The sequence below is a fragment of the Rissa tridactyla genome, chromosome 9 (assembly GCF_028500815.1).
Source record: "Rissa tridactyla isolate bRisTri1 chromosome 9, bRisTri1.patW.cur.20221130, whole genome shotgun sequence".
Classification (NCBI taxonomy): Eukaryota; Metazoa; Chordata; class Aves; order Charadriiformes; family Laridae; genus Rissa; species Rissa tridactyla.
The window spans coordinates 20,336,012-20,392,118 of NC_071474.1; the positions used below are offsets into that span (position 1 = coordinate 20,336,012).

Sequence of the window (56,107 nt, forward strand, 5' to 3'; positions counted from 1 at the left end):
AATACTGAGGAGAAAGGCACCAGAAATCCAATCTATTACGTAACAAGAACAGCAGCCAGTACCCCAGAAGCGGGAAATTTGTACGAGGGTGTTAATCACACTCCCAGAAGGTGAATTAACGAATTTTACAGAACAGGGAGGGAAAACTACCACCAATTACCACGGCTGCCGTAAAATTACGCTTTAGTGACCAAAAACCCGCGATACCTGACAGAAAGAAGCCGCCCGCTGAGAGCGCCTCTCCCCTCAGGAAGGGGCAAGGGGCGGCCGCCTGCGCTCCGCTCACGCGCCGCCGGGCTAGGCCGCCCCCCTCCGACGGAAGGCGGCTCCTCCCCCGGCACGTACCGGCGGTGACGCCACGCGCGGGAATTCTAGACCGTTCCAGGGCCGTGACGTAGGGCGGCGTCATTCCAGAAGATTCGGCCGGTGCCCGTATAAAGCCCGCGGAAGAGGCGGGGCGACGGCTATCAGTGAGTGTGCGGCAGTGGCGGGGAGGCTGCGGCGGTGAGCGTGGCCCGGCTGGGCCTCTGTGGGGTGCTGGGGCGGCGGTGCAAGGTGGGGGGTGCGATGGTGTAGTGCGGCCTAACGCGGCGCGTCCTCCCGCAGGGCACCATGGTGAAGGAGACGGAGTACTACGACATCCTGCAGGTGAAGCCTAATGCCTCCTCCGAGGAGATCAAGCGCGCCTACCGCAAGCTGGCGCTGAAGTACCACCCCGACAAGAACCCCAGCGAGGGCGAGCGGGTACGCGGGGGGCCGGGGCCGGGGAGGCGGCTGCGCTCCCGGCGGCGGGCTGGGGCCGGGGCCCGCGCCGGGCGGGCCTCAAGATGGGTGACTGCGGCCTGGGCTGGCGTGGGGCACGTACCGGTGGCCGCTGCTGTGCAAAGGCGGAAAAGCCTGGTTTTTGTTGTGTTTTAAAACTCTGCTTTGCCTGGAGGAGAGAGATAATGTCCTTTTTGCAGCCATTAAGTAAAGGCTCCCGTTTGAAAGACGTGGGGGTGGTAGCGGGCCTGATGGCCTAGCTGTGGCAGGAGGGGGTGCCCTGGTTCCTCTTTTTGGAGGCCGTTCCTATCGGTCTCACCATAGTTACCAACGAGAGCTCCGTCTTGTAGAGATGCTGGCTAAAACAGGCAAAGCTGAAGGGATTTCTGGTGTCCTGGTGGCCATCGTGCTGTGTCAGATGTTGTAAATGACAGTAGTGGATCCAGCTGCCAGCACGGCTGGGCGTGCTGGGGTTGCTGTGGATCCAGTTGTGCTCCTGAACAGGATGAGTTTTCTTCAGAGGTAACTATCTGGAGGAAATCGTTGGGCTGCACAGGGGTGGACTGTTGACAACAAAGCCATCTTAACCTGCTGTTAGCAGAGCCCCACTCAACTCTCCATGTTGCCTAGGAACATAAATGAGCACCACAGTTGGAGAACTGCTGAAAACTTGATTGATAGGATTGTCTATCTAAAAGCTGCTCAGATAATACCTTAACATAAGAACAGAATATTTGTGTATGTAGTATGCTGATTTACGAAATTCAAGCTTGCTAAATAATATCAGAATCAAAGGTAACCTTTTCTGCCTTTATTTTTGGCCTGTTCTTTTACTTATACCACTTTACCCGGTCACAAATAAATCATGTTTAATTTGGAAGCAGTCATTTGAGTAACAGAAAATTGTGTTTTAAAATTTACTTAGTCATCTTAGTAACAGGGAATCCTTGATAGCTATTTTAAAATGCTTAATTTTTTTATAAAGTGGATGTTTTGATTTGTATCTAAGTTCTTTTATTTGTGATGAGTAAGCAACACCAGTGTCTGGTCACTTAAATCTCCTTAGTTCTAGCTGGGTGTAGCAGCTCAGCAGGCATGAAGGATCCCTCCGTACCTCTAGAATGACTACCGCTGCTGTGGCCATTGAATGTCTTGGGACCTCAAGGCCGTGGGGATAGTATCATATCCCTTTCTAAATGGATTTTTTAGAGGTGTATAATGGTTGCAACTACCACAGTCATCAAAGTGTAGTTTGCATATGCTTGTAACTTGGATGTGACTCTGAATTGAGCCCACTTGTAACGTGGGAGGAGGGGGGAGAGGGAGAAAAGGGGTGGCTTTAGTGGATGAAAGTGTACAATTATAGTCTATTACACATTTGCTTAGGGAGTTTACTCCTTTAGGAAAAAGATAAATGCTACAAGAGAGTGTTACAGTGGCTAAATCTGAAGATGGAGTTGCATATGAGAGGGTTACTTTTCCTCTTGGTCATAGTTGTTCAGAGCTTCTTTTTTCTTTTTAGTTTAAGCTCATATCCCAGGCATATGAAGTTCTGTCGGACCCAAAGAAAAGGGACCTCTATGACCAGGGTGGGGAGCAGGCTATTAAAGAAGGAGGCCTGAGTGGCGGCAGCTTCTCTTCACCCATGGACATCTTTGACATGTTCTTTGGTGGTGGAGGCCGAATGAATAGAGAGAGAAGAGGTACACAGTTCTAAACAAGTTCTAGAAACTCTAACCATGCACTTAAGCATAAAACACCTGTGCTATGGTACTGCTGTTCTGCTAAGTGCACGTAGTGTGGATATTACTCATTGCAACAATAGATCACGTAAACTATGATTATTTTTTTTAGTTACTCTAGCATTAAGTTTCTAATAAAGTAGATGGCATGACATAATCATAGCAATCTTTCTGATGAGTTGTGTTTATTTTTTGTTAAAGTGGGTGTGGGTAATCTGTAGGGGAGGGGGAACCATTGGTAGGTTAGAGAGAGCAGTTGAATTTAGACCTGGTTTAAGTTACCTTCTTTCCCAGATCTGTGCCTCACTTGCTCATATGCTTTGGGCAACTTGCTTCAAAGGACACCATCAACTTAAACTTAAGTAATGTTAAATATCACAAAAATATTTGGGAGGAATCATGTGAAACTGAGTACAGAGTGCTGCCAAAAGCACAGTCTGATTTTTGTCTTTTTCTATGCCCAATGTCTTTTAAAGGAGCAAGTAGTAACTTGCTGTAAAATGTTTGAAATTATGCTATGAAGTGGCATGGAGCTTTATAGGTAGACATAATAGCAACCTCTAAATTGACTAGATCTGAAGCTGGTAGTGTCCTTGCATCTTGCTGTTTTAGTTAAACTTATAAAATTAGGGGTAGGAGCAGGGGTAGGGTGGCTTTAATGATGCTTTGCTTAATTACAGCTAAACCTTATGTTCTGACATAAGTGGGTGCAGCTCAGTGGAAGCTGATGGAACTGCACATGTTTTTAAGGGGGGTGAGCTGTGTTCAAAGTCTGGAATGAACTTTATATTTCTTCAGTGAGACTGCATGTATGAACAAGTTTAGAAGCTTCTAAATAAACATTTGTCCTTATAATAGCTGAATCGGAATCGGAATTAATCTTTCTCCCTTTTTTTTTTGAAGGTAAAAATGTTGTGCACCAGTTAGGTGTATCTCTAGAAGACTTATATAATGGTATTACAAGGAAACTGGCACTGCAAAAAAATGTTATTTGTGCAAAGTGTGAAGGTAAAAAAAGTAGTGGTTTCAAACCCCTTTTACTCTGAGCTTTTTCTTTTTCTCTTTTTCTTTTTTTAAAAGAACATTGGGAGGGGGCTGGGAATAAAGTGTAGGGAATTTTTAATTTTATTATTTATGCTTATCCAAGAATAAGACTCTCTTAAACATAGTGGTATAAAGTTATTCTTCTAATGGCAGATTTAAACTCGCTGTGAATTGTAGTTAAGGGTACCTAAAGTAAAACTATCTTAATCTGGAACTTTAATAAGTGGCTGTTTTGTTAAACTTTTTTTTAATTGCTGTGGGTGGAAGTCTAGCTTGTATTACGTAACTCATTTTGCAGCTATTAAGTATCCATAATGACTGGTCTTCTTTGAGGTAGATCTTAATGAGGTCTTGTATCTTAGTACTTCATTAAATATTTAGCAAGCAGATTCTTTCCAAAGTATTAATGGAATGTCTAGGTATTGAAGTTGGTGTGCTGATAGTTCCTTGAAAACCAAGATGTATTGGGAGGTGAAGCAGAGGCTAATAAAATAAGCTGTGCATAGAAAACTTCACTTTCTTTTGCTTACAGAAACTTCTAACTTTTGGGGCATGTTTTGGGATGGAAAATAAATTCCAGTTACATTGGAAATACATTACTGCCTGACTGATGTAGAGTAGCTTTTTTTTTTTTCCTGAGTCTGAGATCAGATTTAACTCTTTTTTTTTTTTTTTCTCCCTTTTTTTTTTTTTTTTTGTCAAAGGTTATGGCGGAAAGAAAGGGGCAATAGAAAAGTGCCCTGTGTGTAAAGGAAGAGGAATGCAAGTTATAGTTCAGCAGATTGGACCTGGCATGGTACAACAAATCCAAACTGTGTGTCCAGAATGCAAAGGCCAAGGTGAAAGGATAAATCCGAAGGACAGGTGTGACAACTGCAATGGCTGTAAGGTTGTGAGAGAGAAAAAGATCATAGAAGTTCATGTTGATAAAGGTAAGAACTGGATATTGGTTCTGTGTCCCTAATCATGGTCTATAGCTCTGCAGAGAATAAATGGGTTTCTTGTCTCCAGGTATGAAAGACGGTCAGAAGATAGTATTTCATGGAGAAGGTGACCAGGAACCTGATCTGGAACCTGGTGATGTTATAATTGTGCTTGATCAAAAGGATCACAGTGTCTTCCAGAGGCGAGGGCATGACTTAATCACAAAAATGAGAATTCAACTCTCGGAGGCTTTATGTGGTTTCAGAAAGACCATTGAAACTCTGGATAACAGAGTTCTTGTCATATCATCTAGGCCAGGTAGGTCTTAAGAGCTCTAATGGTGTATGTTAACTGCTTGCCTGTTTCATTGTGCTTGGACTGGGGGTCTTCTGGGGGTTTGGTTTGGGGTTTTTTTTAACCAGTTGATGCAACAGATTCGTACTACACTTGCAGTCATTTAATTTAGTTCGTTCTTTGTTGTTCCTGTAACCCCTTCTAAAACATTACATGCAGAATTATAGCTAAAGCTGCCAAATGTTTCTTAATAAATTTCAGCCTCGGGTGGATAGCCAGGAGAACATTCAGGAGGGCAGAAACTTCAGCTGTACTAGATTATGTGCTAGTTTCTGCCTGAAGGCTGTGCTAAGAGAAGCCGGTTGTCTTACAGTGGAGGAAATAATGGCCTTACTTCTGCATAGCTTTATTTTGGTACTTCTCAGTCTGCAGCATTTTCTATGAGCTGCTTAGTGCTCTCCCTCAGGTGCTGTGGGAACACTGTGTATAACCCTGATTTTCATGGTTATGAAATGTCTGTCCTGTAAGCTTACTTACAGCTCTTCTCTCTGTGTAGGTGAAGTGATAAAACACGGTGACCTGAAGTGTATCTACAATGAAGGGATGCCTATCTACAAATCTCCAATGGACAAAGGCAGCTTAATTATACAATTTTTGGTAAGTTGACTGCTTTTTTGTAGCAAAGAGATTCATGTTGGCATCAGGAGTAACTAATCATGAAAATAAAAATACAAAATTGCAGGTCCAGTTCCCAGAGCACTACTGGCTCCCAAGGGAGAAACTGTGTCTGCTGGAGGCTTTGCTTCCTCCACGAGAAGACGTTATGGTTACAGATGAGATGGATCAGGTAGACCTTGAAGATTTTGATCCAAATGAGCAAGCCTACCGTAACAGTGGTGGAGAAGCATATGAAGAAGATGAGGAGGGTCCAAGAACAGGAGTACAATGTCAGACATCTTAAAGCAAGGTGGAATGGATGCCATCTAAAAATGTAAATTTTCACAATGAAAACTGCATGGCTGTAAGAGCCACTGCTTGTGGGTTTTGTGTTCAGCAAATTGAGTTGCTGCGCTGTCAGTATCACCTTTTTGTAACTAATTTATATTGTGTTCTTGTAGTCTTTATATATAAAGCAAATGTCACACAGCTGAGAACCAACTGAGTTGGTATACATTTTCCTTTGCTGTGAAGGTTCTCAATTTATTTCACCTATGCTATTTATATAAGACTTTGGCAATATTGATAGAGGTTAAGTGGAGTGTCTTATGTAAATACTTTCATACTGGAAAATTAATTTCATAGAATAAAACATAGCAGAAATAACTTCTAATAAATAGAACTCTTCACACTTTATCATGCTTCTCTTGTACTTTCTAAGCCACTCTAAAACTCCCTTTATTTTAAGTAAGTTTCTACTGTCTCATAGTCAAGGCTGTTCTCTACGTTTAAGTTCGTGTTAGCTGCAACACTAGTACCTGTCCCACTTTGTATTTCAAAAGCATTTTGTGCATGCCCCCTTTCTTGCATAATAACACTCTTCCCCCTGCTCTTTTGTTGTATTAGAGTAGCATTCCTCCAGCTGCTTAGCTCTATGTAACTAAGGGTTATAAGGTATCCTTCTACTGGGTATAGAGTGTAGCCTACCTCCTTCCAACTTACATATGGGTGAGTCCTTCCAAATAAAATTTGATCTTTCAGAAGCTCAAGCTCTGTATTTCAGCCCTCCCTGTAAAGAGCTTTTACTTTGTCCTAGATGTTGTGTACTTGAGCTTTAACTAAGATGAATAAACCAAAGCCACATGCATTAGGGCTGCTGCTGCTGTTTTATACAGTGACAAGATACCATAGCAAAGTGATCACATTAAAGCTTTTTTTCCTTTCACCTGTTTTCTAGCAGAGTTTGTATTAAGTCAGGGTTGGAAACAGCTAGCACCCTTTAGTGAAATTAAACCATGATGAATGAGCTACATGTCACCCTACAATTGCCAAACAGGTGTTCAACTTAAGTGACCCTATTGCATTCACTGGGACAATGCCAAGATGAGCACAGGCTCTCATTTCCCGTGCATACAACACCCAGCCTCAGTCACTCTTCCTTTTCCCAAAATAAGCTGCTGTTAACCTTGGTCAACACTTCCCAGCTCCAGTCTATTTCTGTATAAAGGCAGAGAGATTAACTGAGCGGTTACTTCACCCATGACTCCCTATTTCCAAAAATACATTCTTCCAAGGATTAGACACAAGTTACTTACATCTGTAGCTTTTATTTTAAAAATGTAAAGCTTTCTCTCATGCTAAACAAAATCAAAATTACATATAAACATATCTGATTTTGCAGATCAGCAATACTAAAATGCTTTTATCATATTAAAAAAAATTACATAGAAGGACAGTAATATTCCTCAAAACTGCCCCAAGAGTTAACCAAAGGATCTGAGTCAAGATGTTTAAACTGGACAGTCATAAATATGAATTTCTTGGTCATCTCCAACAGATACAATTTTGGACCCACTTCCATTGTATTTCACTCCCCAGACCTGCAATTAGAACATAGAAACGGTTATTATCAGCAGGAGACGAAGAAAAAATGTCTTCATAGCTGTTGTATTTATTGACTACAACAAGCAGAAGAGGGAGGATTACTTAAGATCACCTTATTAGAACTGGCCCAATTATGGCTCCTGCTTTAACAGCAGATGAGGCTGATGAACCAGAGAGACACTGCCATCTAGTAGCCCAACAAGTTCTTCATTCTTCTACTGACAATGAATTACACAATCTAAAGATACTTGAAAAAGGCTGGAAAGTACTTGCCCCAGTTTGCATAAATCAAATCTAATGTTTTCACTCTCATCCCTCCTGTCTTCCTTTCTGAGAAGACTATTTTACAGTGCTTTCAGGAAAGTAAGAGAAGTATTTCTCATGCAGATGGACACATCATGACAAACTGAAGAATGATCCAGTTTATCCTTGGGCTAGTCTAAGGCTCGGAGCCATTTACTTAGCAGTGCAAACCTTGAAAGAATTCAGGTCAGTCCTCTGACTTAAGCCTAGGACAGTTCTAAAAACTCTTCAGCAACCCCCATTTCCATCATCGGGATGACACCAGGAAAAGTGAAGGCTACCCAGTGCATTAGCGTGGGATTGCAAAATGGCTAGATTGACAACAGCACCTTTTGGGGCATCCTATACATTGTTTTGCATTAATACCTAAAAACCAGCCTTCCAAAGAACTGATACATCTTCACCTTCCACAAACTTAGAAGATCATAGACGACAGCTAAAACAACACTGGAAATCCAATTCTGCTCAGTATTTCAATCCTAAAACCCCCATAGCTCTAGATAATTGAAAAGAAGGTTACCAGAAAAAATGTACTGTGTGAGAAAGAGCCCAAGTAAAATCTGAAAGAATTTCCTCTGTTAATTCTTCCTCTGTGATCCATTAAAAAATAGCATTGTTCTATTTAATACCTAACATGTGGAAAAAGAGTAACTTGGTAGACTTCCTCTTCCCTCAAGGGTAGCCATCATTCAGAAAAAAATAAAATTAAAAAATAGGGTTTCAAGGCTGCTTTCAAGCATCTTTTTAGATAATTCCATCCTTTTAAAAAAGTATTTTCACCACTTAACGCAGGCACATGCTGTGTAAGATACAGAAATAACTAACACCATAGACAAAGATAGAATATACAGCCTGGAAAGAATCCTTTTGGCCACTCAGGATTGCCCTTATTTGGACCTGAAAAAATTAATTACTTGGAAGAGCTCAACTTACACGCTTGGAATATTAATTCAATATTAAGTGACAAATAATTACGAACAACAGCAAGTCCAACCCCAAAGCTATAGCACCAACTTGAAGCACGAATGTGCACAAGTACACAACTACAGTTCTCCTGTGAATGCAATGACCCAGGTAAAGCAATAATAGACATACCTGATCTTGGTGGTCAATGAAAGTATGAACACAGGTTCTCGTCCCAGCATCCCAGACTTTTACACTTTTATCAGATGAACTGAAAGAAAAATAGTATTCATCAATGTTTAAATTAACTATTTCAGCATCTGCAACATGAAAATTAGGACTCCTGTTTTAGCTAGAAAATTCTTTAAAGTTCCTTCGATTAAGAAACTCCTGTTACATATACTGGGTCCCCAACTGCCTGAGCTGCTTTAAGAGTGAACACTGAAGTTCAACTATATTAATGTACTATTACGCTAGGTTGTACTTCTTAATTCAACAGCAATTTTTCAGCTTTTTAGAATCAAATTGCCCTTCTCTTACATGTCCTTTACTTGTAGGGAACTACACTGCAGTGAGATGACTTACATTATAAAATACTATTCACTGCAACTGTCTGTAATTGCAATGTATGTTATTCCATTATAGATTCCATTGTAATTTGTACACATTTACCTTTTATGATTAATTTCCCTTTATAAATATGTATTTTTTTCAGTAAGCATAAACAAGTTAAAAATCCTCAATACCTGGAAACAAAATGGGTATCATCAGGACAAAATGCTACATTTAATACCCAGGATCCATGACCACTTAATGTACCAGCCAAGTTTGCATGTTGCCTGTGGAAAGAACAAATTTTAGAAAACACAGAACTTCAACACTTCATTTGTGAATTCCATGGAAAAAGCAACAGGAATATTCTCTAGCTAGTGCAGTCAGGAATGCAAGGTGATGGAAGGTGACTGCTGGACATTTGTTCATCCAGGCTGAACTGCTGTTACAACAGATTCTGGTTTTCCATTTCAAATGGGTAACATACAAAAAAGTCACCAAGAAAATACATTGGTGGACAAAACAAGTTTCACCACAAAGAAGGCAAAGTAATGCAGGTTTAGGGGAGTGAAGATTAGTGAAGCCGAGCTTTTTCCTCCCCAGGGTCTTCCAGGTTTTTGCACAATGCAACAGAAATAGGTTATAAACATAATTTCTTGTGTACAGAACAGATGTTTAAGATGGGTGAACACACAGGCCAGATATACAAAACAATTAGCCTGTTGCCTACAAGGCCAGATATGAGGAAAGTAATTTGTTTTCAAGCTAAAGCTGTCATCCATCTATGCACTTTTTAAAAACTATCTAAGGGTGTAGTATTTTAATATTTATTACATAAAGAAGTCACCAAAAGCTGAAGGGAATTATGGACAGCAGAGGGTTTGATACATTTTTTACAGTATCAGCCTCTCTGAATATTTATTTTCCTGTTAGCGTGTCTTGCAAAATAACGACTTACACATCGTAAATTTTGATATAGCCATCATCTGAAGCAGTTACAAGTAACTGAGAATCCGGAGAAAACGTCAGTGAACGAATAGGCATCGCGTGACCTGAAATTCAAAGTTATATATGGCTTAGAATGTAGCTAACTCCGCTTACTAATGACAGTGCTAAGAAGCTACACCAGAACAGAATTCCTGCATTCCCCGATAAAAGAAAGCAACCTCTGAAGAGGGTTTCTCTCCACGCCACTACAGGCTTCTTCGCATAACATAAACTGGAAACTGAGAGCGATTCTAAACTTTGAGTGTTAAGGCATGTCCACTGCAACAGAAAAGTATCTTATTTTTTCAGCTGTGGATCTTTATTAGAAATAATAAAGTATGTAATATTTTCTAATATGATTTCATATTGTTTTAAGTAGTTGAGTTTTTTAATTAACTATAAAACTGGACAGAAACTACGTGGACATTAAAAGCCCATTCATCTGTTAGAAAAATGCATGTCTTATAAAAAGTTCAGTTATTGTTTAAAACATGAATAAATTGCTATAAAACTAATACCACAGCAAAAAGAAGTGTCATACACGTGGCAGGACACATTTGGCTTAGCTTCATTCCCTTGTACTGCACTGAATACAAGAACGAACTGCAAGTTCAGAATTTAGTTAAGCATTACTGATGATGTCCTTTGAGATAGGCATTTATGATGCAAGCCTGAGTTTACAGTTTGTCTCTAATATTTTAAGTGGTTTAAGTTACAGCACACTAACTAAATGCTGTCTAATGGACAGAAACATCAACTCGTTTATGCCATGGCTGTTGCATCTTATTCTGACTTGCGTTATATCCTTTAATTTTGTTGAGGAATGAAGCCAAAACTTGGGTATTGCAAATACACGAACCATTACCTTCTAGCGTATGCAGAAGTTTTCCAGTTGCAATATCAAAAATATTGATAATGCCATCTATCGCTCCACTGGCTAAGTATTTTCCATCTGGACTCTGTAATAAAACACAAAAAGTATGCATTTAACAACTATATGCATTTATGCCTGTACCTCCCTGATATTCTCTTGGCAAATTGTCACAAATGCGACCTATGCAAGATACCTGGGCTCCAAAAATACCAAAGACTTCCAGCTGACTTATTCAGAATGTGCGAATAAGCAAGATCAAAGAAAATTTTCCATACATGCAGGGGGAGAATGTCACTCAGTTTATATTTAGAACTATCAAAGTATAGCTGTCATTTAGTATTATGTAGAGATAAACTGATAGATTGAAACAAAAATACCCCATTTACAACATATTACAGCAATACCAATTCACATAAGAAATTATCAATTGAGCTTCTTACATATGCAATGCTAAGGATGAACTTTCCTCTGGTGTCCAGAGAATATTCTTTCTTTCCGGTTTCAACACCAAAAATATTTACTTTTCCCACGTGACTTCCTGTTGCAAGGTACTGGGAATCAGGTGAAAAAGCCAGGGACCAAGCATCAACTGTATTAAAAAGAAAAAAAAAATCATAAAAGTTAACTTTCTTCTGTGTAATTAATGGAGCATAGCTTGAGCCATTTATTTCCACCTAGTGAAAGATTACATTTTCTAATAAAACCTTGAGTTTATTAGTCCCTCCTGTAACAATAAATTTAGAATTTAAGACTGCATGAGTTAGGTCTTAAATTTTTACTTTTCTCCTGGTACTGATAGATATTAAACCAGTAAAAGAAAGCAACACCAGTATCTAGCAAAGCATAGAAGATGCAGGAGAAACGCAGATATATGAATGTAACACAGCAACATTCGTACAACAGAATTTAAAAAAACCATACCTTTTTATAGTAGTACAATGTATTTATCTGGCAAAATGTAATTAACAGGTTTTTTTTCCTATAAGCTTAATACTAATTACCTAAAACACTGCATGACTGTTCTTAAATTAGGGACTGCTGGTGGACCAATGAAATATTTGGAATTAGATTTTAGGCCCTGAATTCCAACTTGGAAGATGCAACATTGATCCAGGCTTCAGCTTTACTGTGCTTTGACTTGCTCCCTCAGGCTTGGATGTACTGCATAAATAAGCATCACATATACGTCTCAAATTCAACGCAGTGCTTACAAAGAAAGCTCAGACCTTCTTTGTAAATCACTTTGAATAAGCATTTGAATTATTTTTTAAAATATCCTTTTATCAATACATCTGTAAGAGCAAGCTGGTTTCCATTCCATGTATCTGACAAAACCTATGTAGTGTGAAAAAATAAGTGTAAAATTGTCTGATACTACTTTATGTTGAGTTCATAAAAATCACTTAGATTTTTGCAAACAAACACCAAAACCCAACAAACTAGTCATTTCATATACCCTAATAATACACTATGCAGTATTTGCTATCCAGAGTAAGCAGACTTCTTATGCAGAGACAGATTAACACTGATACCTTACCAGGGCCAGCATCTATTGACTTGATCTGTTTGCCAGTTTCTAAATCCCAAAGGCGAATATGGGCATCGAGGGAGCTGGATGCTGCAATGGAGCCCGTGTGGCTGATATCCACAGACACCACGCCCAGCTGGTGACCCTCCAAAGTCCATTGTAGATCCAATTTTTCATCATTCCTTTTGTTCAAGGGAAAGAAAAGTCTAGTTATTAATAGCTAGGGGTACTTAACCAATCTCCAACCTCAGACAAAACAAAAAAGACAACCCACATTTCTCCATTTCATTCAGCAAAAGGGGAATCAAACTTCACCCATGAAACATGAAGATACCTATGCACAAATTGCTTTCTGTATGTAAGGGAAAGAACCAGCAAATCAATTGTTTACCATGATTCTGCAAAGCATGTACTTCATCTTAAGTTTTTAAGTAGTCCCACTGAAATGTTGATGGCAAATCAATACATGGGTAAGTAGACAGCAGACTGTTAATCTGTCAGCAAAGCATGAAATGCAATGACCAACGCTTTTATAATTACAATAGCGCTACTCATGTCATTACAATGAAGCACATACTTAATACTGCTTTGGCTAAAAGATAAAACAATTTCTTTGCAAAAGCATACTTCAGTATCACCTGTATGAGGATTATGAGAATTTTTTCTTCTTAAAATAAAACAGGAAGATGTCATTTCCTCTTTTACTCTATTCCCATTATTCCTTTCACAGTACACATACTTCCAGTGCATTGTTTCACAAAAAGTTATGTTTCTAATTCTTTGATTTAGAAATAACATGAAGTTGTATTATTCTCTGGCAGAGGACATGTAAAATTTGATGTATATTTTCAAAACGGTTCGTGTTCTTTGACAACTAAAGCACATCAGAATGCTACCACTCCAAAAGAAAGCACTTTTGGAATGAAGATATGCTTGCTCGAGAGAACAGTTCTGTGTGCCAGGCTACCCCTTTCCTGATGCAAATTCTAAAATCCCTGCAGATTATGGAAATTCAAGACTGTTCTTTCTCCATACTGACTACTTCCAAGGCTTAAAACTGGTTAATACGGAGCACTTCACTTACCACTTCCACACCTTCACTAGATCATCCAAAGAACCAGAGATCACTGTTTCAGAACCATCTTTTTTATTTTTTCCCCAGGCAACTGACCAAATGGCATCATCGTGAGCTAAAAGAGAATATAAGCATAGAAATTAAAAATTAAGTTGTTTCTTTTGATGGAAGACAACTACCAGTTTTGATAATGCTAAAACTGCTGATTGTAATGTTGGCAATAGACCCTTTGCTCCTCAGGTCTCTCAGTGCTCTAAGAGCCTTATCACTGTTTTTATTGTTTCAAAACACATGATGTGTTTTGTTCACCAAGGTCACTGTTGAACAAACAGCATAGCTATTTTTGAGTTATTCAAACTTATACTTAATATAAACATAATCTAGATCACCTCACAGGTATATATGCCATTATCAACTTTACATCATCCACAGAAGCCGGTATTATTTAATACATGTTAGTGTTTTCTCACCTTGCTCTTGCTTGAAGAGAATACCGTACTGGAAAGAAAGAATAATTAATATTATGTATGAGCAGCCTAAAAAAAATACCAAGCTGGCAATTAGTTTAATTAACGCTGTGTTTTTACTTACCTGTGTGGTCATGTCTTTACGGACGCAATCTTAACAGGAATGCTGTGGAAGGAGAGAACCCATTAGGCTCGGAAATAAGACTCTCGCTCAGAAACACCGCTCTGGAAGGCGAAAACCCGGCAGGCACCGAAGCAAGGCCTGAGGGGAAACCCCGCCTTTTTATCACCCTTCCCTCGCACGGCGAGGAGCGTCCGCCCCGCAAGGGCCCAGCACCCCCGCCGCCGCCTCCCCTCAGCCCGCCGCCGCCTTCGCCCTCCATCGCGGTACCGAGCCGATCCGTGCCGGCCACCGAACTTCCTGCCCGCCGCCACAGCACCCCGCCGCCGCCACAGCCGCCGTCGCACGGTAATGACGTCATCTACCAGCGAGAGCGCGGCACGAGCGCCTCCCCCCGCGGCCCTTCTCTCCGCCGCGGCGGGCGGGAAGCCGCCGGTCTCGCGCTCTCTCCCGCCGCCGCGTGGCTGAGGGGGCTCCCGTCGCCTTAACGGCCGCAACCGCCCTAACAGCCTCCCCCGGCAGCGCCCTCAGGTGTGCCATAGGGCTGAAGGCAGCGGGGTTGATCCCCTCCAGCCTTCACGCGTCACCCTTCTGGCAGCATTAGTTTTCGCTGTCCAGAAGCCTCTTTTGTCTATGTCTCTTTTTTGTCTATGTCTCTTTTTTGTCTAATAGTAATACCCTTGGGTGTTGAGATGGCAGTAATGATGTAAACCGTGGAAAACATGAGGGACTGCGGAGTGCCTTCGAGTCTCAGCAGTGCTGGAAGGGCCTGACTGAAACTTGGAGCTGGGCGCCTTTTGTCAAAGACATGGAGGAATGCCAACCCGCCGGGGGGACTGAGCACAAAATCTACTTCATGCGCTGGGCTGTTGGGTCACTTTATAAAACAGCCGGCTCCCAGGATCCTGGAGCTGCAGTAAAAGTTGAACAGTACTGCCCATTTCTAACCACAGCACAGAAGGCTTCTTTAATTTCATTGGAGTGAGAGGAAGTTTACCTACTAATCATCTGTTTCAGAAAAAAAAAGGTATGAATTTTTCAGAAGCTGAGTTTTTTTCAAGTTGCTGCCTCTACTTGACTTAGAAATGGAAAAAATGTCAGAATTAAAGCTCAGGAGAATAAATCAGACTCCCTGAGGTTTAAAATTAAAGACAAAGGATCAGTGACCTTTCACAGTTTTTAATCAGTCTTTATGTGTACACAAAGCTCTTTGAGATTAAGTAGAGCTTGTCTGAGTGAGCAAAGTAACAACCAAAACAGGAATTCTGAATGTGTCTTAACACAGTTCTGCAGTCAAGAATGAAAATCTGGGTAAAACTCTTACATATAATTACGGAATCCTTAGTTCTGTGATTATTTAGATTGAGCTTTGAGAGGATTTTAAGGCACACTGCTTTAATATATTGAGTTTCAATAATGCTTGTTTTCTTGTTAGTAATGATGTAATGGTAAGCAGTTTCCAAAAGTAAGAAATTACTCTATTTCTTACCAGGATTTTCCTAAGAATTCTTCCATTTAAATTGGTGCTTTCACCTTACGTTCAAATTATCAGGTTTTGGTTTTGCAATTCTGTATAGAGTACTGCAGTACTGTAATATAATCTTTGACAGACAAAGTGTTGCTAATGCCTCCAGAATTTTCACATCATGCAAAGTTCTCCTACACACTAGTATTTAGTTTGTACATGGAACACCTTAGACCTTCATGGTTAAAGATTGTTATTGTTCTCTTGTGAGTGTGGAGTGAGATTGTGGGTTATTTCCTACATCACTTATGCCACAAATCTGTATTTGTTCAAGTGAAAAATGATTAGATGGTACTTTGTTGCATCAAGAGGATAATCTGAAGAAAACTGTGACACGTTTGACTTGTAGATAAACTGCCTCCTTGGAATGGTAACTGAGAGTGTGTTTCTATATGTTTGTTCTTGTTCTGGAACACTAGCATGCTTTGTATCTATGGATATTCCAACCGTAATCAGAATAATATTTTATGAGTGCATATGTGTTTAAATGTCAGTTTTTTAAACAATGTTACAAAGGAAAAACCTGATGTATTTAGAAACATTATGCTCACCCTGATACTGTGCTAACACAGAAGAGAATTAGGTCAAGACTTAGAGGTGCCATACAAACATCACATTTCCAGCCCAAAGCTCAGTCGCAGAGAATAAATTGAGAGTAAAACACTTAGTTTCAAAAATAATAGGCTGCGTGCCATTGTGGCCAGCTATTGCAATCACAATTCAGCTCAGCATTCACAGTTCAGCACCTGCCCAACTTTACATGGAAGACAAATGCCAAGTAAGCCTTGATTTATTAAGATCTTGAAGACGCGTGAACCTCCATAAAATAGCAAGGCTAGATAATTAACTGGGAGCTTCAGCTCTGCAGGAACATGAACACTACAGCATTCACATGTTGTCAGACACGTCAACTCCTGTCCCCCCTCTACGCTAAATAATTCATTTGCTAGTGAGCTTGAGGGGAATGATAGTGGTATTTGAAGTTGTGCGTCGTGTGTGCCAAAGTGGGTAATACATGGATATGTGTTCTTGTGGTTATCAAGGTGGAACGACCTTGTCAGTTTAGGAAAGGGACTGTGTAACATAACTGTACCTGCAGAGGGCTGGATTCAATTATGGGTCCCTTTCAGGGCTGATCCATCAATTTTGGGTTTGATTTTCCATCTTAGGGTTCAGAAATCCACATGCACTGCAGAAACAAAGGGCAACTTTTCACAGAGCTTGGAGTCTGTGTGCAGATTTATACCATCTGCCCGTTGTGGGGCAGCAGCATCAAGATAATCTCCATCTCTTTCCAGTAGCAACGGGCTGGCATTCACAATGAAACATTAATCATTCCGTGTCCTGCTGTGTCTGGGGACTCTGAACAGTTGTGGCAGCAGCAAAGAATCCTCTGCTTGTGTAGCCTGATGTGCCTCTAGGAAACCATTAAGGGACTGTGTCTCTAGGAGTGAATTGGAATGGCATTTGCACCGTTTGCTCATTCATTTCAGGTATCTGTCCCCTCCGTCAAGTTCCAGGAAGACAGTTACACACAGTACATATACCTTTTTATTGAAAGACAGTGTATAAGCATGTATAATGCATCCATCAGCATTGTAGAGCATTAGCATCAGGGTAGTTGAGGCAAAAGCAAGACCCACAGAAAATCGGATTCTAATGAAGTCTACAGTTCCACTTTTGAAACGAGTCCAGTTGCTTGCATGCAGATTTGATAAACTTTCATCTTTAGTTTGTTTTCTTCTGCTCACTTATTTCTTTTTCAGCTGCAGTCCCCTTTCTTTCCTTTTCTTGCAACTTCATGTGCTTTTTCACTGATAGATTTGTCTTTGATGGTCCCAAGCAGCTAAACTGGGATGTGGAGTCAAGTATAAATTTTCCTGAAGTTCACAGAGGTTCAGATCAAGGCTTTGCTTTAGACCAATCCCTTGTCTTATTTTTCACAACATCTATTATAAAAGCACTGCATGTTCCAGGTGATGGCACCATACCCAGCCATCAGATTTTATAGGATATAGAGTCAAAACTATACTCACATCTTTAGTCCAAGTGCTGGCCAAACCAGGCAAATGATATAATGGAAAAGCTCCTCTTCGAGAATCTGAAACCAAGTCCAAATATTAATGACATTCTTGCCCTGTGAGTTACGGAAGGATCATTATCCCATTTCACAGATGGGTGAAATCTGAAGCAAGGTGACGAATTTAGTCGGTGGTAGATTGAGGAATGGAACCCTTTTCTTAACCTCTTGGTATGTGCTCTAACTGAGTGTGTACCTACACATTGACATTGCTTTAAGCTTATACTTCAATATTAAGTTGCTTCTCCATCAAGAAAGCAAGCCTTTCCATATATTCAGTCAACAAGCAGTGAAAATTTCTTGGGTCAGACAAAAATGGAAAAGAAAATCAAAACTGCCTGAGACTGAGCCTAACAGGAATGAAAATAATACTTAGCACTTGCAGGAACAACTCTTTCTCTGACTGGCACCGTGCAGTTCCACCCCAAGGTGTCTTTGTCGGGTACTGGTCAGCGGAAAGCTTGGCCTGGAGAGCACTTTCAGAATGGATGAGGTGGCCAGTGAGATTGGAGTGAATGAACAGCTACTTCTAGGAAGAAAAGAAAACAGTTAATGAAGCAAATAAATCCTAAAAGCTAGACTCCCTCCTCTATGGAAGCAACCTCATCCCCACTGTCACCTGCAGAGAAGCCAGAATAGTTAGACATAATTACAGGCCTTTTAATCTGCTCCTTATGGCATTTATAGGTCAAATGGAACCTTTCAGAGCACAATTGTTTTGAAAGGAATAATCAAATAGAGAAAAAAAACCAAAAAGCATTGTTCTTTGTGAGAGATTTTCTAACAATAGGTCTGTCCTTAATGATAACTGAACCCAACCATTATTCTCACCCTATCTTCTCTTTCTCCTTGTGAAAAGACTTCAGTTCTTCATTCATTTATTTGCTGTATTTAATCAGAATTATTATATTTGGTTCTTGATTTTGTTCTGTCTTGCAGCTTCTCATATTTTATGGGGCAAGAGGTGGGTCAGAGAGAGTTTCTAAGACCTTAACATGAGCCTGAAATGTTGAATGACTGTATAAAATGCAAGTGCGATAAAAGAAACATCTGGTGCTCATTTGTCAGGATTGAAATAATGCCCTTTAAAACATCATGCATGTGGTTGAGACTTGCTTTCAGAAAGCACAAAGTTTCAACCCATACATCAAATCTAGCCGTAAAATTTTTCTCTCTAGTATGATGAATCTCACGTGTTTTACCCCAGTTGATGTATGTCCCTTGCTATTGTGGCTTCAGATATACATGACAGCTAGTGAGGACCTAATCTATGACCTTGTGTGCCAAAATTGAAGTACGTGAGCTCTAGGAAAACATTTTTGGTGGTCAGTTAATAATCGTCTGTTGTGAACAACTAAATAATGATCACATAATCTAAGCCACTATTTTAAGCCTGATTGTGTACTTTTTACTTTGCTGTCCATACATGATGCTAAAAGAATAAAATGCTGTAACACATGCATATTGGTAGGCTTTTCTATGCCAAACATCACCCACGTGATGTTCAATTCTCAAGTGTGAATGGATGTCTACCATTACTGCCTGTAGAAAGCAAGATGCTATTCTCACAAAGCAAGAGTATGAAGGCATCAGGGATCCCACACACTTTTTTACCCAGAATGCTAGTTCTTCTACTTGTATCTGGGTCATGTGAAGTTATGATGGGTGGTGGCAAAGAAGACAAGAGAAAGCCTCTTTTTTTTTCTGATCCCTGCAGATGAATGATTGAATAGGTTGCTGAACTGGGAGGCAGGGAGAAGGGAGGGAGTTTCCTCCACCTGCTGTGGGACATTGTCTGCCTGACCAAGCTGCTCACAATTCACTAATGATGGAACGAAGGCACAATGGTTCCAGTCTCTGGATATGTTATTTGCTCCACTTTAAAAAGTTATTAATCTTACACTTCTTAGGGATTCTCTTTATAAATTGACAATCCACTTTGCTGCTTAAATTGGATTTGACCCTACTTTTGCTGGAGTGGGGAGCTGGAAACTGACCTGGTGATGTGGCATCTTTGTAACTTCAAGGGTCTTTTTGATATGAAAAACTCTTACAGGATCATATGTAGAGGGCGCAACTCTGGATTTTCAGAATAATTAGTAAGAAAACTCAGGAAGAAACCCCTTCATTCATTGACAGTTAATGCAAAGAAGGTTTGTAATAATTAGTTCAGATACTCAGAAGCCTCTAGCTCTATTTAGTAAGTGTTTGTTCTTATGTATTTTTGTGTTACCATCTAGAATATATTTACATAAATAGACACTTAGATCTTCAATGTGTAGTATCTGTTTGCATGGGTTGCTGGCAGGCGGACTATATGGATACACTTGGCTCAACCAGCCAATTACTTTGCCACTTATCTTCATGTCACTGCCCTGCTTTGTTATTGCAGCCTTCAATGCCACTTCTGTCTTCATCAACACTGTTTCATTCATGCTGTTTGCTTTGATGACTTTGCTGGGCAACCTCTTTCGTGTTCTTGTCTCCTTGTGAGAGAGGCTTATTCTTCTTCGGTTTGCCTGTCTGGCTCACAAACCCTTGTGAATCGAATTGACGGAATTAACCTTGCACAGAGGAGCTATGCTGGAGGATAAATGCCAGCCCCCTGCATGCTCTGGCTCCCATGGAAGTTTGTGGGAAGAGGACTAAGTATGGCACATCATGAAGCATTACATTTGTCTACCTCTGGATGAGATGCTTGAATCAAACCATATAAGTTTGTTAAATCATTGTGTCAGTTGGTGGCTGTGAAAGCCCATTTTACAGGGGTGATTCAACATACTATTTCTGCACAGCAAGAGCATGTGTTCATGTCTCATAGATTTTACTAGGTCCTGAGCACATGTTCAAGTGTCTGCTGAATCAGTTCCATAAATACCTTGTACAAGATGCTGTACGCTTTCCCCTGCTATTGTGAGTTCCCATCATAAGTACCTCATTCACATTTGACATTGTATCAGTGATGGGTGTTTCATATAATGAAAAAAATTCCTGACTCCTAATAAGATGATTGTTTGACTGTTTTGGGACACCTTTGTTTAGCGATGTGTTACTGACATGAGCAGAGGCATGGCATGAGGAAATAACAGATTTTGCATGTGAGGTAATCATCATCTAGGTCTCAAGGTTTCTAAGTCAGATGTAGAACCAAAAAAAAAAAAAAAGAGGAAAAACTCCTGATTTCAGTGAATTTCAGATCGATTGCTGTGACTGGAGGGTTGCTGCCATTAACACAAAATGCTATTAGAATTTGGACACTGTGATGCCAAGGAAAGCTTCAGTTCTGGGAGTTTTTCCTGACAAGAAAACCTATCCTCTGAGAATTGTAACATTTGAGTTAATTTATGAGGCGACACCTGGAACCCTGAAGTCTTGATAATAGATTCTTGCATTTTGGTGGCTTGGAAATGCAGTCTAAAATGCAAGCGTTCCTTCCAAATTGGACTTGCGAGTTCCCAAAACCGTGGTGGGAAACTCATGAGGAAAGGTTTTCTTGCAGAGATGGATGCATTGAAAATACTAAGAGTGCAATTTTCCCTGTGATGTCTTGGCCCTCAAGAGTGGACTTAGAGGTACTAAGGGTGAGGAGCCCCTAAAAGTGCTCATCGTATGATGTCTGACAAGTGATAGTGAAGTGGCTTTTGCATTGCCCAGGAATCAGTGCTTTCTATGTTCCTCTGAAAGAGAACTAGTTTATGCAGCTGTACTGAGCTGTATTTGCATCTGTGACCCAGTTTGCTACAGTTCATGATGCTGCCTAATGGAGGGAAGTCGTGCACAACATTTCTGTAATGACACCTAGGCCAGAGCAGATCCTGCATGAAAACAATTACCCACTGACCCCAAAACTCCTGAGGTCAGGAACAAAGGGAGTGATCTTTTAGGCCCTTGCAAATGCACCATCAGATTTCATGAAGTGCAGTCAGTAGCTCTCATTTACTAGTCTTAGTTCATATGTTGGTCACCGGCAGAGATTTAGCAGTTTATTGTTTGAAGTGCTAGAGTTACCATAAAAATGACTGTGATATTTAAAATTTGAGTGCCATCACTGGATATTACTGTGATATACAGCATATCGCTGTAATATGGAATTGGTACAAGTCTGAAACTGTCAATTTAACAGTAAAAACTGTGTTGTAGAAATTTTACCACCAAGCAAGGTAATAGTAAAAATCCATGAGTGTTGGTCAGGACAGTATTCTCCAGTCTAGTGCAAACAGACAAACACAGGTTCAGTTCTTGCCCACATTAACACAATCTTAGAAAGCAGAGAACTGCAGTTTTGGCCCAGTAGCTCGGTATTGAACAAGAGAAGGGACAGCAGTGGTCCTGTCTGGACTGCCATTATAAATGGGGATTTTATGAGAATGCTCAGAAAATAGAGGGGTTTGGCTCTTTTGCACTACTGAACTAAATACATACCAGTGTCCTCAGGTCCTGATCCAGCAGAGTATTTAAGTATACACTAAGTGTTTTAGCATTGAAGTAGAAGTATTTTGAAGCATGATGCGTAAGTATTTTGATGGTTCTGAGCTGTAATAACAGGAGATGAAGGTAATAAAAGCATTCTCCCATCTCCTCAGTGAAGATTGTTGCCCAAATCCTGAAGAATCAATTGTAAGGAGATACTTTAGGCTAGCATTTTTCCTGGGTCAGACTCTTCAGTTCCTGAATTAGGAATGCTCCTAGTAGAGTCTCCGTGCATTTTGATAAAACATGTGCGGGTTTTGGGGCCCTCTGTGAGAAGAGTCACTTTTCAATATAAAAGGTGCTCTATCAAACATCAGAAGAGAGAATGGGAAATTCAGCTTCATAGCTGGGTGGTCTAAATATTGGCACATGATCCTCTGCAGCAGTTTTAGATTTTGAAAAGCAGCTTTTCCAGCACGTGTTTAGAATTGGAATAATTTACAATGTGAAGAAAAAACAAATTACAGATTTCCAGTGTAAGTATCAAGGACCAGTCGTCTCCTGTTTCCGTATACTGCTTCTTGTGCCAGGTTTTGGCTTCTGAGGAACTGAGTAATGCCCAGGAGAAGGCCTTTGCTGGGAGAGTAATGCACAAAAGCTAAAGGAGACTTAGTAATGTGAGCTGCAGTCTGACATACTTTGGAGCCTTAAGTCCTGGATAGCTATATTATAGTCATCCTCCTCCCAACACTGTAAATGGAAGAGTAGTAAACCTGGCTGGCTGTTTATCCTCAGTGCAATGTCAGCCATGGCCAGTTACGTTGCATGTGTATTCACCTCTCCTGTACAAATCACAGCAAGAACAGCTTCTTTTCCAGAGATGGGAAGTTCCTGACTTTATGGTAATAGAAATACGTTACAGCAACTGCTGATAAGGTGCTGATTTAAAGAGATGCAGACTGTAAGTTATGGGTTTCACTGGGCAGTTTTACCTTATAAAGACTGAATAAAAGCAGAAATGTTTTTGATTGTCTTCAGTGATTAATATCTTGAATTTGAGAGCTAGATTTCCTCCAAAACCAAGTGGACAAAATTCAATTGTTAACAGAGTGAGTTTGTCTGTGAGGATTTTACATTTTCTAGTTCCTTAAAGAAAATATCAACTTGCTGAGTAAGCACAATCCCCTTTGGTTTGCATTGGTGTCTGCACAAATTCTTTTTGTTGTTGCTGGTCTGGGTTGTTGCTTTTTTTTTTTTTTTTAATATGAATTGGGTCACTTTCCAGTCTCCTTGCATTAGAGCATGGTAACAAAAGCATGGTAACAAAATCCTATGTGACAGTTCCCCAAATGTTCCAATGTTTTCAAGAGGGAGGTGTGAGGCAGCAAAGAAAGGCTCTGCCCTTGAAGGAATTAAATCTCTTGGAAAACACAATCTCAGGTCCTTCCAAGCGCTTCATTGACTGACTTTTCAGCAAACTGCTGAAAACCTAATTGGACTATGTTTTGATTGGTAAAACAGATCTGGGAGGCAGTCCATAAGTAAAAGGGAAGATGAGCAGGGAAATCTGAGATACACACTGAGTTAGTGTGGAAATGAGCATGCTGTCAGGCTGATCCAAACTTTCTCAGACTGCTACATTCTGCCAGAAAAAAGGAAACAGCCTCAGGCTACTGCTTCTTTCTTTACCTGCTTCTCTGTACTGAAGTCTTAGCTAGTGCAAGTCACATACATAGACCACTTTGCTAAGGCAAGAGGAGACAAGCTGGGCAGTACAGGCAGATACTGGTCTCCCAGTAACCAGAACTTCAACATGTTTAGTGTGGGAGAGGAGGGTTGGAGGGATAGGCAGAGGGTGTGCTCTCTGCTACCCATGATACTGCTGCAGATTGCTCTCCATGAATTGACGCTGCTGCATACACAGCGGCTGAGGATCATGATTACCCCTCGTTCCAAAGTTTCCTTCATCTCCTCCTCCTATTCTAGGTAACTGCCTAAAAAACAAGATGAGAATTCCTAGGGTTTGCTAGATGGTCCTGCCCTAACACAATCCCATCAAGACAACAATTTTTTTTTGACACCATGCCCAACTCCTTGCAAGAACAGCTATAACCTTTCCTTTTTAGAGTGGCTATATTTTGTTTTCACCTCTGAGGAAACCAAAATCCGTGACCCACGTTCTGAACCATACACCGTATGTTGAATTCTGATCAGTGACATGTTTATCTCAGGGTTAAGATGTTCAGAATGTTAATATATTTGCAGTGCCTTCCACTGCAAACACACATGCTCAGATAAATTAATGCTGTAGGCATAATACTTGTGGTTTAGGTGCATATTTTCTTGCAAAATTGTTATAATTAAAAGCACTGATATCAGAGGCCCAGGAATGTAGAACTGGCATTCCTTTGCACCCTATATGAGACCTGTGTGTGATAAAGGATTCATGTGGAGTGTTAATAAAGTTTGCACCACAAGACAATGAGCATTGTGAAAATCAGGCTCCAAACATAGCTGAAATAGAGAAGGAAGAACAAACTTGAGGATTCAGACCAAATCCAAGGACTCCATTCTAGTAGGTGATTGCATACTTCTTTTGGAGATCCCCATCTCTGTGTAGAGGTGAATGTCCCTTTGATGTTTCTGACTCCCCGTTATTTCAAAGGAAATACATTTTATGTGTAGCTGAAGTTGTTCAGTTGTACTTGCAGGTAAAACCGACCTTGTAAAATGAGTGTAAAATAAGTAGCAGCATATAATTATTAAAGCATATTTGTTGAAGTAAATCTCCTCTCTTTCTCGCTTATCTTACATTATCTCTGAATAATGTAATTTTCCCCTACAATTTGAATCCACTGTATTCGTATCTCCTACATCTACCTGTTTTCATTAAAGCCTCACAACCAGCTGAAGTTCAACATAGCCAAAAAGAGCTCATTATTTTCCCTATACCCTGTCTCACTTCTTTCTGCCTTAAGTCCTTTTCTTTGTCTTTCCCAGACACAGAGGAAAACCTAATCATTCAGGGTATTTCTCAGGTCTTTTTCTCAGACTTGGACTTCACATTTGACTTGCCTTATTTCTGTGTTATATACCTGTCTCTAAAGCTTTTAGAGTCTTTCTCCATAATATCTCTACGATTTTGACAGCCACAGGGCTAAACTTTCATCCTGGGACTTGAGTCTCTTCTGCTATAATATTCTTTTCTCTGTCTTGATGATTTGGGTTGCTCTATCCAGAATGATTTTGCTATAAACATTCTGCCTCATTTGCACAGACTCACTTGTTCTCAGATCTTTATCATGCTAAACATAAATTACTTGTCTTCACTCTCAAGAGCATTCATAGCTACGAACTCTGGCCCATTTGTCATCGGTCAGTCAGTATAATAGCTGCTGCAATAATCATGGTAACAACAGTTGTGGGCTGGAGTCTGCTTCTCTTTTTCACATGCAACAGTATATTACTCCTGGAGTAGCCTCTGCGGTTTCAATGGGCATACTTGAGAGATTGCATACAACCCATTCTGAGTAAGGGTAGGAGAATCTGTTCTGAATTGTTATTAAATAATATCCAGATGAAATCATTGGATTGATTTCAAAATCAGCATCCTTTGAAATAGTAAGTAACAAGAACAGATGTATCATCATGTTAACATGTTTTACAAATGAAGTAAATAGATGCCTGTACATGAATGCACTGCCTGTTGTAACATCCATCAGCTCATGTTTTGTAATAATGGGTGTAAGAAAACTATTAATGATTATCATAATTTAATAAACTCGTATACAATGAGAACTATAGTACTGCACCATTAGCTCATTTAGAAAGCTTTCAGGGGCAGACATAGGTAGATTTAAAATTGCACTGCTGAAGCAATAAGCTAATTTATTAATCTTTGATCTCCCTGTGCCCAGGGCTACACTCTTTGCAGTTAATAGTAGTCATTCTTGGTAATGATGAAACTGTTTAAAAATGAGCATTAATGAGGACTTAATTAAATATCATTAAATAAATTAGAAGTAGCTCTTGTGGCCACAGAGAATCATGCAGTCATTGAAAGATTATTGGATTTAACAGTTTCACTGAACAAAACAGCTTCTTTCAAGTCCAAGAGGTAGGCTTTCGTAGAACAGCAGTTGAAATTCATTGCCATGATTACCATATCTGCTTGGTTTATTTGTGTAGTGGGTAAAGATCTGTTCCTGTGTGTATTACACTTTATCAGAAAGTTTATTTTTAAAATGGTGTAGGGTGAAAAACGGTGGCTTACGTAGAATCTAAGATGTAAAAAATACATCTTAAGCTCTGAAAGTGCCACAAATAAGTAATTAGCTGCTTTTCCTTATCTTTTCCCTTTGAGTGTATTCCCCCATTTTGAATTGCATTGAGTTCATTCATTTACGAATACCTTTCTAAGTTTGTGGGAAAATACTCTTTGTATGTGAATGTGACATATTTAATGAAAGTGATAGCAAATTGATCAATTTTCGTAATATTCCAGTTAAACACTGCCTTTTTATAAAAGCTTGCTTTGCTTAATAGTGAAATCAGTCTCATAGATCAAGTGTTATTGTTCTAGCTGTAGGATTGTGCCATTCTGTGTATTAGGGAAAATGGTGAGCAGGTGCTGTATACAAAAGTATATGTATGTGAAAGACATTAATTTGATTTTTTGGAAAGTGAAGTTCTTTGATATCAGTACAGTGACATCCATTCTGGTACAAGTTAATCTTCATAGAACTGGTCCAAGTGGTAGAGAAATAATGATTTCCTAAAGCAGCAGACCATATTAGCATCTGCAATGTAAGTGTTTGCCCCTGCAGTGCTTTATACCATGGGGGTTCCTCTAAAAGTGTGAAAGTGCAGTAGTCTCTTCTTTATTTTCTATTCTTGTCTGACCCAGAGGCTTTTTCTGTCAATGTGCTTTCCTGTGAGGATGGGGATATCACAAGGATTTTTAAATTTTGATTTCCAATTTTTTTTTCCTTATTAAATTCCAATTCTGGCATCTCACTTAGAAGCGGGAGTTTGCTTTCATGCTATTGCTGTAAATATCCACCCTGGTGAGATACAGCTGACAGAAAACCAGATCAGTTTAAAGCAATGCATTTAAAACTGAAGTAGGTGCTCCATGGAGTCTTCCTGCAGGTATGTGGCTTTGCTACCACTTCTCTTATTTTTTTAAATGCTTTTCTCTGTATCGTTTATTTGATAAAGATATAAAAGTTGTGGAACAACTGAATGCCATGACACTGGTACTGCATGCTCACGGATGGCCATAGTGACCATGCATAGTCCTGGTTAAGATTCACTGAATTTCCCCCCCTCTCTCCAAAATGAAACTAACCTTATAGGGCAGAGCGGACTCCAAAGAGAAATTGAAGAAAACACTAGAATTTACTGGACCCTACCATTCACAGAGTAAAGAAGCTGAAAAGAATACCAGAAGAATATTTTTTCTCCAATTCTTTACATCTACAAGAATTTGTAGGGAAATCACAGACAGATATGATTTGTTTTCTTAGTTTGTGGCACCATTAAATTATATCAGTTTTATGTAAATGTAATATTCAGATATTATTAAAACGTTAGATTCCTACAGTACCATTCTTTTAAGTTGCAGGCTAAGGCAAGTGATTTTTCTTTATATTCTTCTGATAAAATTACAAATATCAATTATTTCTTTTTGCCCACAAGTGAAACAATTAGCTGGTGGGAGATGCCAAGAGCTTAAAAACCGTTCCAATGTGTTGGCTTGTACGCCTGATGGCTTTGTAAAGTAAATGTTTCTAATATTCCAGTCATCTTTCTACATGTGCACTCAGTGCTATCCTAATATTCTCATCTGCTACAACATTACACGCTGTCTAGAAATTACAAAGAGTCAATTGAGCAGAGCTACTCCAAAACAAGCAGTGATATCATGAATAAATTACCACCTCTTTTCTGTTGCTGTCAGTGCCCAAGGCCGAAATGAAAGGTTTTAATGTATTCTGAAACCAGAGTGTTGATGTGCTGCTATTGGGCTGTGACAAGCAGCAGTAAACAGTCTTCTAGATATAATATTCAGGACTGTCGTGCACTTAATTAGCGCTATATGAGCTCTACTAGCTGGCCTTACATACTATTTACATTCCACTTTTGATGCACATTTAGAATTGGAAGACCATGGTGCAGATCTTTTTTCCAGTTTACTAATGTGTTTGTTGGTAAGAGCTAAGGTCTGTACCAAAAAGTTACAGATCCTGCAAGGTACTGCAGGCTTTTAATTCTTGCTTCAGGAAACATACCACTGGTACTGCTTCAATTAGAGTCCCACTACCTATGTTCAGCTGTCTGTCTGTCTTTTCAGTGTGTCACTTAACCCTTTCTGCTCCTGTCTCCCTTTTCATTGCCATTGTGAGTCTGCTTCATATTTAGAATGGTGGCCCACCTACTCTTCTTATCAGATGTAATTAATGTCACAGCATCCACAGGAAGGAATGACATTTGAGAGCTGGCTGCACAGACTGGTTCCCTCAGCACGATCATACAGTATGACTGATCAAATCCTTCTCCTGTTTTTTTGCCTAACCTTTTCCAAGGTTGGGAACTCCCATCTGAAATGTCTGCCAGCTGAACTGGCTGTATGGGTTATTTCAGATGCATGAGATATTGGCTTAAGCCATTATATATATATTACATATATTTATGGGGTTTCTTCCTACCCAAAGTGCCTAGTGGTGTGTAGCATACTATATATAGTCAGTGTCATACCATCACTGCATGTAAGCATGGTACACTGTGAGATAAAACAGAATTTGAAGCCTTTAGCCAGCAGCAAATGGCACTGTCACAGTCATTAGACTAAAAACATGGGAAGTGCATTAGGGATTGTTGTGAAAGTATATTCTGTCTAATCGCAGCTACAGGCAGTGTCTTTCTGAAGCAAGAAATAAATCATCAGAATGAAGGTCTGTTTTAACAGCAGAAAGACAGGAGGGGCTTATATGCTGTTTACCTTAAAAGGGATAGTGAACCTTGGGTTTTGTGTCTATAATTGTTCTAATGAGTTAATGTAAATGTTTCATTATTAAGTCTGTGATGCTTAGCCCATTTCCCAAAGGCAACTTTTGTTTCTGGAACTGGGATATCTCAAAATCATAAGCAGTAAGGTGTTGTTCTTTTGCAGAGACGTTTGCTGGTGTCACTGCAGAAAACCAGCAAACCTCTCACACCAATAACAGTGGACAAAGATAATTGTAGCTGGTGTCACAATCTGTCCTTATACACCTCGCCAGGAGAGCACCATTCCGTTGTGACTGAACCAAAGTGCTGAATCCTGTCCAGTTCTTAGTCCCATCCATTGATCAATGCTCCTACCTCTCAGTTTCTCGCTTTGCAGGTACAGCTCACGTATCTAGGACCTGAAAGCAGAAGTATTTGATATCCCATAGGTGATTGCCTAAGCATTATACCACACCTGTGCTACACCTATGCCACAGTCTACTGAAATACATAGTGTATCAAGTCCTTAATAGACAGTGAGTTCAGATTCCTGGAGCACAACAAGCTCCTGAATAGAGTTTAGTTGCCTTGATGTTTATCAATCTTTCCCTCTTGTTTTAGATCACAGACAGCCCTCCCAGTAATCTTGCTTCAGATAGAGGAACATCTCTTTGTTCAGGAAAGTAGCCCCCACTACTAAACTCTCTCTCTCTAAATTGGTTAGTCTAAGTCTTTTCTTTTCATTACTACTACTCTGGCAGTAGCCCACAAAATTTCAGAAACAAAACAAAAAAGAAAATTAGAGAGAGTCCATTCAGAGTCAGTGGTATTATGGGCAGAACCCCTCTTGTTCCAGAAAGGAAGATGTATTCAGCTTAGTGGCTTCCTGTCATAGCTCATTGAATAAAATCAAAGTTAATCAATATACTGCAATTTTTCATATCCAGCTGTGATAATCTGAACATATGGGCTTCACTTCTCTGTAGGAATTCTGTTTAGCTTGTAGCTTTCATTTGAGCAGAGATTCAACAGCCTGGGTCCCAGATATATACATTGGTTTGTTTGTGCCAAGAAAATACCATTGACATTTATTTATGAATGAAAAAATGTAGACAGAATTACATGTATAGCATCTGGCATAATGGGGACTTTAATCTTGGGAGGTTCTTTTTAATGCAATATTGAAAAACAGTGCGTAGTTGAAAAAGATTAGTCTTGTCTGTGTTCATAGGCCCTTTTATGATTTAGGTCTGTCTGTTTACGTGGAACTATTGAATTTTTCTTTTGGGTGTAGACTTAGTATTGCTTTTAAAATGTGCACATAATGACATTTCTCCTTTTATAAACTATCTGCCCAGACATAAACACTCTAAATGATAGAAAAAACAATGCCATTCTTTTTTCTTTTTTTTTTTTTTCTCTTATAAAGGGAGAATCTTTTGTATGGGTTGGAATGCCATAGCCATCTGACATTCTGGTGGCAGAAACTGAGTTCAGATGAGGAGAGTGCTCTTTATTCAGTGACCTACAGCAATTAATGGTATAAAGGAAGACTTTAGCTTTTTGCTCTAAAATCTGTGGTTTGGGATTGATGTTTAGATTTCTGAAATGGAAAGATGTTGATGGTCTTTTCAAAATAAACTGATATTACATTAAAATAAAAATTTAAATACCCCTGTAGCTTCACTGTGGCTCCTTTTTCTGTCACCTCTGTTCTGAGAAGTAGAGAGATTACATCAGCACAACCAAGTTTAAAATTTAGCAACTCCCCTTTAATAGCGTACCTATATAATAAACTTTCTATTGTTTGTATGTCAGCTTCTACGAAAATACGCTCCTGAAATTCAGTTGTAGTATTTCGCCTACCCTTACTTTGAGAGTTGATATCTTAAATTTACTTGACATAATATCCTGTCCTTCTCCCATGTTTTTCCTTTTAACATTATTGATGTAAGATGCTCATAGGAAACTGCTCAAGGCTGAATGCATCTGGGATACAGATGGAAGAGCTACATGTGGGTGCAGTGACATGAAGCATGCTCTGCACTAGGTGGTGCTGATGGGAGAAATTAAAGCCTTCTTAGTAGTCCAGTAAATTTACTGCCATTATCTTTAAAATAAGAGGACTTCAAAGATATTTTAAGACATATAGAGTGTATTTCTTAGATATTGAATGGGCTCTTTTGAGGAAGGGGCTCTTGAGAGAAATGAGATGAATTATGTAGAAAGCAACTTATTTGTACTAATGTGTTGCATGAATGTAAAAATATAAGTCTGCTGTTTCTATGGAAGTGAAGCGCCTAGTAGTATGCCCCCATATCTCGGCCAGAATTTCTGCTTTTCCAGGATGTATTACACGAAGATCCCTCAACCTGTACAGAACATCAGACTTTTTGTGTCTTGCCTAAAGTAAAGAGAAAGAATTTTCAAAAATAGTTACTTCACTCATAAGCTCATGACTCTTGAAAATCACATGGATCCTAAACTAAAAATTCAGAAGCCTAAATACAGTATCTTCTTTTGAGAATTCTGTTCATACTTTCCAAATTTGATTGCTTTCAGCTCTTCATCTAAGCATATAGTGAGGCACGTAAGTAAAAATATTGCAATTCACAGAGGTGCTGAGTACCCTTTACTTTGCTGACATCAGTGGGAGTTCAAATTATTATTAATTCTGACAGCTGAGGTTCTTTTATTTAGATACCTCATCATATAGTTTGCTACAAATTTCAGCATCCCAGTTTGAAAACTATGGCAATAATCACTTAGGTCCCTAGGGATGACCCCTCAAATCTTAAATGACGAGGAAGTGGCTTGAGTTATCTTGATGCTTTCCAGATAATGTTTAGACAAAGAATGTCTGCATTATTCCTTTTCAGTCTGAAATCTGCAGATCTAGTACTAGGGAGGAAGCCTGGAAAACAATGACCTCCTTGTCAGAGACTCTGGTTTCAGTTGGGAACGGTCACTTGGCCTGTTTAGTTAATAAGCCCCAGAAACCTTCTGAATTAGAAAGAGCAAAGGATGTTAGTTTAGAAGGTCAGAGGGTTAACAATGGAAGGAGCAGTTGTACTCAAGGTCATTTTCTGAGCAAAGTTTAGCAGGACAAAACAAAAATGGGAGAAGGATTGATAGGAGTTAGAACACCTATGGCTTACCTATTTCTAGACCTCTTCTTCTGATAATATAAATTGTCATATCTTCACTGGACCTAGTAGAATTATAGTTGTTTATATTTGGAAGGACTAACTCCAACCCCTTATTATTGCTTTGAAATAGGCTGATGAAAAACCTTTCAAAAACATTTGGAATTTTAAATTGAATTAATGGATGAGATCCCTATTTCCTGGTTCTAATTTATGTGGAATGCTAAATACTCTGTTTTGTTAGGAAAGGGAAAATGAATTTTCTTCATCTTTTTGTCTGCCAGATGTAGTGGAAAGCTTTTGAATTCAGCATATACACAAAGGTCAGGGCACCAGAGTAAAACCTAGGATTGTGCAAATGGCATGGCCTCTATAGCTTCAGGACATGGCCCTGTTGGGAGTTCATCCAAACCTAAAAGAGAATATATTCCTTTGAATTCCCTCATTCTTCTTCTGGACATTTGGAAAAAATAACATGGTCCTCTATCCCTGGAGACGAAGATCCTTTAAGAGTCTCCAATATCTAAGGTAATCCATGCATCAGCTTGGTCCATCTGCCTGAGTAAGTAAATCTTAATAGACCTGTGTTGTCTTCAGAGAAGAGCTGACACCATTTGATTACTTTTATATTGACAGCTACAGCTTTATTAATGCCTTTTATTCAAGCAAATGAGAATTGCAGAGTTCCTGAAAGCCTCTGTGAAAATCACTGATTTCTAATGCTATGATAGCCCCTTCCTGAAAAAGAAACAAATTTTCTGCATTAGTGATTATTTTCTGCATTAGTATTTTAACAACCAGACTTCAGCAATGTCACAACCTGAAGTATCAAACCAAGGCTGTGCAACATGCAAAGCATCGCTGTCACTTTTCTAGCATTCTTCAGTTATTTGTTGGGACCACAGAGGGAAACCAGCAGGCATAGCTCGAAGGAAATGTTGGGTTTTAGGAGGTGCTATATCAACATCTCTACCCCTTGCCTGACTCAAGCCCACATCTAGAGACATCTATTAAATACATCATGTGAGGTATTTGTTTAAAAGGCTCTGGCAGGGGAATAGTAACTTTGTTCCTGACTGTTGGACATATCTGTGAAAGCTTATTTGGCTTATAGATGGCTTGATTTTATTTCCTAGAGATTTATGTAGATCAGTGTGTCCTAACCTCAGGAGCGCAGGAAGCTCCTGCCTCAGATCCTCTGCTCCCCTAGCCTAGTCTTTGCCTTTGGTTGCCTGTGAGCAAGTGCAAGTGACTTTACTCCTTAAAGAGCTGTTCGTTATCTTGTCCAAAGTGAAGGTATTGGGCTGAAGGGTAGCATCCCCAAAAGTACTTGAATCAGTCTCAATAGACTATTTCATTTAGCTTCCTTCAGTAAAGGGAACTTTACTGAAGTAAACTGGGAAAAGAGAAGAGGAATCTAAAATCTTATTTGCTAGTTTGTCAGAAATCTACTGGGATTCTCCAGGATCTTCTTCATTCAGAGAGCCATCCTTGATTCACAGATCCACAAAAAAATCCATTAAAACATGCATAAAGCTCTTCACAGAGGATAACTTTCACCCCCAGGCCATTCTCAACTGTCATGGATTCTGAAATTCAATAAATTATTTTTTTTTCTTTTTCTTTCTGAAGAAGAAAAAGAAAAGTACCCAATAAAACATAAAGCTATGTTTAATTTTGTGAATAGATTTTTCTCCTGTTCATAGAAGACTGTATTTTAAACTTGGCAGATTGTTAACGTTGCTTCAAAACTGTTACTTCCTGCCATGTTGCTTTATCTGAGCCAAAGGGGCTTGGGGATTGCTAACTCCCTTTCAGCTGCCAAGCCCCATGCAGAATATGACTTTTGGGAGACGGGAACTGTTCAAGGCAGCTGGGATGGCTGGAGAATTTGGACAGAAGGTAATGTCACTTGTGTTCCTAACACTCTCAGCCAGTGCTCAAATTCTGTGCTTGTAGGTTGAAAGATCCAGCTACTAAAAATCTATATTGGATATCGGTTATTCAGTATGACCCTCCTGCACAACTATTTGGCAGTTTGCAAATGGTTTTCCAAAGTGGTGATCTAAACTAATTTATATTACAGACAGAATATTAGTCTGAGACTGAGTGATTTTGATTTTCCTCTCCACTGATATTTGTGGGTTTATTCTGGTACTGGCCCAGGAAAATACACCCATGAGTACCTCTAAAACACAGTTCATAGTTATTATGTTACTAGCGTTGCTACTATACATTGCTGGATCAGGATCAAGTTGCTTAGCAGTCTACAGAATTAATGACCAAGTGAAAAGGCAATCAAACTCCCTTGGTTTTCAGAGTAAGAGTGGCAAATTTTGCTTTGGTTAAGAAAACAATTCACCATTTTATTGTATTCTTGTAGCAGAGCAGGTGGCTACCTTAAAGCCTGACTGTGGAAGATAACACAGATCCATTTGTTCCCCTTGAAAGGAAATATTATAGGGAAGGAATTAAGATGATAATATTTATTTTTCTTAATAAACATAAAACTGGCAAACACTTTACTGTCCATCTCTAACAATGCAAGAATTCATTTACTTTCCTATTAGTTTGGTCTCAAAAACCAAAAGGATAACTCGGGACTGGAAAATCCCTCTAGCATTTTAGCTTGGCAATCGTGGGTATTCTTTCAACTTAATGAGAGTGCAGTAGAATATACAAGGCAACACTGCAGAAATGCTGTTTATTCTACATACATTCGTATCACATTTCACCTATTGTCATGCTAGAGGCCCATTGTAAATTAATTTGGCAGATAAATTTACGATGGCAATTTGCCTTCCAGTTGTATAATTTATTCATGTCAGAAATAATTTATTATATACTCCCTTACTCCCTTAAACCAATCTTTTTTTTTTTTTCTAGGGTACCACCTTAGTAAATAAAATTTATTGTTTACACAGAGCCTTGTGTGACTTCACAGTGGTCAGTCAATAACCTCAAGGGGATAGTTTTGGTCACATTACTGGTCACTTGTTTGGCTGGATGATGGAGTGCCCGGGTCCCATCTGTACATATATTACTTTCTTTTGTCTTAGGGGCACTGTTGGAAAGATTAATTGGGTCCATCTGCAGGGAAGGATCAGCCTTAGGGGATTCAGGTAAATAAAATAAATGCCAAGGGGAAAAAATGCTGAGGGGGATGTTTTGAAAATCAAACTGTTTTCCATACCATTAATGGGGAAATTACATACAGAAGGAGACTGAAAAAAAAGTAAAACTGCCTTTTAGTCTGGGTTATTTCAGCATGACCTGATAAACATCTCCTATTGCTCCTGTGCTAGGATAAGGATCTATGAAGAGGCTTAAAGTCTGTGGGCAATATTCTCAGCTAATATAAATCAGTATAGCTTTCTGATCTCAGTGGAGCTACCCTCACTTTATAACAGTAGAAATTTGAGTCATATCTGCCATAGGGATATTATTTCTGTCCTTCATTTGAGTGATCCAAGACGTGCAGTAAACTGATGCTAATTCACATTCTGTCCCCTCTTAATTTTTTTCTTGTTATAACAGTACTATATTCTTCATGGCTTTTACATCCCACCTCTGTTTTCCTTTCCTTTAAGCTTCTTTCCGTATTTTCTTTCTTATCTTTTTCTTCCCTTTCCCCTGAAAAGTTCAGCGTGTAAATGAATCTAATAGCATTGAGCTAACTGATATGATCACAGCTTGTAAAATGGAAACTCAGCTTTTACTGTCTTTCATATCCTTATTATTATATGCATAATTAATTGGTGTAACTAGTACATAAGCCATGTGAAATTTCTTGCCATTTAAGTTACATCTCACTCTGTTGCCTTATCCATCTAAGTGGGGATTTGTATTCCAGAATGCAATGGGATTACAATCCACAATATTTTCATAAAACACAAAATGGAATACTGTTTTTCTCACTGAGCTGTGGCTGTCTTGAGGGACTGGAATATAAGAATTGTTTTGCTTTTAAATTTTTGTTAGAGCGAAGTTAGATTCCTTATGAGTTTGGAGCTCAACTCCTGCTGACTTTTAAATTAATTAGTAAAGCCAGAGAAGGGCATGAGGGCATATTTTTGAGATAGAGAGGGAAACCGATTTAAAAGGAAAGGGAAGAAGCATGCAGAAAGGAACAAAGAAAAATGTAACTCAAAGGGCAAGGGGGGAATAGCTGTTGGTGATCACTACTGTGTATACAATGAAGAACTACTGGTGAGAGGGAAGACATTGGCTCTGGAAATGCACATGCCTGTCTCCAGCCTGTGCTAGCAGCAGTGGCCCGTCAGTCTCAGAGAGGGACAATTCCTTCTGTGGTTGAACTTTGAGGTCTAATTCTAAATGGTTGGTGAGTTTGCAGTATGCAGTGCTTGAAGGAAACTGCCTCTGTGTATAAATGAGGTGTGAATATGTACACATAGCCAGACAGAGCCAATTAGACACCCTAGAGTTTATCTGGGGTTTTGTTTTGGAAACTGTACTGTATAGGTGGATTGTCACTTCACAGTCTTTAGATAAGATTATCATGTAAATAGAAATGTCATTTGATATCTATGTATTTAGAGTGACTAGCTCAATGTACTGCCATGGCAGAATAGAGCTTTTTTGCCTGAAGGCACTTTGTTCCTTCTAGCTTTCCACACTTTCTAGGTGAAGAGTATTCTGAAGGCTCCCTCCTGGTCTTCAAGAAATAGGTCAGTGGCCACAGTCCAACACCTAGACAACAAGTCCTACATCTTAGAAACACTCTCACAGCTAGTATCCACTGGAATAGTTCTTGTTCATGTCAGTGGGGCAGCAAATGAAAGAATAGTTGTATACATTAAGTGGTCCTTTAAAGAATAAAGCATCCCCCCGTAAAATCTTCTGGGCCAATTTATTTTCTCAGATAGAGAGTATACATATTCTGCAGGATTCTGGAAGCAAGCCTGAATCATGGCAGTATGTGTTCAGTCGTGCAACTGGGAAGTTGAAACTGAGGGACTGAGCAGGGCTTCATCGTTTCATAGCAATACACAGACTTGGTATGGGTTTGTTGGGCCTGCAGCCTTTCATTTGTAAGACTTGAACCTACCTGCAATAGGGAAATGATTTGTGTGTTTGTTTTTTTTTCCTCAAGTGTTTTGTTTGTTTGCTTGTTTTGGATTTCAGTGAGGTGATTGGAAATCTCTAAACAAAGTATTTCAGATGGGAATTAATTCTTTTCTCATTTACTAAAAACTGAAAAATGCTTTGTGCTCTGGTTTGGGTTTGGTTTGTTTTAGAGAAACCCTGTTATTGAAAACAGATATTCCTCATTGAAATTTTCATTTCCTGCAAAAAAACACATTTTCCATCAAAATATTCAGTTAGAGAACTATGCCAGGTCTCCAGGGTGTGCTTCTGAAAAGACAGAAAAAAAAGTCAGTAGAAAAAGACTATCAACAGACAAATATTTGGTTCTGCTCTATGGTTCTTACTCAGGTAAAATTCTTCCTGCAATAAGAAATGAGAGCAAATTTCAGCATATAGAAAGTAGAGAATCATACCTAACAAGTGGCTAAGGTAACTCCCAGTTCTATACGTTTTCCAGGACTGAACACATTTTATACATACCTCAAGTAACCGACTTGTTCATTTTACAGAGTGAGTCTAACAAGTGAAGAATGGTTGTGAATGTACCATGAAGCTGGCTCAGCAAAGGTTTTCCTATAATTAAAATACATCTGGCTCTGTTCTGAGTGGGAAATCACAGACCTCTGAATGTTTTGAGTATTTCCTTATGCACAACAGCAGCAGAAAAACTCCATATGCCTTAACCCATCAAATTCTGTTCCCCTTAATCATGTGGATAAATCAGCTGCAATAAGGAACTTTAGTCTAGCATCTCTGACCTGAAACTGGGGGATTCAAAGCAAAGATGATGGAAATGGTAGTGGAAAGTCTGAGAGGCAGAGAGTGGTGCTCAAATCTTTTGCACACTGATGTTAATTTAAATAAGTGTGAAATAGCTTCATGTGCTTCTCCATAAAAACTTGTGACCACCATGGGCACTGCTTCTTTGGATGAAGCAGGAATATCTTCCGGCTCCACAGCTATATCCTCCAACTGCCAAAAGCACCATAGAGCAATGCGGGACTGCGTGGCTATGCCTGGGGAATGGTATAGACATTGTATATGTCTTTGTCCTTCACCCTTCTCAGAGGGAAGGCCTTGGATCGGGGGGCAGTGACAGCTTCCCTACAACAGTCTCCTGCCATGGGAAGGGCTGTGCTTGCTGGCACCTCTTTGGCTGGGTGGTCATCCAGATTAGCCTGGCTGGAGCAGGTTGGTTGGTGTGCAGCTCACCAGGCTGGGAGGCCTGTGTGTTGGGGAGCTGGGGGTGAGGGTGTCGCATATTACTGGGGGTGAGGGTGCCTCGGCCCCGCTGCGGTGGGGATCAATCCAGCGTGAGCCCAGACAGGCTGCTCTTATTTGGTTTGCCCTCTCCCTTCCCTGCCTGCCTCTGTGGCCTTTCCTCAAGTCCTCAATGTCCACCCTAGCTGTGGGACAAGTGACAATCGGGCTCTCCTTTCCGGGAAGCCCCAGGAGGCAGCTGGTAGGCTGCAAGGCAGGCCGGCAGGGATTGATGGATGAAGGACTGGAAGGACGGATGGACGGTTGGATGGACGGATGGACAGATGGATGGATGGCTGGGCCGGGGGGCGGCTGTCTGGCGGCGTGATGCTGGCCCCGGGGAAGGGGTGGGGGGCCGGGGGGTGTGACCCGCTCTCCCCGCCGCCGCGGCGGCCCGCCCAGCTCACAAGGTGCCGGAGCCTGAGAGAGAGCAGCAGCGCCGCGTCCCCGCCGCCGTCTGCAGCGCCCGCCCCGCCATGCCCAACTTCGCCGGCACTTGGAAGATGAGGAGCAGCGAGAATTTCGACGAGCTTCTCAAGGCGCTGGGTGAGGCGCGGGGGAGCCCGGCAGCGGGCAGCCCGGGGCTGTGTCCCGCGGGGAGGGGGACGGGACGCGGGGGAGCTGCAGCCGGAGCCGCGCTCCGGTACCCGGTGCCTGCCGGGGCAGACACCCGGGAGAGCTCCGTGCCGGGGAAAGCCGAGAGCCCTGCCCGGGGAGGGGCGACGGCAGGCACGGCACGGTCAGAGCCTCACCTGCGGACGCTGGTGGTCCTGCCGCGGGGATCCGGGCTGCCGCCGGCCTGGCGGCTCCTGCCACGGGGGTTTGGTTCCTTGCCCCGCGTTTGCTTTCAGTGCAGCTCCCTGCCGCGCCGGGCAGCGCGGAGCCCCGGGGGCCGGAGGGCTGTGCGCCGTGCCCCGGGGCCGCGCCGCCGCTGCGGGCACCGCCGGCCTCTCGCCCCCGCTCCATCCGCGTGGTGCTGGACGAGCTCAGCCCCGGGCACGGCTGGCGACTTCAAGCTCTGCTTCCTCCCCGCTTCGCCCAGGTGTCAATGCCATGCTCAGGAAGGTGGCGGTGGCTGCCGCCTCCAAACCCCACGTGGAGATCCGCCAGGACGGGGACCAGTTCTACATCAAAACTTCCACCACTGTCCGCACCACTGAGATCAACTTCAAAATCGGGGAGAGCTTTGAGGAGGAGACGGTGGATGGACGAAAGTGCAGGGTAGGAGGAGAGCTGGGGCATGTGTGCATGTGTGTGTGCTATCAAGTTCTTTTTAGATTGAACAAACACATCTGCTGCCAGTGTCCCCAAATAGTGGCATTGCTGCCCTCCACCCTCTTCTTCCCAGAAACACTCTTTGGAGGTTCTCGGTCGTTGCCGTTCCTCTTCTCCCTCGTCCAACATTCTCCCTCTTGCAGGGTAAAACTGAAATCTGAAGGTAACAGAGCATGGCAGGTCCCAAAGGCAGAGTTCAAGTACCTGCTTGCCGGCTCCTCCGGTGGCAGGGTTTTGTTCAGCTCTTTTTGCTTCCCTCTCCCCTGGAGACCTCAGCTGCAGTGGAAGCTCTCCCCAGCCTTTGTCCCTGATGGGAACACGGGCAACCGTGGAGCAAGAGAGACCTCAAGAGTCAGGATTTAGTGCACAAACCTGACATAACTTTTGTCCTAAATTGAATCAGCTTGCAGCCTGTTGGTAGTTTGGGGCTGAAATCCTCTTTCATGCCTTTGCAAGTGCATGTCTCCAGTTTGCTGATCAGATAAGTCTTTAACAGTGTAAGACAGACCTTCAGCTAGTGTTATACCAGCCATAATTACACCATCTCCTTGAGCAGAAGTGCATTAGAGGGCGTTCACTGGAATGTTTTGGGCTTGATTCTGTGTGCGAGCCCCTGCTCCTCTACTTTTGTAACCACTTTTATGGCTGTGGAGGGGGCTCTAAGCAGCATCTAAGACCAGCTTCTCACTGGTGTAGATACGTGGGATCTGGGGTATTGGAGAACTGGACTGTGATCATAGCTATCTTTTGAAAAAAGTTATCAAAGGCATGGCTTAGTTGTCCTTTCCTCAGACACTTTACTTTCACACTTACAAGTATATATATAACAGTTATAAAAGAAGTATCAGAATGTAGTCCCAAATTAGAGTACAGTTTTAAAAGTAGCCTATGATGGTGACATAATCAGCTTTCCAAAATATGATCTCTGCTAATTCTTGGGCCAGCTTCTGAGGCTATTTGCACCACTAAAAATTCAGAACTTACTATCTCCAGTGCAATTACTGTGAATTTAAATTTATGAAAAAGGGAGGCAGATTCTGGGAGTCAGTGAACATTTAGAACATCCTCTTGATCTCTAGGATGAGTTATCGTATATTTAACAGTTTGCTCAGGAAATGTTGCTGGCTTTGTTAATTTATCTTGTTTGGCAAAAGCAGTATTTTAGTGTCTTCATGCATAATGCATATACAATAAATGTGACCCGCTTTCTAGAGAAGGATTTATTGCTGCAGATGGAAAAACCATAATTACGTCTGTAAGCTATGAAAGTTGGAAAAATCTGAAAGAAACGTGTTTTGTGAAGTAGTAAATTTTTTCCATGTGTTGTGAAATTATTTATAGTCCACTCTCAGGAATAAGTTGTACCGCTGTGTGTATATAACCAAGATGTGGCCACAGAGCAGAAACTGACAGATAATAAAATAATACTTCAGAATGTAATTTGCAATATCTGGCAAAATTGCTGACTGGTGATAGATTTTGATACACTTTATGGGGTGGAGGGTTTTGTTCTGCCAGCTAACTTGATCCATTGTTCATACAGACAAAGAGCGAGTCATATGTAGTGGAACTGCAAGGCATAGCTTCTATAACTGCTATTTAAGATGGCTTGTTGGCTTAAAAGACTTATTGTTTTGAAACAATATTTATAAAGTAAACAGCTAATTTTAAATCAAAGTAAAGTTTTTTTTTCCCTTGGAAAGTCTGGGAAGTATTAACTTGAATTTATGCATACATATGCACACACACACGTATATGTATATAATCACAGACTAATGAATGTCTCCCATGTGCTAGTTATAAAGCGATTACTTGCACATTCATTACAGGGCATCCTTCTGCACAGCTGTTCCATTGCAATGTAGAATAATAGTTCAGTGATAGAATGAAAAGCAACAGAGTCAGGGCTTGCCTGCTAGTGGAAGCTGAACAAAATCCTGGGGTTTTTTTATGTATTTTATTTTTCCGTGGTTTCATAGTCATTACTGAAGTGCTTTGAAAAATGCCCAAGGGTATTTCAATCTATCTCCAGACTCACAACCTTAAAACACTAGAGCTCTAACAAAGTTTCTTTAATTCAGTTGTGATTTATTCTAGTTTGTTCAGACAGTAAGTGTTTAATATACAGTTAACTTGGCACAGTGCCATATAGCATGAAGGGTTGTAAGTGACAAATACTGCATTATTTATGACCACAAAATGATACATACGATTCTTGATGCTTTTACACTAAGGGGACTCTGTAGTGATAAATAACATGTCAGATCAAACCACATGTGTACAAAGATGCTTGGGAATGTAGACACTACATTATCACATGTTTCTAAATTACACTTTCGAACATCAAGCATTTCATGAAAACTGGGTGGCTTTTTAATTTGGAAACAAATGAGGATTTACACTGAAAAGGCACATTTACAATTACTTTGTTGTTAATATAATTTTGATTTCACCACTTTCCATTGATGTCTTTTTCCCGTTGCCTTTATCTGTCTATGTGTTGCTCCTTTACTGCAGCAATTATTCTCACTACTACTCATTGTTGTCTCTGTGCCTCATGCTGCTGGGGAATATAATTAATGTTATTCCTAATGGGTTTTTTGCCTGCAGAGTTTGGCCACTTGGGAGAATGAAAACAAGATCTATTGCAAACAAACTCTTATTGAGGGAGATGGCCCCAAAACATACTGGACTCGAGAATTAGCTAATGATGAGCTGATTTTGGTAAGAACCTTGAACCCACCCAATATATGCACCATATTAATAGGTTTTTGTTACCATGTAGTATGACTTACTATTTTTCCTTACTTAAATCCATCCGGAACTACCATTTTCATAATCCTCTACAGTACAATTAATACATCACTTTCTTTCTTTCTTTTTAAATGTTTGGGGGGGGTTAAGAACAAATGAAGATATATGCAGGTTCTTTGTTGCATTTTATTGCTATAACTTTTGCCATACTTTTACTGGTAGAATAATTACAAGTGGGCCACTTCTGCTCTGTAAATTCACACCACCACCAAAGAATTTGCTTGATTTATTGCAAATTTTCTCTGATGAAAGTGAGATCAAGGCATTTGACCTCATTTCTGGAGAACTTTCTTATTTAGGCATGTGCATAATACATTGCTTCTTATACATAATCACATGGTGTGTAGCAGGAGAGATGTGGCATGTTGTCAGCACGCTCTAATCTCGTTCTGTCTTTGAAGAGCATATAATTCCTCCCCCATCTCTGCCACCTTCCCCAATTCCTTGATCATCTCTGAATCCACTTTCATGTGTTTCTCAGAAATACACTGATTTGCATGTTTGCTGTCAGCCAACATCCCCTCACTCCTGTGTGACCTTCCATATGGCAGCAGGGTTACTGTAGGCATTCTGACCAGCACTTCTGCAACTGCCTCACCATTTACACCATGAATCATGTGCAGTTTATTTATTTATATTGTACTTATTTCTATTAAAGTTGAGTTCTCTTCACTGAATCTTTCCTCAGTAGTCCCTCTATATTAATGAAACAATATCCAGAACTGGATAAAGACACAGTTTCTCTGAGTTACAAGCAGCACAGTTCAGCTTGAGTTCAGAATCATTTTATTGCACATGTTCTTACTAGTGAATTCTGGATAAATAGTTGATTGGACTGTTACGCCTCATCAGTTTGGGCACGGAAGACATGCTGCTGGAGTGACGGGTAAGAAAACATCAAAGCAGGGAGGTTTTATTTCAAATTATCACACTAACTAAACCTCTGCACTTTAAAAAACAAACAACCTCCCCAGTGTTTCTCTAAAGCAGTTGGAGCTCTGTTTTTAAGATTGCATCTGAAACAAAACCAGGACCCAAACCTAACCAAGTATAAACAAAAAGCCTTTAAGGTGTTAGTATTATTCCAGACATCTTGGAACTGTTCACCCACCCCTTACGAGGAGGTGTATGCTGCTAGTGAAATCACATTGGTTTCTATTGAATGAATACTGTGGTTCTGGATAATTTCTTTTGACTCAACCACTGAAATTCTTTATACTGTCAAAAAACTTTAGGAGGCAAAGTACTTTGATCTCTGCTTCACATCTTTATATATAATGCAGTGGACAAAATATATTCTCAACTATAATTTTTCCAACTTCCTAGCAATACATTTCTGTAGTTTATTATTTAAGCAACAAACAAATGAGGCAGCTGTTAAACAAAGTGAACTGTTCCAAGCAAAGCAAGAAAGCCAGTCATAATACAGTTGCCTCCTGCAATCAGCAATGTGAACTTACCCAGCTGGGAAAGAAGAATGAGGTTGGTTAGGAAACCAGAGTGATTCGAAGGTTATAAAGCCATCTAACCCTTTTTCTTGTGTAATACAGTCTTTTGAGCTTTTCTCAATTAATTATTTTTCAAATTAGGATAGAAATCAGAAAAACTTCTTGTTAAAATATTGACATTTGTAGGAACTCAATCACAACTTTTGGTAAGTTGTTTTACTGGTTAATTTCCTTGCCATTAAAATATACACATGATTTCTAATCTGTATATGTCTACATTCAACTTCCAGTCTTTACACACAGTGTATAAAAGAACCTAAATAATATGCCTAAAGTTTGTTATTGCAAATACTTCTCATAACAGCGCTGATCAAGCCACCTCTTGGAAGAACCTACTTGTTGTTAAGTTAAATCATTGGAAGACCTTGAGCCCTTCAATATAAAGCAAGCTTTCCTTGGATCATTCTTTCAGTGCTTCTATAACGCCATCCAATTTATCAATTTCCTTTCTAGACTATGAACACCAGAACTGCACGCACTGTTTTGCTAGCAAACACACTACCACCTGGTGTAGTGGTGACTTTATCTCCCTACTCTTATCTGAAATTACTCTGATTTATATGAAAAGACTTTGTTAACTCTTCTTTGGAACTCATGCTCAGCAGATCATGATCCCCAGTAATTTTCCTGGTTTCTGATTTCCCAGACTGATCCTCTTCCCTCTCCTGCAAGTTGGGACTGTGTTCATTTGTTGCAATGCACGATTTTACTGTAGCTATTATGAAAACATAGTGCTTGCTTCCAAGTGATCCAGATACATTCTCTCTCTCTTTTACTATTTAATATGATATGCAGTTCCATTCTCCTACCTCTTTTCTGGAGCATAATGGCCTCTTTTGCTTTATTAAATATTAGGACGCTACTTGGTCCTCAGGACAAAGATTTTCAAGCCCCTCATGACATTTGAGAGGACTGCATGTACAAATCTTTTAAATACATGGGTCAACATGTTCAGTGTCTTCTGTCACCCTAAAGCTCAGCAATTAGGTGTTTCTAAGAGTAATGGTGGTGAGCATGAGGCCTCTGGTCCTTTGGAGAAGTAAAGGTGGCCAAAATGAACCCTTTTGGGAGCCAAGCAGCAAAGGGTTATACTGTTTGGAGGAAGACAGAAGAGAGTAAGGGAAGCTACATTTTCTTGTCTGTGGTCCCTAATTTTAGAACCCAGAATATTCCCTCCAGACCATTATTTGGGGTTTAAAAGCCAAGCTACCTGAAGGGACTGGCTGAGGTGTGTTCCTCAATGATACGAGGGAGCAAAGTAGGCTCTTAGTGAGATGACCCTGTGATACCTTTTGATCTGTCTTTCCTCTCAACTGTGTTTAGGTTCTTCATCATTCCAGTGAAGAAAGATTCAACTTTGATTATCTTATGCTTGGAAATTTTCCTTGGATCTGAGTCTGCGTACCCCCACTTACTTCTTCAAAACTAAGATCACAGTGAGAAGAAGAGATCTTTCTTTGTCTTATCCTTTCTTTCTTCTTCCATCCTTCCAGTTTTCGTAGGGTTCTTTAGGACCTGAAACTCATTCAGTTTTACTGCCCATGTAACTTCAAACATTTAACGATTCCCATCTTCACACTTCTCAAACCTCCCTACTTACCTAAGAAACATTTTCTCTTCCTTTACTCTTTCTGATGTGCTTTGGTAAGCTTTTCCTATTTCCACATTCTGGCAGAGCGCCTTAAAAAAGCAGAAGGAAACCACATTCTTGTGAACTTTTAGGTGTCTGCAGCTGGGAAGCTGTCTTTTATGGGGCAGAGCCTGTGATGTAGCAGTTTAGGAACTCTGTAAGGCTGATATTTTTACTCACAGTCTCTGCTCCTGTTTCTCTACCCAAAGAAATCTTTCCAGAAATCTTGAGTCTCCTTCTTAGCTATTACATGCATTTGCAGAAGAAATCAAGAAAACTCATACCCCATTTGGAAAAAGTTGCAAGAAGGAATGTAAACTGTTAGACTGAGGCATGAATGGAAAGAAGGCTTGGGGCAACAGGCAGGGGGTAAGGAATGAGTTCTATTCTGCTAATACTGGCTGCATACATGTTGGAGCTTTGCCACGTAATTTTGATCTAATATGCTGCATTGCTTAGGGGATCCATTAGATTATGACATTTTCCTAGTGGAAGGATATATTTTTCTCCCCAACACCGCATGTTAAATAAAATACATTTATTATCATATATAATAAAAAAAAATCAGTGTTGAATTGTCATGACTACCACAGAGCTAAAATAGAAACCATATTACTGTACAATTATCAATCTTTCTTGCATCCTGGCAGAAGAATTCCTTATGTTCTTCAAAGATATTCCCTTGGAGCAATATGATGGTCTTCCATGTCACATCATGTCCTCTGGTACACAGATGCTGGGAACAAACTATTTAGTTAGCAAAGGTTTTCTTTACCTTCAGGTACCAGTTAAGTTTGCCTTTAGTTCTCCTCAGCTCTTTGCAGCATGGAGAATGAGATTACCCTTATTATTACGTAAATAATATTTGACTGGTAAAATGGCAGATGTAGGTCTAAAGTCCTGTTAGAAAAAGAGTCCTTTTAGCTGAGTAAGGGAAGAAGGATAAGCTCTGCTTTATAAAAAAGGTGCTGTGAATGTGTTAGAACATTGCAACTACTTTAATCAGTGCTCTTTATTCTAATCTCACGTGATGCACTTGCTTGGGTTTTCAGTGCTGCATTTTTAGGAGTACTGGATGATGTAGATAAAAAACATTACATGGAATATGCAAACAAGAGAGGGTGAAAAGGATAGATCACCAGCAAATTTCACATTTGTTTGTCTTGACTGTATCTTTAGATTATATTGTATTGTACTTTAAAACTGTAATGCATACAGAGAGTCAGAATATCTGTATTTACAGCTTTACATTCAATTAGCACTTGAACAATCAAGATTGGAATATAACACAAAAACATATATTTCCTTTACTTGTCTGAAAAGTAAGATCTGGGATTAAGTCTATTCTAATATGCTTTTTCTTCCCTTTTCTTTTATACTTTTTAATGTTTTTGCTGTCGTTGTGTGTTTGTGTCAGGGACATTAATGAGCTATCAATCACTTGTGTAAGTCAGAAGAACAAAAGGTCTGCTCTTACAAAGTTAAAGGATGCTTCTTCCAAATGTTAGCTATTCAAAGGAGAAACATTTCTATTCAAACTTTATCTGCATTGCTGCTTTCATAGCTGCTTACGCCTCTATAGATTTTAGTTTAATCTGTAACACACAAACATTTTAAAGTGGATGATTACTGAAGAGGGGCTTTAAAAACAGCCTCAGACCACATTTTACACAGTTCATGTATCACACAGGGGTTCTCAGAATCAATTATAGCAAGGGTCAAAGATCAGAACATTAAGGGGGGTTCAAGCATGGTTTCTATTCTACATTCCCTCCCCAGAAAAATCATGCCGTTGTTGATTAAAACTGGTGAACTGTGGAGCCTGGATGAATGAGTGAACATTTTTTAAATTATATTGCTGGCTTCTAAAATTAAACATGGTAGGTTAGAAGGGTCAGTGCAGATTTGGAGAGATACTTTGCAGCTGAATGCTGAGATTTGTGATGTGCCTAAGCCTTGTATTGAACAAAGTTAAACTACCAAAGTGTTTAACTTTTCTATAGTTTTTGGAGAGTGATCTTAAATAAAATCAGTTATCAAAAGGAGCGTCTACTCATACTGAGGTCGGTGGGGGGGTTGCCGCATACCTCATTAAAGCAGCATTGATAAAAGTTCAGGAGCCTGTAATAATGCGTACGTATGTGTTGCATGGACCTAATGCTTTAATTTACTATTTGCCACAAGCAGATTTACAAGGGGGCTTAGGGATCTGCAGACCCTGCTCACTAGTGCAGCCTGGTCTGGGTCACATCCCAAACATATAATCAGAGAAAGAAGCCAAAGCATTTGCATCTTGGATGTATCTGATTCTGTGATCCTGTATATAGCCTCTTATAATATCAGTTGTAGCTTAGATGTTTGCTGTGTACTGGCTTTCAAGACTACTCCTGGGAGATACCATTTCCTCATGTTCTTACCTCTGTCATTCATTTGTGGCATGACTCCAAGGAAACTGTATAATATAGCAGTTCTCAAACACAAATACCAACATTTAGGTACCTCGATAAATTTTGCATGGTCCTGTCGATTGATATCCTGCAGAAAGTGAGGTTTTATATCGGGTGATTTGCTATTAATATCCAAGTTTGAAAGTGGGGGCTGCACATTCTGTGACTACAGCCCCATAATGATCAAGCTCTTTCATAAAACATTATGGGAGTCAGGAAGAGAAAGGAAATACGCAGTATGCCTTTATGGTGAAGATTTATGTATTTATTCTGGATAATGTGGAAGTTTGCATGTGCACAAAGCCTTTTCTGAGGATTCATTTAAGTAATATCTTCTCTTCTCCATTTGTTTGCTGATGTATTATGTCTTCCTTTTGCAAGTTGCGTCTCCAGGTTGGTCAGTCATGAGCAGATAACAGGGGATATTTGCATACATTGGCAGAAGTGATCTTTCCCAAGTGATTGTTTCAATGACAGTCTTCCTAATTATACTGTGTGCTTATTACAAGGCACTTATCACAAAGGCTCCTTGGCAAATGTTTATAAAGGCGGCCTTCAAAAAGCAGGTTTACTCATACAGTAATATATTACTGCCCTGTAATTGTCTTTTAATCTCTAATGATGTCAGTGGTCATCAGATTTTGAGTGAACCGAGAGAGGTCAATTTATTGGATTATCCCCCCGTGCAGGGCTTTGCTTGCAGTGTGCTTTTGGACTCTTAGCTACAGATTATGACAAGCTAAGTGAAGAAAACAATTCTGTAATTGGCAGTCATTGCACATTTAAAATCCTATTTTAGATTTAGACAGAAGCCCCGCCTTGTAGCATTTTGTAAGGTAAGTGGAACCTTTGCAAGTTGATGAGAAGGTGGTGTTTGAAAATCCTGCATCTTCTCCTTAGATTTGAATCACAGTTTAATAGTGTTGCACTTTTTTTTAGTTGCTCTGGTGAAAGTTCACCACCAAATAGCCAGGATTGCTCACTGTCTTTCTTTTTATTAGGATGTTCTGCTCCTTTGGGTCATGGAAATCTTTAAAGTCTGCTTGTTCTGAGAGGAACTATCACTTCTTTCCAATCTTGAATTAGAACAATAGACACTAAGCTGCTTGATCCTACCCCTGGATACAAAGATTTAAGTGTGAAGGATAGAGGAGTAACAGCCTTTTGATTTGGACCTTTCCCTGAGCTTGGGCCTAGCTGTACATTAGATGTTTCTGTGAGTAACCACAAGAAAAGGAATGCAGCAAGTTTGAACACACTCCTCTCTGCTTTGTTTAGCAACATTTAGTGGAGTTTCATCAACAATGCTAGTAAGTTACAATAAGATAGGGAAATACCTTTTACATAAATCCACATTTAAACCATGTACGTAACCATGAGAATCATCAAAGCCATTTATTTATGTGCTTCAGTATGGAATTAGGTCACTAATCATCTGAATGGGTATAAGGTATAAAATCTAAGGGCTAAAAAATGCATCTTATTCCTGAAACAGGTCAGAGGCCACATAACCTAAGCTGGGTTTCCTTGGATGAAGTCCATCTTCAAGGAAAGGATGCCTGGCTCTTTGAAAAGTGCCTGGTGGCTACATGGTACTCCAGAGTAATTGTAATTGGGCTTTGCATGAATTTTATCTCTTTACAATCTAGATTTAAAGATACGATTGTGTTAAATTATAGTGGTTTTCCAGACTGCGAGACTAGTGTGTTGCAGAGAATGACAATCCTTGTGTATAGCAACAGACTAAGACTGCTCTTAGTATTTGGGTTTCCCGGGTACATCCATGTTTTCTGCACTTAATTTTTATCCTGACAGAGCAATTTGAATGCAGTCCTTTGCCTGAGATTTTTCAAGAGTCCAGAAATCCAGCTGGAGGTGGATGTTAGAAGTACAATACAAACAGCCAGTGCACTTTGTCTCAAGCGTGTCAAGTTGTGACTCTGTGAGTGCAGAACAGTCAGTCTGTGTGTACATACAGTGGAGTTTCTGCCTCTGCAGTGCATTCTGGATGCACCCATACTACTGAGCTTTCCCAGAAAGTTGCTATTTCTTTTTTCTTCCTCCACAAATTTGTATCTTTATTTTCACACTCCCTCCTGTGGGTCTGGCAAGTCTGGCCAATCAGACTACACTGATGTCTTAGGAGCAAGCTCTGCGCAAGAACACAGTCTCAGAACTGGACACTGGACAGAATTTTGAACACTCAGACCTTCAGTGGCAACCTAGGACAGACATGCAGTATGAATCACACCTATTTCAATCTACTCTTCCCTGCAGTGTTCCCTCTCAATACAACTGCTGACCTGTTGTGAGAATAACTGCTGTTGCACAGCTTTAGGGGAAGGAGTTGGTCTCTTAATTTCATAGACATAATTTCATAGGCATAAATTTACTAGGGAGGTTACAAGACTTTTGGCAAACTTCTGCTGCAGCCTTTCTCATTAGAACTGGCTGATGTGGCACCCACTCACATCACAAGATGTGGCTGCATAGCTGTGCAGCTCCAACTGTCAGACTGGGGCTGTGCCAGCTCTTGAAGAACACTACACAAAGGCTGTTTTACTATTATTTATGATTTGTGTTGAAATAGCAGCGGGGGACGCAAACCTCACCGTGCTTAGCAATGCCTGAATGTACCATAGAAAGACAATCCTTGTCACAGTGACCTCCCAGTCTCCACAGACAACATCAAGCCTTGGATGGTCTTGACTCTGACTTGCTTTCTCTGGCAAAGCTCTTGCCGAAATAATTTTGCCTTTGTGTATAATTTTGGAAATGTTGAAGGAAGCCATAGTAAGGATATTTGCAGCTGGTGCTGTGGGCAATGAAGAACTATCTGTATCCTTTAAAATTAATTTTCAGACATTTTCATGTGTATGCTAAAAACGTATATAAAGATTAATATGATAAGCTCTTTATATGCAAAACAATGCCTATATCTCCAAAATACTAACAGACTTTCCCCCTCGATAAAGTGAACAAAATGTAAGACAGAGTCAGTTTTAAAGCCAAGTCCTTTCAAAGAGATGTTGGCCAAAACAGGCGTAGAAAGCATTAAAACAAATTAAGTCCAGCTGAATTTTCATAACACACTGGGGTAGGTCTTAACTGTATTTTTCAGTGAGACCTTGGCAGTTATTACAGCCAAACATCCCACCTCACAACTTGTTAGTGGTGAGCTCAAAACTGTCTGTCAGTGTAGCCGAACATGAAGTTTTCTGCAGTCAGTATTTCCTCACTCTCGGACCCATTATTTCCTTCATGTTTAATGGCTTGCTTAGATTTTAGCCTGCCAGACCTGAAATTACTTACAAACACTTTGGGGCTTAGGTGGCTTTCTCAGACAATCACTGCCCTGTGTAAATGTCCTGATAATCTGTACTGCAATATTGCTGTGGTAGTATTGCCTTTTAAATGCAGAACTACAGAGCAATTTAAAGCCCACAGGCTTTCAGATGCATATCTGAAACTCTGTTTCAGTCAATGGCATACCACTGTATAACAGCAACTCTAAGTATTTGGAAAATTAAGGTACTCTGAGGTACTGAATCTGGTATAAGAAATAGCATGATAATAGGACTAGTCCGTAGTCAGTCAGTGACTTTCAGATGTTTAGTGATCAAACGTTTGTGAGATCTCATAGGTGTTTAGTCATGTGAAATGAGTTCTCTCTCCACTACATTTTTCTCCATTATGTGTCCTCATTTCAGACCCTTCTCATAGTTAAGCAATTCACTGGTGAACATCACAGTATCCTGAAAGAAGGTTGTGGTTGACACTGCCCACATTACAGCTTGGGAGAGAAGGTTTTGGTATCCCAGCATGGTGTGTTAACATCTTGCAGCAGCATTATGTTTACAGGTTATAGGTATACATACTTCTGGTCTTCACACTGACTTCATTTGAACTCCTCTGTTTTATACCTGCAAATATCAAAGAATACCTTTTTGAACATGCCATCTGAATTCCCCCCTCAGCATTTCCAGTTCAAAGTGCTGCAAATGTTTCTAAATATAACAACAGTACATTCCAAATTCTCTTTCTTTTCTCATGTTTATTTATAAATGCATGCCAAGAAACTCTAGAAAAAGGGAATTTCTGCATCATGTATCATTCTGACAAAATTCATTGTGCCTTGGAAAGAAGGTCACTTACATTGCATTCGCCTTCCAAAATGACTCCTTTCTTTACTCTCATCTGTCAAAAGACATAGGAAAATGTATTTCTGCTGTAGAACTAGCTACTATAGTAAAAATAACATTAAAAAATGGTGTTAAATGTTTGCTGGTTCCATCTCTTCTGATTGATTTCTATTTCTTTTCCAGACCTTTGGTGCCGATGATGTCGTGTGCACAAGAATTTATGTAAGAGAGTAAAAACATCAATTTACTTGTCATCTGGGATGAAGTGGAGAACTGTGAAAATCCCCAGTATAATGAGTATCTGTGTGTGCTGTTACTAATGCGGTGTTGTATGTGACCGTGTGTGTTATATCTGAACCCATATCCTCTGTTAAGTGTGTTTTGCTTTCATTTTTTGTCGCAGACACTATTCCTTCCCACTTTTATGCCATCATTTTTCGTGTCTGCTTTGTATTTTGTAGTTGTCACTTGCTATGGTTTCATCAATGATTAAACTTATTGGGCATAACTCACAGCCGTTTGGGGGTGTTTTTAATAGAAAACCCAGCAGTGCTTTGGTTAGGACTGAAACACTTTTACCCTCTGTTGAAGTCAGGGTGGAATTTCACTGCTGTTGGCTAGCACTATGCTGTCAGGAAACACCTCCCAGGGCAACAAAAAGCGCAGGAGAGCAACTGAATTGCAAGGCGGTTCACGGAGCTGCAGGCTGCTCTCTCAAACCCACAGCTCTGCTTCTTTCCTTCTTTCCGTCCTGTCTCCTTGGGAGTGTTGTTGAGGAACAATTCCTGTATTCTGGGATTGCTGTGACTCTGATTCAGCAGAACCAGACAAGGAGAGATCTTTACCCTCTTTCCTGCTGCGTCTGTGAAGAATGCCCAAACTTTCCCTGTTGAGACACTCATTATCCAAGTACAAAACCCAGCTGTATCTACAGGACAAATAACATTGTGATCATGACTAATACTTGTTGTCATCACACCCGAGCACCTCAGGCCTGATCAGAGAGTCAGCAGAATCTGACAGACTTTACTTGTTTGGGCCATAAAAAGATAAAGCTGAGGAAAGCTGCCTTTCTCTTACCTTCTCACCTGCGACAGAGAGAACTTCTGATGGCTTCACTCCACCTCAGTGTTACAGCTTTCACTTATGGTGACTCAATATTTCATTCTTTGAATAGCTAATTTTTTCACAAACTAGGGCCATAGTTCAAGAATGAAAGAAACACCAAATGTAATGTATTTATTCTGGCTCAGAGTTCTGGCCACAGTGCTATCAAGTATTAGATTCATGCTGAACAGACATTCCTCTAATGAACCAGAAACTCTTCTGTTCTTCAGCCTTGAAAATATCTGGAGATTGAGACTAGAACGACTACTTATTTCAGTGCAATATCCAAGCTTATCTGGTCAACCTTCAGATTTGCAAGAATAATTTATCTGCTTCATGTCATCCAATCACAGAAGATTTTTAAGAGGTTCAGTGTTAGCAGAGTATATGCCCTGTTCACTGGACTGTGCTCAATATTAAGAATGGGAAAATAGGTAAAAATCTTAATAATCTTGGGACATCCGTGTGAAACAAATTACTGTTCTATACATTGCAGTGTGAGCTACAGCGCTACAATAGGAGAAAAACATACGATGTTTCCTGTCTCCTCTGCTCTGACACATTACACTTTCTTTCTCTGGCATCAGCATTCAAGATACAATATTGCAGTTGAAAAGGGGGATCTTTTCCTTCCACAGTCTAACCTTAAGCCAAACCCTGTTTCCAAGACCTTGGTTCAGTTGGTACCAATTAAATATGCTGCATGTTAGCTCACATTGAAGCATGGGCTGAAATGAGTTCATTGTAGTTTGGATGAAGCTGAAGCTACCCCCTGATAAGAATGAAACCACGAGGGGGAATGACAATGATCTAACTTTATTTTCTATCTTCTTTTAAGATTCAAATTAAAATAGTTGGGTGGTTTTTTCCAAACAAGTTCCATTTCAGGAGTATCTGGACCTGCTTGTGCAATCAACTGTGCCAAAGGGACTCCATAAAAAGTGCCAGGCTGAGCTAACTCAAGCCTTCTCGGTGATGCAGACAAAACTGTGTCTTGCTACATCAAGGCTGAGAAGTAAATAGCACTGTGTTGCAGGACATGCTGGCACATGCCATTTCCCTACAGCAACAGGAGCCCACCAACACTGTAGAGTGCTTTGTCTCCACCTCCCAAAAGGTGGATGTGGGGGCTGGTACAAGCTGATGAGGCAAGTAGTAGAGCCAAAGCCAGTAGGTAGTAGGGCAGTTTTGCCATTACAGAAAAATGCTACTCTTGGGAATTCCCTTTTCTGCCTGTGTCTAAAGCAGCCCTGATGCACTGTTTGTGAGGGTTCAGCAAGGTATTGGTATGAACCTCACATTGTCCACATTAAGTGAGTGTATTTAATGGAAGCAGTGATTTCTGTGTTTCATTTCTAGAAAGGCTCATGCTGAGCTGTTGCGCTGCTCAAGCAAATATCCTTCTGAAAGCTTTCCCATCAACTGGAAAATACCAACTCAGCTTTCCATCCAGTTGGCAGCTGCTATCCAAGTAGTAAAGCATGAGCTGTGTAACTGGGTTATAGAGGTTATGATTAAAAACAGGCTCTTGAGATATGAGCTACCCTGCATAACTGCGAACTTTCTTCTTCCAGGACTGAAATTGTTCCCCTAAGCTTCATTTGCAGTCTGGCATGACAGAAGTTTCTTTCTTTAGTAATTTCAGAATGGAAGCTTCACCACTTGATTGACTTTCATGGAGTTACATTAGAGTTATTGGCGCATGGGTAAATTCATATGAACAGAGACTAGAATTGGTCCAGGGTGTTAGTTTTATGGCTCATTGTTGAAACAGTGCAAAGGCCAAATTGCATTTTGTGAGTCCTCCTGGATTTAAAAGCTCTTCAAATCTAGGCACACAAGGGTTTGGAATTATTTACTGGCCAAAAGCCTTGTAGTTGTCTCCTGCCTTTTCTTTGCTGAGATTAAGCTCCTTTGAGAACATGGAAGTTGAACAATGCCAGCATGGCCAACAGAGACAGTTTTATCCACTTTTTGTGCAAAAAATCACGAATTTGCCCCTCCCCAGATGAGGTGATGGAAGCAGAGTAGAGTAACTATAGTTGGCATCCACAAAAACTTAGTCTCACAGTGTCTGAGTGTTAAAACAGTTGCTTAGCAGAATAGGATCCTGAAAGCTTCAGGCAGCCACTCTGCATATAGGAGGGAGGGATATTTATAGACAAAGATGCCAGGACAATGGGGCACCTAAGGGTTACATAAATGGTTTGTTGATTACTTGATAGCATGTGGATATCTGAAAAGGGCCCCAGGGATTTTATGGATATTGCCTTCCAGATTCAAGTCAAAGAAATGCTCTCTGCATCGCTAGGTCTTTTAATCAGGCCTGTGATGGAACAAGGAGTGGAGCCAGGGACAGAGCCTGGCTGACAGTTATGTGTATCAGTGAGCAAGCAGAAACTTCCTTCCCCTCATGCTGCTGTGTTCTAATTGGCACTTTGTCACTTGACCTAGAAGCACTTAGTGGTTACAAGCGTAGAATGGTGACAAACACAGCTCATGTCTGTCTGGACGGCAGCTGATTGACCACTGTATGCATAACCACCC

At 40.2% G+C, this 56,107-nt stretch overlaps 3 protein-coding genes across 7 annotated transcripts; 2 read left to right on the forward strand and 1 right to left on the reverse strand.

Annotated features, from left to right (window-relative positions):
• Window positions 1-374: 374 nt before the first annotated feature.
• DNAJA4 (DnaJ heat shock protein family (Hsp40) member A4) lies at window positions 375-6,119 on the forward strand. 4 transcript variants are annotated; one of them, XM_054213399.1, is made up of 8 exons: window positions 375-504; window positions 607-744; window positions 2,285-2,465; window positions 3,408-3,512; window positions 4,253-4,480; window positions 4,560-4,790; window positions 5,323-5,423; window positions 5,509-6,119. In XM_054213399.1, exons 2-8 carry the CDS (start codon window positions 613-615, stop codon window positions 5,725-5,727), a joined length of 1,197 nt encoding a protein of 398 aa, XP_054069374.1. In that variant the 5' UTR covers window positions 375-504; window positions 607-612; the 3' UTR covers window positions 5,728-6,119. The 4 variants fall into 4 exon arrangements, with proteins under 4 accessions (XP_054069374.1, XP_054069375.1, XP_054069376.1 ...); XM_054213400.1 differs by lacking the exon at window positions 375-504 and having other exon boundaries at window positions 600-744; XM_054213401.1 differs by lacking the exons at window positions 375-504; window positions 2,285-2,465 and having other exon boundaries at window positions 610-744.
• Window positions 6,120-7,010: 891 nt separating this feature from the next.
• On the reverse strand, window positions 7,011-14,464 carry SKIC8 (SKI8 subunit of superkiller complex). 2 transcript variants are annotated; one of them, XM_054213405.1, is made up of 11 exons: window positions 14,388-14,464; window positions 14,121-14,162; window positions 14,000-14,027; window positions 13,539-13,644; window positions 12,464-12,636; window positions 11,367-11,515; window positions 10,918-11,011; window positions 10,024-10,117; window positions 9,260-9,352; window positions 8,706-8,784; window positions 7,011-7,303 (listed from the first exon to the last, which is right to left on the reverse strand). In XM_054213405.1, the coding sequence occupies exons 2-11, from the start codon at window positions 14,130-14,132 to the stop codon at window positions 7,214-7,216; spliced, it is 918 nt and encodes a 305-aa protein (XP_054069380.1). In that variant the 5' UTR covers window positions 14,133-14,162; window positions 14,388-14,464; the 3' UTR covers window positions 7,011-7,213. The 2 variants fall into 2 exon arrangements, with proteins under 2 accessions (XP_054069380.1, XP_054069381.1); XM_054213406.1 differs by lacking the exon at window positions 14,388-14,464 and having other exon boundaries at window positions 14,121-14,271.
• Window positions 14,465-14,506: 42 nt separating this feature from the next.
• CRABP1 (cellular retinoic acid binding protein 1) lies at window positions 14,507-52,951 on the forward strand. Its single transcript, XM_054213408.1, has 6 exons — window positions 14,507-14,648; window positions 14,790-15,144; window positions 39,040-39,183; window positions 39,680-39,858; window positions 42,523-42,636; window positions 52,637-52,951. The coding sequence occupies exons 3-6, from the start codon at window positions 39,114-39,116 to the stop codon at window positions 52,685-52,687; spliced, it is 414 nt and encodes a 137-aa protein (XP_054069383.1). The 5' UTR covers window positions 14,507-14,648; window positions 14,790-15,144; window positions 39,040-39,113; the 3' UTR covers window positions 52,688-52,951.
• The last annotated feature ends 3,156 nt before the right edge of the window (window positions 52,952-56,107 follow it).

Excerpts from the sequence above, each read along its gene's own strand:
- DNAJA4 (XM_054213399.1), top strand. The coding sequence starts at position 613 with ATGGTGAAGGAGACGGAGTACTACGACATCCTGCAGGTGAAGCCTAAT. Across the intron at positions 2,466-3,407 it reads AATGAATAGAGAGAGAAGAG|GTAAAAATGTTGTGCACCAG; the intron begins GTACACAGTTCT and ends TTTTTTTTGAAG. Across the intron at positions 4,481-4,559 it reads AGAAGTTCATGTTGATAAAG|GTATGAAAGACGGTCAGAAG; the intron begins GTAAGAACTGGA and ends TCTTGTCTCCAG.
- SKIC8 (XM_054213405.1), bottom strand. Across the intron at positions 8,785-9,259 it reads GATACCCATTTTGTTTCCAG|TTCATCTGATAAAAGTGTAA; the intron begins GTATTGAGGATT and ends TTTTTCTTTCAG. Across the intron at positions 7,304-8,705 it reads TCATTGACCACCAAGATCAG|GTCTGGGGAGTGAAATACAA; the intron begins GTATGTCTATTA and ends TTCTAATTGCAG.
- CRABP1 (XM_054213408.1), top strand. The coding sequence starts at position 39,114 with ATGCCCAACTTCGCCGGCACTTGGAAGATGAGGAGCAGCGAGAATTTC. Across the intron at positions 39,184-39,679 it reads CGAGCTTCTCAAGGCGCTGG|GTGTCAATGCCATGCTCAGG; the intron begins GTGAGGCGCGGG and ends CGCTTCGCCCAG. Across the intron at positions 39,859-42,522 it reads TGGATGGACGAAAGTGCAGG|AGTTTGGCCACTTGGGAGAA; the intron begins GTAGGAGGAGAG and ends TTTTGCCTGCAG.